Here is a 52,716-nt window from a genome sequence, read left to right on the forward strand (position 1 = left end):
ATAACTCAAGCTTGAAGTGTTCATCAAGATAAGTAAATTTATATATTGATATTTATAGTACCCAATAACTTCCTGTTTGAGAATGTTTTCCCCATCTCTGTACTGAGAAGTACAGGTATTTTTATCTAAATTTCCAAGTGATTTAAGAATACTTATGAGCTCTAATCTACTTAGTGTAAGGTTAACCTTGATTTATTTTTTATTTGATAAACTATAAATCTTGAAAATAATTTGTCATCTTAATAAAAAGATGTAAGGAAAGGCAAATTCTATTCTTAGAAATGTTAAAATAGTATGTGGAAGCAGACAATTGCAGGTAATATATAAGTACAAGAGCATTATGATTTTTTTAATTAAATTGATCTATTAAAAGTGATGTCAAGAAACTTGTTCAATAAAAATATTTTCTAATATTACACGTTCTTTTAAAAGCAAATGATTCGGGCTTCCCTGGTGGCGCAGTGGTTGAGAGTCCACCTGCTGATGCAGGGGACACGGGTTCGTGCCCTGGTCCGGGAAGATCCCACATGCTGCGGAGCGGCTAGGCCCGTGAGCCATGGCCGCTGAGCCTGCACATTCGGAGCCTGTGCTCCGCAACGGGAGAGGCCACAACAGTGAGAAGACCGCGTACCGCAAAAAAAAAAAAAAAGCAAAACGAATGATTCCATTTTTGAAATCCTAAAGTCGAAAAAAAGTTGCATGAAATCTATTTTTTCTCTCCTTTTATTCTTACTCTTAAATTTCTAAGTTCATATTTAAAGAGTAAAAGAGGAAGTATTACATAGTACCATAAATAATAATTTGTAAAACCCTGGAAGCCATTATTTGGTCCTGCTTACAACTTAGCATCTTAAAAATGTGTAGCTTCTGTCTGTCATCCCTTTAAATAACTGAAATATCAAAACAAACAAAAAACCAAAACTACCTGAATATAACAGAAGTTAATCCTCCCTCAAAATTCTCCTTAGGAATTCTCTTTATACTGGTAAATATCAATATCTTTAGAATTAAAGGCATGCATGCTAGGAATTGGCTTCAGTGTGTCTATTCTAAGGTTTCCCTGTGCTTTCTTATTGGACAAGTTTCTGAAGCATAAAATTCAAATCTGGTTTCTCTGGAAATGTTTTCACAAAAGATATTTCAATCAACATTTTGTGTTGCCTTTCCAATTTCAGGAGTGTTTTTGAGCTTAGAAAGTGACCTGTAGTTTTTGAAAATTATGTTTTCCTAGAATGTGCCAGATTTTTTATTTATTCACTCTAAAAAATATTCAGTACCTTTTTTCCCCAGCTGCTTTGCTTCTGTTTAGAACAAAAATGCAATACAGTGTTTAAAGAATCATGCATCTCTAAGTTGGCCCAAGATCAAATTTGATATTGAATAATTTATTCCAGGAAAGATTGTATAAATTAAATTATTTATTTTTCTTTTCATACACGTTTTGAAATGTTTCTGAATATCTAAAATAATTTCAACAGCAGAAATACGAATTGATTTTTTTTTTTAAGATTGTTGCAGCTCTTGTACTGTTTAAAAGTGGTAATATTTATTATTTGCTTGGGTCAGATGTTAAAATAGCAGTGTAGCAGTTCATCTTCTTGCCTCAGTGCTATTATGAGGGTCACAGTGAAAACTGCAGAGAGCTGATACATTCATAAAGAGCAGATTAAATCTAGGGCAGCATCACATGAAGCTATGTGTAATCATCCTATAAAGAAGGTATGTGAATACTGCTTTTGCAAAGGATTAAATATATTGTAATTTTAGCTTGTGCTCTGTACTATGCTTTCAATGGAATTATTTAAGCCCTTTTAGTGACTCTTGTCCTTGCCCACTTAAAAACTAAAATGTAGTATATATTGTATAAAATGAAAGTATCATTATAGCTTAATTAGGAAAGTTGTACATATACGCTGAAAGAAGGTTAAAAACAAGCAGTTTTATTATGCGTTTGTAAAACACCAAAAATATAGATTCATTTTTGATATGTAACACACTAAATGTATTTTGTACAGCATCTGGTTTAAAAGGTGCCTTATTAAGTTTACCATTATTTGCTTTGTTCTATATATAGATTACATCCAGTGTATCGTTTTTAAGTAAATAACCTTATTTTAGTATACTTTAGTGATGTGTTTTGTGATACTCTGCTTGGACTATATTGTGTATCAGAAGTCACCTATCCAGTGAAATTTTATAACAAATAAGTGTACATACAGATGTCCCTGAGATGTGCATTTCAGCCACCAGAAACCCAGTGTGGACACAGGGCAGGTAAGTGGCCACACACTCTTTCCTTTGTGAAGATAGAGAAGTTATAATAGTTATATAAGCCTATTATAGCCAAGGGTTATTTTCCTTTAAAAAAAAAGAACAAAACATTTTTTCTAATTCTAAAAATGTGTACTCATTGCAGAAATTTTGGAAAACATAGGAGAGAATAAAGAAGCAAATGAAATCATTCAAAATCCTGTTGCCAGATAGTACAACTATTTACAGTTGAATGTTTCTTTTTGATCTTTTTTTGCTGCTACATATTTTTTTTACAATGTTAAGATATAGTATGTCATTATATATCCATTGAAAACATTTTAAAAAAAATTGACTACATAGCATTCCACTAAGTAGATGGAATAATTTATTTTTATAATTCCCTGTTGAATATTTGGGTTATTTTCATTGGGAAAATATAACCAATATATTAAACATCCTTGTACATAAATCTTCATATATTTATTTTCTTAGATTACACTCCTAAAAATGGAACCAGTGGATATGAACTTTTTAAAGATTCTTTAAGATGAAAAAAAAAAAATCTGAGATTCTTGATAAATATTGCAATCTTGCTGCCAAGAAGGGTTTCTCATTTACACTCCTAAGAGCAGTGTAAGAGAGTGCTCATCTCACTACCTGGCCAGGTAATTTCTTCCAAGTTTTTTCTTTTTCTGCTAATAGAGTGCCTGATTTCTTGCCTGTAACTAGCTTCTTTTAGTTAGAGTAGTGTAATCCATTTATCTGGCCTTATGGTGTTCCTGCTGCAACAAATGCTGTTTTAAAAGCTTAAACTTCAGGGAAGTAAAGGTAGCTTTCCTTCTGTTCTGTAGCAATATCGTCCTCACCACCTGTCAGAGCTGTTTTCAGTTGTGTGTAAATTCACTCAGTGTGCCTTGTGATGCCTTTTTGTAGGCATATGAACATGTTAAATCCTTTTAAAAGATTTGTTACTAGTTGATGTCTCCCCACCCACCCCCACCCAAAAAAAAAAAAGTTTGGAGATAGCCTATTACAGATTCCTTACTGGAATCCTCATTTAGTGTCACTGTAAGACAGTTTCTTGAAACAATAGCATGTACTCTTGTGCAGCTTGATAAAGAAGACTCAGGGATTTCTTGGGCCTATCAAATAATTCCTAGCTTTTTTTCCATCTATAAAAAGCTGACTCAAAAACTGGGTAAATATATTAATTCTTCCTTCTCAGCATAATGTTACTCTCCCTGTTCAGTTGGAAGAGTGACTATTTCCAAGGTTTCTTTAACATTATTAGTAGCATTAATAGAGTAGACATTAAGAAATGAGATACTGTTCTTCCAGAATAGTCTAATCCTTGTAGGTAATTTTAAGCAGATGCTAATTCAGTCATTCAGTCTTCATTCTCTTGGAGAAATATTTATCTGCTTGTTGCTAATGCATGGACCATTTCTTGCACTTCATACTTCAGTTGGATGCATATTCCTAAGAAAGCCTGGCTTCGGCCCTAGAGCAGTACAGCCTAAGTGGACACAGTCCGCTGCAGGTGGCTGGCCAGGAGTGTAGGCAGAGGCCACCTAATGGCAGTGGCACTGTTCTAGTCATGGGGAATTAAACACTGTGAGCTCAGGGTAAGAGCAAATGGGCAAGTCACCCTGAAGCTGGGAATCAGTAAAAGGAAACTTAGTTCAAGTGCAAAGGAGGTACATGAAAAAATATTTCAGATAGAAGCAGAGACTAGGGCTGAAAGGTTATTGAATTGTTACTGAATTGTTCTCTTTTTTAGATGCAATATATGTGGCCTACCTGTTACACCTCTGAACTTTATCTTTCTGGTCTTTGTCCAGTTACTTGCTCAGAATGAAATTCAGAGTGATTCCAGATACCCCAGTGCTCCCTGCACCCACTTCACTACTCATGGCCTAGATTTTTTTTTTTTAACATCTTTATTGGAGTATTATTGCTTTACATTGTTGTGTTAGTTGCTGCTGTATAACACAGTGAATCAGCTATACGTATACAAATATCCCCATATCCCCTCCCTCTTGCGTCTCCCTCCCTTCCACCCTCCCTATCCCACCCCTCTAGGTGGTCACAGAGCACCGAGCTGATTTCCCTGTGCTATGCTGCTGCTTCCCACTAGCTATCTATTTTACATTTGGTAGTGTATATATGTCCATGCCACTCCCTCACTTCGTCCCAGTTTACCCTTCCCCCTCCCTGTGTCCTCAAGTCCATTCTCTACGTCTGCATCTTTATTCCTGTCCTGCCCCTAGGTTTTTCAGAACCTTTTTTTTTTTTAGATTCCATATATATGTGTTAGCATATGGTATTTGTTTTTCTCTTTCTGACTTACTTCAGTCTGTATGACAGACTCTAGGTCCATCCACCTCACTACAAATAACTCAATTTCGTTCTTTTTTATGGCTGCATAATATTCCATTGTATATATGTGCCACATCTTCTTTATCCATTCATCTGTCGATGGAACTTAGGTTGCTTCCACGTCCTGGCTATTGTAAATAGAGCTGCAATGAACATTGTGGTACATGACTCATTTTGAATTATGGTTTTCTCAGAGTATATGCCCAGTAGTGGGATTGCTGGGTCATATGGTAGTTCTATTTTTAGTTTTTTAAGGAACCTTCATACTGTTCTCCATAGTGGCTGTATCAATTTATATTCCCACCAACAGTGCAAGAGGGTTCCCTTTTCTCCACACCCTCTCCAGCATTAATTGTTTGTAGATTTTTATGATGACCATTCTGACCAGTGTGAGGTGATACCTCATTGTAGTTTTGATTTGCATTTCTCTGATGATTAGTGATGTTGAGCATCCTTTCATGTGTTTGTTGGCAATCTGTATATCTTCTCTGGAGAAATGTCTATTTGGGTCTTCTGCCCATTTTTGGATTGGGTTTTTTTTTTTTTTTTTTTTTGATGTTGAGCTGCATGAGCTGCTTGTATATTTTGGAGATTAATCCTTTGTCAGTTGCTTCGTTTGCAAATATTTTCTCCCATTCTGAGGGTTGTCTTTTTGTCTTGGTTATGGTTTCCTTTGCTGTGCAAAAGGTTTTAAGTTTCATTAGGTCCCATTTATTTTTGTTTTTATTTCCATTTCTCTAGGAAGTGGGTCAAAAAGGATCTTGCTGTGATTTATGTCATAGAGTGTTCTGCCTATGTTTTCCTCTAAGAGTTTTATAGTGTCTGGCCTTACATTTAGATCTTTAATCCATTTTGAGTTTATTTTTGTGTGTGGTGTTAGGGAGTGTTCTAATTTCATTCTTTAACATGTAACTGTCCAGTTTTCTCAGCACCACTTATTGAAGAGCCTGTCTTTTCTCCATTGTATATTATTGCCTCCTTTATCAAAGATAAGGTGACATATGTGTGTGGGTTTATCTCTGGGCTTTCTATCCTGTTCCATTGATCTATATTTCTGTTTTTGTGCCAGTACTATACTGTCTTGATTACTGTAGTTTTGTAGTATAGTCTGAAGTCTGGGAGCCTGATTCCTCCAGCTCCGTTTTTCTTTCTCAAGATTGCTTTGGCTATTCGGGGTCTTTTGTGTTTCCATACAAATTGTGAAATTTGTTGTTCTAGTTCTGTGAAAGATGTCATGGCCTAGATTTTATCCAGGGAACCTGAAATGTTACCATTGTTTAGAAGTCAATATGAAATTCTCATATTGAAAGTAGTTTTAAGCTAGACAAAGAAAGAACTTGGGCGTTTTTTTTTTAGGGGAGGAGTCTTTTGAAAGCAACTTTAGAATCAGGTTGAAGCACTGCTGCTGCTCTGTTCTCTATTGCTCTCCTGTATGACTAAAGTCCAAATAAGTGTTGAAAAACACTAAAAGAAAGAATGGAAAGGCTCTGGCAAAAAAAAAAAAAAAAAGACCAACACTGTTGGGAAAAGCGTTTCAATTGAGCACTGTAAAAGTAATTTTTATTATTTGATTCTGTCTTCATACTTGGCTAGTAGTTAGGTTGAAGAGAGAATCTAACTGAAGATTCTACTCTGTGATCTTCCAGCATCCCTGTGGCCCGTAAGAAGTCTGATATGTGTCTAATTCAGTCCTTTTTAGTTTAACTTATTTTTTTCATTCAAGAAACAGAATTTAAATTTTGGTTTTGATGTTTTGAAGTTTTGCCATGTCTAGATACATTCATTCTGTTACTTAGTACTAATTGGGTCGTTTTAATCTTTCCTTAAATCTGGGAACTTTTCTTCCATCACTTCTCTACTCTCTTCCCTTCCCTTTTTACTTTCCTCTTTCTAGAACTGCTGTTAGACAAATATTAGGTCCCGTGGATGTTGCTTCCATATTTCTTAACATGTCTTTCATATGTTTGTTCCATCCTGCCTTGTGCTTTTCAGCCCACCTACTGAGTGTTTTTATTTCAACAACCAGGTTTTATTTTAACTTTATTTGTATTTTGAAAAAATTTCAAACTTCCAGAAAAGTTGCAAAAATAGTATAAAGAATGCCATTTACCCTTCATCCAGATTCATAAACTTACATTTTGTCACAATTGCTTTGTCATTCTGTGAGTATTCAAGAATTACAAAGGCTCATCTTGGAATGTCTGTGTACAAACACATACACATAATTTTTCTGAACTAGTTGGAGTAAATTACAGAGCTCATGCCTCTTTATCCCTGAATACTTCAGGTAATTAACATGACCAATTATGTACAATTTTCAAAATCAGGAAAGTTAACATACCATAACAATTATCAGCAATACCATCCATAGTCTGCAGACCTTATTCAGGTTTTACTAGTTGTTCCAGTAAAGTCCTTGAGCACATTTTCCTGGTCCAGAGTCTGCCTAGAATCTTGCATTGCATTTAGGTGTCCTGTCTCCTTATTCTCCTTTAATCTGAAACAGTTCTCCAGCTTTGTCTCTCGATACCAACATTTTCTAGAGTAAAGGCCAGTGATTTTGTGGACATGATGTTTGTGTCCTCAGGGCATCCCACCAGGAGGCCACAGCATCAGTGTGTCTCGTTACTGATGGTGTCATTGTCGATTGTTTGTTTACAGTGATACTCACCTAGTTTCCCTACTGTGAAGTTACTGTTTTCCCTTTGTAATTAGTATGTTATGAGAGATACTTTGAGCCTGTGTTTTAGCATCCATTGATAACTTCTACCTGAATCAGTGGTTACAAAGTGGTGATTTTCTGATTCCATTATTACATTTACATTTATTAATTGGCATTCTGCTACAAGGAATAAGTCTTCTGTTCTCATTTATTTTTTATTATCAGTATGGACTCTTATTCAATAAGTTATAGTCTATTAGGTCATTTTTTGTTTTGATGCTCAAATTGACCTAGACTTGGCTACTGGGAGTTCATCAAGGTGGCGCCTGAGTCCTTTTGACACGTGCCCATCATTTTTGAGCACTTCTTACTTTGGGGCACGTGAAGATGTTCCAAGCTCATCTGGTACTTTCCTTGCCCCTGCCATTGAGTCAGCCATTTCTCCAAGGCACTTTGGTTCCTTTTAGGAAGGGTGATATTTGGAAACCAGGATCTGGGTGGCAAATAAATCAATTTACATTTCCAGTTTCCTGTATTGTTTCTAGAGATTTACATATTCCAAAGTTTTCAGTTTGTTCAGTTTGGAACCTCTTGTCCATGAGACTAGTTTTCCACAAATGTTTAGCAGTTTGGGGTAGTTGCTCATCTGTGTATTCGTCAACCCCTGCTCACCCCAATTCTGTGTTCCTCAGCTTCCTGTTTTTATCAAGGAGTGATGGGACTAGCTGCTAGAGCACAACTAAGTCATCCTTTCCTCTCTTCTTACCCACTCAAGAGGACTCAGGCTTTCCTCACTCTGCTTGTTTACCTTTCCCCTTCCCCAGAAGAGAGTTTTGTCATTGGTGGGCCAGGTTTGGGGGAACTTTCTTGATGAAGGAGGATAGAGGAATGGTGCTCAGGCTAGAGCTGGGAGAGGAGTTTGTGATGTTTTCGAGAGAAACATCATGGGAGACCAGAGGAGCTTCAGAGTATGAGAGGAAAGGGGAGTTTTGAGAAGCATTTTTTATAGACCATATATCCTCTTCACGGTGTTTCTGAAATGAGGAGTTATTTTGACATGTACTAGTTTGTGGAGGCACAGCTCTAGATGCACTCCTTGGAGACTTGATTGTGATAAGGTTACATGTGTCTTCTGGGTGTGGGAGGTTCTTACCTCCAAGTGTCAGTAGCTGCCCTGTAACTGAGAGCTTGGGATTGACGGGCACTGCTCTAGCTCAAAACAGAGGCCACTGCTGCCGGCTGCTTAGCTCAGACAAGGGGCAGCTGGGACTGACTGCCCACTGCCTTGACTGCCTCTCCTCCACGGACCCCTCCGGGTGTGTTAGGGGCTGAGTTTGAGTTTGGGGCTCCCCTGAAATCACTCCCATCTCTCAAATGTTTTGAGTTACGATTTCCTATTGCTGTTTCATTTTCTACTTGCTCCCTTCTACTTCCTATTTTCCAGGAATTACTAAAATTTCCTGACCTGCTTATGGTACTCTTTCTTGTTTTTCAATGATATTTTGGAGTATTTTTGTGTGTATTTTTTTCCATTGGGTTTGGGAAAGTCTGATACCACTCTGTGCTCAGTCATTGTCTTGTTCTGGATGCCACAAGAACATTGTCTTGTTCTGGATGCCTGGGTAACGGGGCGGGGGGTGGTCTACTTGGGGGGGCACTCAAACAGATTCTCCACCCAGAGATATTAATGGAGATAAGAAATCTATCAAATGAACTTCAGAATTCTTGTTAATCTGGGGTCCTAGTTATTGAAGTGTTTAAACAGAAAATTTACACTTAAACTTGATATTAAGCTTTTGTGAAATTTGCATTGAAAGCACCCTATTTAAAAGAACCGTTGTCTCTCTAGTCCTCACCCCAGAAAATTCTGGAGTGACTTATCCATGCTGCTGGACAGTTTACCAGTTAGCACTTTCATTTATAACCTCCCTATTGAATAGCACCAGCCATATGAGGGTTGCAAGACATGTGCCCCTTATAGAGGAGATCAATTTACTCTGCTTATTATATGCAGTAAATTCCAAATGAAAGTCTTAAATGATAAGACTGTATTACCCGCATGTTTCCATTTAGTCATCAGCACAGCCTGACCAGTAATAGCAGGACTGAGCAGAAAGAAGACACAGCATTGTCTTTCTAGCAGCAAGGGTGACCTGGTACTGGCTTTCCAGCCTTTGGTCAGGAGTGGCCCAGATACATCATGCCCTGGGTCAGGATTGGTCTTGTAGCTGAGCTGTACTGGGCAGGAGGCCCTGGCCAGAGGGAAGGGCAGGTAGGCAAGAGCCAAACCTGTGGACAAGGAAATAAAATACCAGGATACTTAGAGCTGTTAGACTAACCACCTCATACTACAGATGGAGAGGTCATGATTTACCCCAAGGTCAAACCGTCAGTGGCAGAGTGGCCTGGCATATTGTTCCTTTTAACACGAATATTTTAGCACCTCAAGCACACCAAGCTTAGTGGTAAATAAATTCTAAGGGACAATTCTTTGAATCCATGAGCCCAGGGAAACAATGAGAAGGGCTGGGAACCCTGACAACCAACTCTGTCCTTTCTTGTCACCCAGACCAATCTGATTTTCTTATGGAGAGAGGTATATTCAACAAATACTGAATACCTACTACCAAAATAAAAATGTTTCCTGACAAGTAGATGACTGCTTTCTCAAGCCTGTTTGTGTCAGGACCTGTAATTTTTTGAAAACCACATACTGATATTGTAGGAATAACCACACTCTAAGCTGTACTGTCTAATCCAGTATTCTTGTGGATACTGTGGAAGCCTCTGAGTGTTTTATGTAGGATTAACTGGAATTGTGAAGTCACATGTGGCCTGGAGTAATGAAAATCACATACCAAATAGTTTTATTTTGTCCCAAATTTCTACCTACTTTACCAAATCCTTTTGCTCGGCATCCTGGTTTGCTCTGCAAACCAGGCAGAGATCTGAAGGACTTCACTTTATTCCAAAGTTGATCATTGTTGAGGGAGATTTTTAGTCTTCCTTCTCTTCCCTCAGCTCCCTTCCTGGTTAGAAATGCTAATAAGAACTACGGTGGTCATAAGCTATTGGAGGAAGCAAAACAGGTGAAGGCTATACACATTTTAGTTCGTGTTTGGCAAGTCTTGGCCTTTACCCTGCATGAGGCAAGGAGAAAAAGAAGTAAAGTTACAGATAAATTCAAGGAAGGACTGAAACTAAGGAAAAGATACTAAGTTTGTTTCCCTTGGTTAGCTCAACCAGGTCTTTGTCTCCATTTTTGACTGACAGATACCAAAACAGGTTGGTTTTCTCCTACTGCCCCGCAGTGGGTGGAGACTGGCTTCCAGTATTGTCCAAAATGTCACTTCCATTTAAACATATTCTTTCTAGGAAAGAATGATTTTCTAGCTTAAGATGAAGGAGAAGAGGAAGCAGGAGAAAGGTTTAAAGTGTTATATGGAAGTTTCCAACCACAGGAGGAGCAAAACACCAAAGAAGCTATAGAACACAGGGTACGGCCAACAGCTGGAATCCAAGCCATGCTGCCTCGGAAGGCACGCCAACCCAAGGTTCGCATGTACCCGGACCAAGTCCTGCCCTGAGAGAAGCATTCCAGTCCTTCTCATCGTTAAGAAACAGCCAGACCCAGTGCGTCTAGAGGGAGGCCACAAATACCACGTTGTCTTTGCAGAAGGTTTCCAGGGAAGAGCTAGACCAACTGCATGGTCTCCAGACCAACCCTGGCCTGAGCCCCAGGCCAGAGTGAGCTGGATAAGTCCACAATGTCTGGTCAGAGCTGTGCCTGGTACTCAGGTCTTGAATATCAGGAAGCCCCCGAATGCAGTGCCTGGAGGGCTTCTCTTCATTATTGATCCCTGGGTTAGCTCAAACCATACTCTCTCACCCTTTTGCAGCTCAGCCATGGCAAAGGTCGTTGCTGGGCTCCCACCCCTCTGCTCCTCAGTGGTATAGACAGGGGTCCGACGGTGACCTCCAAACACCAGCTGCCCGGTGCCTGGCCCTGGGCCGAATTCAATGCTCACTGCAAAAAGATAGACCCCACGCTCACAGGCTCGAAAATAGCCGTGCTCAGGGAAGTAGCTGCTGCCGATGTTGATGTAAGTAGTGTTGAACTTCACTGTCTGCAGAGCATCTGTCGCTTCTGAAAAGCCGGCGTAGAAGGCCACAGGGGAGCCTGGAATGCAGGAGGAAAGTGTTAGTGACTCAGCCCCTCACTCCCTCGGGTGGAAAATTATACCTGCCTTCCTCGCCTTCTTAACATTAGAAATAGGTCCCATTTCTAGATAACCCAGATATTCCTAATAGCAATGTATCTTGGGAGCTAACTGGCCAATTCTCAGTATTTCATTAGTTGAGAGAAAGGAAAATACAAGTCTGTTGTCTCTACCGGTGTACATTTTAACAAAGCACTTTCTTGTTTGATCCCTCTTTCCAACATCCTTGAGAGATAAGTACGCTGGTTGAGGAGACTTGGAGTCTTGCATGGTTAACTGGCATCTAAGGCTAGATGGATTATCAGTGGCAGGCTGGGACTGGAACCCAGGTCTCTGACTCCCAGATTCCTGCCACCTGCTAGGGACCTTGAGATACCAGGGGAAAGAGAGAAAATATTACCTATCTGCAAAGTAGTAATGCTAACCCTGGTGAGATAATTAAGGAATGAAGGGTAGCTGCTACTGGATGTTTAGCACAGGACCCTAGAGAGAGAAGGAAAAAGCAGGTGGGACCAGGGAAGAAAGGTCTTTTCAAGCTGGTCATTTTAATGTTTTCAAAATGTTGCTCAGAGCCCCGGGATTACAGAGGGGGAAACAGGCCCAGAAAGGGAAAGCTTGCCCCAGACGACACACATGACCAAGCTGGGAGCTGTGGATCTCCTGACTTCTGGTGCTCTTCCCATTTGAAGCACTTTAGCCAATCTAAGGAGGATGAAACAGAGAACACAGGCGAGCGGCCCGCCAGGCCCATGCAGAGGCCTGGAGCGAGAGAAGCCGCTCAGTGTAGAGGAAGGAGCCAGCCGGGCTGCCTGGCCAGGAGATGGGATGGGAAGGCTGAGTCCTGCTGGGCTCCGGCCACGACCCTGGCCTCGGCACTGATGAGGCCATGTTCCTCACATGCTCCCTTGTTGCTCCCTCAAGCTGTGGGCTCTCTGTGCCCCCACACACACACACCCCTCTCTGTTGAGACCAAGCTCCCCACTTCTCAGGGGATGAAACCAAGGCCTAAAAGAGGAGCAATTTGCATAGCAGTTAGTGACCTAGGTCCCAGAACTAGAGCCCCCACTCTTTGGCTCCCGGTCCAACAGCATCCTCGTGAATGACAAAATTTTGCTTTTCTCTAGTTCTGGAAGATTTTCTGAGAATTAGTTCAGAATAGCTTTCCCATCTGTGTGAGAAAGACTGGCTCTGCAGTTACCCCAGCACCCAGGAGGTGGCGCGCTCACCCCGCCGAAGCAAGGCCGGCCTAGCGCGCCCTCTGTGGAGCGCCCGGCCAGCCAGTGGCCCGACGTGCTCCTTGGTGGAAGGGTTGTGCTTCACTGATTTGCCAGCAGGCGGACTGAGAGTGGTCTTCCCTGCAGGGCACGGAGTCAAGCCCTTTGGCCTTCCCATAAGACAAATAAGGGGGGATTTTTACTTTTAAGGAAAAAAAATTTTTTAAGCAACAAAATATTGCAGTGGTAAACCCAGATACCTAAACTATCAGGCAGTTGAGGCCTTGCACCACTCACAAGGGAGAAAAAGATGTAAGAGTGTAGGTAGATACAGCCTCAGCCCTGAAAATGCTGGAGAAATGGGAAAACATTGACTGGTTTCTACTAAATGTTAAGCCTTGTGCTAGGTTTTTGGTAAATGTATCTGCTAGTCTTCCTGACAACCCTTTGATAAAGGTAGTGGTTCTCCATTTTACAGAGGAAGAAATGGAGACACGTAAGTGGTGCTAGAGCCTGTGCTATGTCCACTGCTCCCAGGGAGACACTGGCCTGCAGGGCCATAGTGAGGAGTGAGTGGGAGCAGGGCAGGCTCGCGGTGGGATCCTCAGCAATGCCTCGGGCTGCCCACATGCCAGGCTACACGAGGATATAGACGGCCCAGATGGCGGCCTTGTACTTAGCCCCAGGTCTGCGTGAGGAGGCGGCTGTAGCTCCAAGGCCAGCCTCTCTGGCAGGGTAGAGTCACTTGAGGCACAGAGTGTAGGGGTCCACTTTCCAGGGCCATACTCAGGGAGGGGCTGGGAAGGCTAGCTGCTCATCCCTTCAGCCTCAGAGGCAGCTTCCCAGGGCCCTGCAGGGGCCAGTCAAGGGCCTTTCACAGGCGAAGAGCCAGCTCCCTAGAGACAGGCAGACTGGGTTCCTCTATGCCGCTTACTAGATGTGTGAGCAGGACAGTTGCCTGACTAACCCTGTTTCAGGTAAGATGGCAGCAGTGATAACGCATCATTGAGCTGTTGTGATAATTCAACATGGCAAAGCCCAAGAAAGGCATTGTGGGTGGGGGGGCCTGGCTCAGAGCAGCAGCATGGGTCCACTATGTTAGCAGAATGAGCTCCTTTGGGGGCCTGAGGCTTTCCCCTATATTCACCTCTTTTGGGGTGCTGCCCATGGCAGAGGACACCGGCCCCTATCCACACACTCACTTGTATACAGGGGAAAGCTTAAAGAAACATGGGGGGTGAAGCGGGGTCGGGCAAAGAGCTGAGCTGGAGGGATTTGAGGGTGTCGTTATGGAGGAAAGAGAGGTATCCCCCCTCCCTGCTCTACAGTTAAGAGTGGCAGGCAACCACTGGTGTATATATGAGCCTCAAGCATCTCCGTGGTGGGGCTCTGCCTGCTCACTGACAGTTCAGTCATGTGACTTCTACCTCCTAATACTCCAGGTGGCTTAAGGGGCCCCTCCCTTGTCCTAAATAGAAGGCGGGTTAAGGGCAAAGCCAGTCCTGAGTAGTGGTGACTGACGGTCATCCTGCTCTCTTTCACCACGGCCCCCTCTGAGGCAGAAGCGCTGTTGGCAGAGAGCACAGTCTTAGACTCCCCCAGCCTCCTTCCCAGGCTGGGCAACTCACCTGCGTCCCAGAGCACCGGCCCTTTGACATGCGCATCCTCCAAAGACTCCACTTGCTTCTGTTCCCTCCTCCTGAGAGCTTCCAGACCTTTCTGCTGCTTCTTCCCTTTCCTGCTCAGTACGGCCTGCAGCTTCCCCAGGTCCAGGCTGACGTTGGCTACCAAGAGTTCTTGAAAGTTCCCAAAGAGACTGTGGAAGAGGCGCTGGTGCCGCTGCAAGCCGTGCTCGGTGGTGGAGAGCTCCCCGCGAAGGCCCTCGAGGGAGCTGTTGAAGGAGGAGGCCCAGGAAGCCTCGCAGCACCGGCCCACGCTCTCCATGTGGGACTTCAGGCGCTGGAGCTCCCGCGCTAGCCCAGCCAGATCCGGCCCGCCGGCCGCCGCTGGCGACGCATCCCGATTGGGCTCCAGGCGCTCGGCCTGCCCGCTGGTCCCCGAGGCCCGTTCCAGGGCTGTCACCCGGGCGGCCAGCGCGTCCCAGCCGAGGGCCTGCTCCTGCAGCCCGCTGGCCGCATCCAGCAGGGCGGTGCGGATCTGCTCGTAGCGCAGGGGCAGCGGGCCGGGCGCCTCCTCGGACATGTCTTCCATCACCTCCTCCCCGAAGAGGGCGGCCAGCACAGCCTCGTGCCGCAGCGCGTCCTCCAGCAGGGCCGCGAAGGAGCCGTGAAGCCGGCGGATCTCGCGTCGCATCTCGGCCTCGGCGGCCCGCAGCGCGCTCACCTCGCTGCCCAGCGTGCGCAGCTGACTCCGGAGCCGTGCCGCGTCGGCCCGCGCCCGCTCAGCCGCCGCCTGGTGCGCCTCCACCGCCAGCGACAGGGTGGCCACCGTGCTGCTCAGGGCCTGCAGAGAGGAGCCGTCCCGCTGGCGCCGCTCGTCCAGGCTCACCTGGGTCTCTTCCAGGGCACGCGTGGTGTCCCGCTGGCCCTCCCGGATGACATCCAGGTCAAAGTAGAGTTTCTGGCAGTTGCAGTCCTTGACGTACTTGATGAGGTCTGCGTGGCCGCCCTGCAGGTGCTGGAGGGTGAGGTTGAGCTCCAGGAGCTGCCGCTCCATGTCCTCCTTGTTCTCCTCCATGATCAGTGACTTCTCCATCAGGATCACCCGCAGCTCGCGCAGCGCCGTGTGGTTCACCTGAAGCTCCTGCACCTGCCGCTCTACCTTGCTGATCTGTTCGTAGGTGTCATCGGATTCCAAATACAGCTCCTTGATCTCATCCACGTGCTGGGCCAGGGTGGCCTTCATGTCTGCGAGGGTGCTCTGTAGCTCCTCTTCCCTGTGGGCAGTGGTCACATGCAGTGCAGAGAGGTTCCTCTGCAGCTGACCCAGCCTGGCCTGCAGGCTCTCTGGCTCCGGCCTCGCTGCTGCCCCTGCTGCCACCAGGACCAGGCTGCCATTGACCCCCGGGGACTCCTGGGCCTTAAGGAGCTTCTTCAACTTGGTGTTCACATCAGCCTGGACCTCCAAGAGGGACTGGTGCAGGGACAGGTGCTGGGCATGCAGGTGGCCCTCCACATCCTGCCGTAGCTGGCCCACCCTCTGGGTGTTCTCCTGGACCTTGGTCTCAAATTTGGCACCAAGATCCTGGAAGTCAGCTCTGGCCACAGAGCTCTCCTGGACCCTCTTGAGGGCCTGTCGGTTGGCCTCCACATCAAGAGATAAGTTTCTTATGACCTGGGAGAGGCTGTGCAGGCTTTGGTTGAAGCTTCTCCACATGGGGCTGAGATGTCCTTGCAGGAAGGTGTTGATGTGGGGCAGTAGCACTTGCTCCAAGGATCTGCCGGGAAACTCTACAACAGATGCACGTGTTTACACAAGCCCTTCGGGGGCAGACAGCCTCCCCAGGGAGCGACTGAGGGGAGGGGCTCTGAGGTATGGGCCTTCCTGCTTCCCCTCCCACTCATCCCCTAGGATGTGACTGGGCTCTTCCTCAGCCCATGGAACCTGTCACTCACCAAGCTCTGTCTGATTTGCCTCAGTTATTGCCACTGTGAGGTTGCTTGCCAGGGCCTTCCATAGGCTTGGGAGGCTGTCTGCCGCCTGGTGAATGTCATTCTGGAGATCTCCCAGCCGGCGTTCCTGCTGTTCCACCATGTTGATGATCTCTGCATCCCGGTGGCCTGAATACACATGAGACAGAAGTGTCTAACTTCCCAGGCCTGGGCAGAACATGAGGTGCAGAGAGGAAATTTGGGGACTGAAACAGGGAGCTGTGTCCTGATGTCCTCTGAGCAGGAGCTTAGAAGCCTTTAACTCCAGAAGGGCAAATGCACGGCAGGTGAGCCCTCACCCTGCCCCCTAAACCCACAGCAGACATGACTAATCCACCGTGGCACACTTTCCTCCTCAGTCACAGGGGCACGGCTTCTCGACATCATTCTAGTCAGCCCTTGTCAATAGATAGGAGTTCACCACATGATGAAACTTATTCCCCATCCCAACTATGGCCCTGCCTTGAAAGCCTCACAGATGGTGTCACTTGGTGGTTCTGCTGTGCTGATCATCACCAGGGACAGCATGACTTCCTGGCCTTGGTTAGGGGGGCTGTGGGGAGGCTTCTCCCAGGACATGGGAGCTTATGCAGTTCAGGGGGCAAGGAGGGTGCCGGATGAAGCTGTCCTTCCCAGAAAATGGGGTCAAGGGAAAGGGTGCGTGTGCTTGGCCAGCAGGCAAGTCACTGAGGGCCCTGGAACCTGGCTGCCTTGGTGTGGGGGCAGGGTGGCACAGGGCCACAGAGGGACCCCTGCTGATTCTGGGGACATAGCTTCCCTGAAATGGCACTGCCCAATCAGAGGAGAAGAGCCCTGGGCACATGGGTTCTTTTTTCCCGCCTGTCCCTCCTGTGCCTTCCAGGAAAGCAGCATACCAGGTTCAAAGTCAACTGGCCCATCCCAAGGCTCCTGGAGGCTATCACCTGGATCTTCAGGCTCAGGGATCGCCCTGGGATCTGCAGAGAAGCATCAGATGTTGACTCCAGAGGTCAGAGGGGCTACATGACCTCTGGGGTCAGAGGTCAAGGGGGAAGGGGGATCACAGGGAACCCTACCGTGGTGCTGGCAGTCGGGTCCCACAAAGCCCGGGCAGCACCTCCACGCCACGGAGGCCAGCACCTTCTGCTTGACCTGGTACACCGGCCTGTGGGCCACGCGGTACCTGCGGGAAGACGGCTGGCTCAGCGACTCTAGGGTGAGCCGGCACAGGGCCTGGACGAATAGCCCACCCTGCTGCACCCCGACTCACATGACTTTCACTTTCTGGCAGTCCGGAACCCCTTGTGGACATGGCTGCTGCGAGTGGACGAGGAATTTCTCTGTTTTGCAAGCAGCTACGAAGGTGACCAGCCTGGACTTCTGGTAGGGACACCAGTTACTGGAAAAAAACAAGCCAGAAGAGAGGGCTGCTGAGCCACACCCAGGCCCCCCACTTCCTAGAGGTCAGCAGGGAGCCAGTGCCGAGTGCCCCCCCTTCCCCGCCCCCGCCTCTCTGCCTCCCCAGTCTGGGGGCTTCTGGAATCCATTAGCCTGAGAAGGGCGTGCTCAGCGTTATTCATTCCTCTGCTCCAGAGCAAAGGCTCCACCGACCCCGCCTGCAAGGGCACCTGCTCCATGGCCTTCCAGGAAGCACCCCTCACTCCCGGGTCAGCACAGAGAGGCTCAGGAGCCCCCCCAGTCACAGAGTTACTACCAGAGTCAGGAAGGGATCTCTCTGTTTCTCCTGGTGCCAGGGAAGCAGCATGGCACTGCCGGGGCTGGAGAGTCCTGGGTTCGAATCCTTCACATTTTCTGGTTGTGTGACCTTGAGTGAGGCACTTAGGGAGTTTTCGTTTCCCATCTACGCGATGGAGATCATAATACTCTCCTCCAAGTGGGCAAAGGAGTATCAAGTGCCTGGCTCTTCCCAAGTGCTCAGTGAACACTGCTGTCCTGCCCGCTCTGGCGGCCCTGGCAGCCTGCCCCATTCCCATTACCACCCACATCCTTCCTCACCGGAGACCAGGCTGCGGGGGGGGCGCCTGCTCTGGTCGTGCCCCATTATGGCCATTGTGGAAATGGACTTTCAAACAGTTGTAGGGGAAGGCAGCCAGGCCGAGCAGTTCCTTCTGTGGAAAAGGCCACCCACGCTGAAGTTGTAACGAGTGGTGTGGGGTCACACTCAGCATCCTGAACACCCGGGAGGTCACCCTGCCTCCTGTGCCCTCCACCAGCGTGTGCTGCCTTGCATCCAGGGTGGAGGGCTGCTCACTGCTGGCAGAGCCCCAGCTCACAGATCTGGTGGCAGAGCTGATGCACTCAGCAAGAGGTCAGAGGGCCCTTCCCCACTCAGTCAGCTCTTGGAGCAGAGCTGTCCAGCCTTGCAAGTGGTAATGACCTCCATGGCTCAGTTCGATGGAGCACCTGGTGAGAGCGGGTGCTGGGCTCCGGCTCAGTGCCAGTGTGGAGGCTCAGACCTTCTCTTCAGGGTCCCAAGGGAGAGTGGGTGATCTCAGATGGCGTGATAGGTGCTAGGACCTGGGGAGACTTTGGGGAGGAAGGGATGATTAGGCTGCGTCTTACGTGGAGGGAATGAGGTGAAGCACCGGGAGCTGTGACAGAGGTATGTGGCCCCACTGAGTTGCGGAGGCTGGGAGCACGGAAAGGGCTGCCAAGGAGAGGCGATGGGGGTAAGGAGAAGCCAGACCATGGAGGCCTTGAGTGCCCCCTGAGGACAGGGTTCCATCCCGAAGGCATGGGGAGCCGTGGAGGAGCTTAAGCAGGGAGGTGACATGAAAGAGCCACCCTGGTTCCTGGGTACAGAAAGGATGGGAGGGGGCAAGATGTAGGTGGTGGTGTCAGGGGTCTAGGTGGGAGATAATGGCAGCATGGACTGACTGGACCATGGTGGTGGATTTCGGGAGAAAGGACCACATTTGTGCGATGTTGGGAGGTGATGTTCAGGGCCCTTGGTGATTGAGTGGTTCTCAGGCTGTGATTTAATTCTCTGGGGCTGATCTCTGCCCCAGGCCCACCACGTACCATCACACAGGGATACTGCTGGGGACGGCAGTGGGGTGAGTTGAGGGGGATTGAGTGACTGTATCTATTTTGAGTGCTGAGACCACGCAGCCTGGCTTCCCACTTGGCTCCCAGAAGCCTGGCAGCTGGCCTTTACCCTCTTGGCAGCAGACTGAAAAAGCTTCTCAGAAAAATGACCCCACTGGAGGGGAAAGTCTTAAAGACACTGACACCAGGGGTTTCCCCCAATGAACTAGCCCAGCAGAACATCCTGTAACAAAACAGATCACCCATCCACCCAGCTTCCAATCAGCTTCCCAGCCTCTCTACTCTTAAGCGGGCAGACATCCAAGAATGACCCCTGAGGAAAATCTCTTACAAAAGTGGGAGGTCAAAACGAGCAAATGTAAGAAAATCAACTTGAAGAAAACCAGACTGTGCAGGGAGAAAAGAACTTCCCCCCCAGTTTTTTGGTTTTTGGGTTTTTTTGCGGTACACGGGCCTCTCACTGTTGTGGCCTCTCCCGTTGTGGAGCACAGGCTCCGGACGCGCAGGCTCAGCGGCCATGGCTCACGGGCCCAGCCGCTCCACGGCATGTGGGATCTTCCCGGACTGGGGCACGAACCCGTGTCCCCTGCATCGGCAGGCGGACTCTCAACCACTGCGCCACCAGGGAAGCCCTTTCCCCCAAAATTTGCATTAATATTCCCAGACTGATAAGAGAACTTACTGCATTCCAGAAACAAGAAAAGGAAGCCACTTTAAAAATGGGGGCAGAACACTGAGAGAACAAAAAAGAACCCTTGGAAATTAAAACTATGATGGTAGAAATGCGAAAGACATTTAATAGAAAAGTTAAAGGGTAAAGTTAAAGAAATTTCCCTAAAAGAAGAGCAAACAGAGATGGAAAATAGGACAGAAAAGATCAGAAAAATAGAGGATCAGTGTTGGGAATCCAACATCCAAACAATAGGAGTTCCAGAAAGAGAACAGAGGGAGGGAATCACTGATGAAAACAACCAAATGAATAGTCCAGAAGAGAAGGACATGGAATTTCAGATTCAAAGGGCCCACCAGTTACCCACAATACAATGAAAATAAACGCACAGCAAAGCACGTGGTTGTGAAATTTTGGAACTCTGGGAATGAGAATGATTCTACACTTTCCAGAGGAAAAAATCAAGCCCCTCCCCACCACACACACACACGCACACACACACACACACACACGCACACACACACACACCAGTAAATAGAATAGCCTTGAACCTCTCAACAGCAGTACCAGACACTAAAACATAGTGGAGAATCACCTTCAAAATACTGAAGGAAAATTATTTCCAATTTAGAATCCTATACCCAGCCTAACTATCAATTTAAGGAGCAAAAAATTAAGACATTTTCAACAAGCCAGACTGATTTCCAAGCATTTCCCTCCCCAGGACCCTCATCACGGAGCTACTAGAGCAGTGGTTTGCAACCTTGCCATCAAACCTTCACATCAGAAGCGTCCTGTCGCACTTTAAAAATATGAGCCTTGGGGCTTCCCTGGTGGTGCAGTGGTTGAGAGTCCGCCTGCCGATGCAGGGGACACGGGTTCATGCCCTGGTCCGGGAAGATCTCACATGCCGTGGAGCGGCTGGGCCCGTGAGCCATGGCCGCTGAGCCTGCGCGTCCAGAGCCTGTGCTCCGCAACGAAAAAAAAAAAAAGAGCCTACAGGCCCCACCCCAGGCCACTTAAAGGAGATTCTCTGGGAATAAGGCCTGGTCTTCTGCATTTTAAAGCTCTCTGGGTCATTCTAAGGCACAGCCCAGGATTGAGGACCACTGTGCCAGAAATGCTCCACCAAAACAAGAGAGAACACCAAGAAACAGGAAATCATGGCATCAGGAAACCAGAGTTCCAGCACAGAAACGAGGTAAAGGGAGACCCCAGAACAATGACAGGCAGGGGGCGAGCGAGGAATGGTCCAGCCTGGAGCACGGCTGGAGGCTCTGAGAGAGGCATCTCCAAGAAGACACAGGTGGTCAAACACCTGACAGGAATGAAGGTGGAGAGCAGATGTGGACAACTGGCTGAGAGTTTGGAATTGAATGGTGACAAAGACACAGAAAACTAAGCAAAAGGAAAAAAACTAAAACAAAAAACGAAGACAATTGTTTATTTCAGGGAAAACCAAAAATGTGCAGGGAGGAAAAAGGATGCATAGGCTTTCCAGGAATACAGACTCTGTTACATCTACTCAATTTGGCCATTGTAGCAGGAAAGCCGATACTGACAGGATGTAAATAATGGGCATGGCTGCGTTCTAATAAAACTTTATTTACAAAACAGGTGGGAAGCCAGATTTGACCCACCATGCCAGAGTTTTCTAAGCCCTGCTTATGTGTGTGTATAACTAATAAAAACGAAACTTAAAAATAAAATAATTTCCATCTGGAAGAGAAAATGCAGATGAACAGGTAAGAACATCTTGGAAGACAACGAGTGAGGAGTTCCTCATCTAACTGTTATGACTGACTCTAATGCCAAGGAATGAAAACAGTGGGACGTGAATTCCCCGGTGGTCCAGTGGTTAAGACTCTGCTCTTTCGATGCCAAGGGTGCGGGTTCAATACCTAGTCCGGGATCTAAGATCCCACAAGCTGTGCGGGTGCGGCCAAAAAAAATAAATCAATCCAGAGAACAGTGGGACATTGGCACAAGATTTGTCAGGCCAGTCAGTGGGAACAGAGACCCGGAAGAGACCCGTACATCCCTGAGGGACTAGTAAATGGTAAAAGGGACATGTGAAAATCAGGATGGAAGCAAAGGATGTGCACTCAACACAGAAACAGGGGACTGTGAAAGTGCTGGGCCCAGAGGTTAGGGCCAGGGGGCAAGGTGGCCACCTGCACAGGCTGTTTCAAGGATCAGCGACTGCAGCCCGCACCTCGCCCTGGGCTCCATGGAAATTCCTGGAACATGCTCAGACCTAGAGAGAAGTATTTCTGTAAACCAGTTGTTCTCAACGGGGCGTGTGTTGGGAGGAGAGGGGGATTCGCCCCAGGTGTATTTGGCAATGTCAATAGTGCAAGGCTGAGAAACACCCGCTGTAAACAAAGTTCTGCTCCTCGGGTGCCCTCTGAACGGCTGCAGAGGGTCCAGGAGGCCTGTACCCTGGGAGCACCAGGTCTGGGCCAGCCTGCAGGGAGTGACCGGGACTTTCCACCTCGGGTTCCTAGAACTGGAAGCGGTGCCGCCCACCCTTCCTGCCCGGGAACTTTCTCTCCTGACCTGCCCAAACCTCAGGCTCCAGCAGCCGCTGTTCTCCCTGCCCACGCTCTCCTCCCTTGGCACAGTACAGGCTGCTGGCCCAGAAGCCCTGGGAACATTCCTGACCTTTGCTTTGGTTTCCTCCGGCTCTTGGCAGTTTCTCGCTGGTCCACTGAGCCCCCGGCCCAGCTCGCTGAAGTGCCCCATTGTTCTCACTGCCTCCTGGCCTTGGGCCCTGGCCCTCTTGGCACTCTCATCTCCCAGTGGTCTCCTGAGAGGCAGGTGCCAGCCTAGAAATGAGCGTGAGGGTCTCCAGCCTGCTTTGGGCCTGTCCTGGGCCTCCGACATGGCCTCTGATGCCCTCCTGCCCCAGGCAGGAAAGAGTCTGCTGCCCCCCTTGGAGCTTCTAACAGGAGCTGGGAGGCCTGGGCTCTCCTCCCTTCCCTGTCCCTGGACTCAGGGTGACCTTGAGCAAGCCCCTTCCTCCAGTCCTGGAAATGTGGAGAAGACTCCCACTCCCAGCCCCTCCGTGGGGGAAGGCTATAAGGAAGGCAGAGAAAGCCTCCGGCAGGGAAAGGGCTGTTAGCCTGAGCCTCCTGAATTATAAATGTGCTGCTGCTATGGCCCACTGGGACACTTAAGTGCCTCTTAACCAGCCAGTAAAACGTACCTCCGACTGCCCTTTAAGTCTTTCTGTGGAAGGAAGTTGTGTTCTTAGCATGCTGGCTCTCTGAGGTCCTGGATGCGGCTGTGACTGTGATGACTCCATGGGAGAAGTTTGCCGGGCTTGGTCTCTGAGCCACAGAGGAGCCCAAGGCCCACTTGGTGTCCATCCCTGAGCATAGCTCAGGCCAGTGGGGCTCTTCCCTGTTAGTGCTCAGGGCCCTGTGCCTTGGAGAACAGATACAGGTGCAGGAGGTACAGCTGTGGCCCGGAGACCGGCGGTCTGGGCTCCACTCTGCTCCTGTGTGACCTCCAGAGACATGCGTGACTCCTCTGGGCCACAAGCTCCCAGCTGCAAAAGTTGCAAATGCTCCTTGTGGAGACACTGATGCTGGTGACCGGGGCCAGCTGGGCTGCTGGGAGGAGCGGCTCCTACACTCCCACCCCTCTTAGGGGAGACAGAACTGAGGACACCTGGGATTTGCAGCCCAGCCAATGTGGGCCTGACCCATCACTTAGGAGCTGTGTGGCCCCTGGTGGCGACCCCACACCTCTGAGCCTCACAACATGTAAAGTGTAGAGAACAGGGGCAACCTTGCAGTACTGTCACAACAATGTGGAGATGGGGCACCTTGCCTGGGTCTTGGCTCAGTCCCCTCAGCAGGCTCAGTCCTGCCTGGGAAGCGCTCATGCGTCTGAGGAACCTACATCCTAACCTCCTGCTCTCCCCAGCCCCACAAAAGCCTGGGATCAAGGAAAGAGCCTCTTCCCCACAAAGTCCAAATACCCACATTGCTGGCTCACTGGGCCCAGCCCCATGGGCTCCTGGGTGACCTAGGAAGCACCAACCATGTCCCTCCTCCATCCTGAGACCTGGCATCCAGCACCACGTTGTTTTGTTCGAGCTTCTCCTTTCAAAGCGTCTTTTTTTTTCTTTTAAATTTATTTATTTGGTTGTGCCGGGTCTTAGGTGGGGCTCCTAGGCTCCTTAGTTGCGGCACACGAACTCTTAGCTGCGGCATGCACGTGGGATCTAGTTCCCTGACCAGGGATCGAACCCGGGCGCCCTACGTTGGGAGCGCAGAGTCTTAGACACTGCGCCACCAGGGAAGTCCACAAAGCATCTTATCTGGGTCTGTGTCCAGGGCCTACCCTGGCCCCTAGGCCCTGGATACAGATATGAGGGGCAAATGCAGGGCAGGGCCCTGGCTCTGGCAGCCAGGGGGGCGGGCCCGCCAGGCTCGTGGCGGGTGGCATGGGTGGTGTGGCGCCCCTGCTTAACTGTGGAGAGCCTGTTCGCCTCCCCTTCCCCATAGCAGGATCAGGGCTGGGGCTGCGTTTCCGCCTCTCCCCTCGCAGGAACACGGGAAGCAATCAGCCTAAGGAAGCCACGCGGTGCTTCCTTCCTTTCTCACCAGCCCCTCCGGAGGCCTCGACAACCTGGGCTTGACCTGTGGGGCCTGCAGCTTCTGGGTTGTAGGCAGGAGACCATCAGGCCTGCTGGGAACCCCCTGGAGGTTCCTGGGACCAGGGCTTGGGACTCCTGCCCGGGCGTTCCCGGGCCAGGGTACCCTTGTGCACACACCTGCGCACAGTGAGACCACCAGGCCATGGCTGAGTGACCCCCTCAGGCCTTGAGCAGTCCGGAGACCCGCCCTCCCTGGGGCTAATGGAACGCAGTCCCTCCCCACAGCCCCGGGGTGGGAGTGGGGGAGGAAGAGAAGCATCTCCTACCTCCTGCCTGGCCGCTTGGGCCCCTCATACTCCCTTTCATCAGAGGGAGGCTGGCCACCCAGAGACAGGGGCTTGGAGTTGGGGGCTTTGGGGAGGGAAGGCTGGATCCTTGGTCCTGAAATCGGAGCTGGGTGACTGGGTTCCCCCACCAAGAGCCATGTGCGCCTCCCAGCTCTGAGCAGAACTGGGAATGGCGCAGGAAAGGCGGTCTCTCCAGGCCCAACTTCTCCCCTCTCCTCCCACATGGCCCGCCCCTCCATCACCTAGCGGCAGTGCACACTCGCTTGCTCTCACCCTCCTGCCTCTCCCTGGTCAGATCTGCTTTCGGGCAAGTGTCTAACAAACACATTCACCTTGAAGTGTCAGAGCTGTATGAGAACTGCCCCAGGAAGGTGTGGGCCAGGCCCACGTGACGGTGAACCTCGGCCAGCCAGACGGGAGACTCTGGGTGAGTGTAAATTGGCCACTCTCACCCTCCAAATCCTTATAGATGCCCTCAACCAAGTCTGGTTTGGGCGGGGCGGGGGGGAGAGGGAGAGTGGGGAATAGGCACCCCTGGGACTGGGACCGGAGTATGATCTCTAGAGTCAGACTCAGATCCTGGTTCTAGCTCTCCTCAGCTGTGTGACCTTAGCCAGCTGCTTAGCCTCTCTGAGCCCCAGGCTCCTCTGTAACCGGGGCTGTAAGGAGGATTGAGATAACACTTGGCAAGATGCCTAGCCCAGAGATGGGTCCGATAAATGGCACCTGCTGCTCTGATTGAGGGGCACCCTGAGGAGGGACCCACATTCTCAGCACTTTATCAGCAGGAGGATCCCTGGCCCTGGACACATAAGAAGACTGGAAAAGTGTGTCCTGGTCTAGTCATAACACCATTCCGCCCATTTCCAGAGGGCTGCTGAAGCAGAGCTCGCTGGATGCCACAGGCTCCTTTTTGTCCTTGAAATAGAGCAGGGCACCCTGTCTGCTCACTGCTCGACTGTTAGGGCTCTGTTAGGGCCAGGATGAGGGCCCGTGCCAGTCCCCCTGGGCACTCAGATCCAAATCCAGTCCCCAGGAGCATCTGTCTTCTATGGCTTAGGCCGGGCCAGCCTCAACTGGGCTCAGCTTTCAGGACTGACTTACTTCGAAGAATAGGAGCCACTCCCAGGTCAGCTAGAAACTTCCAGAACCCCAGCCCCTCAGCACCCTGGTGGTCAATGGCATAGAGTGCTCCCACCCTGTCCAACCTCCAGGCCCATTCCCTGCCATGGGTAGGCGGGGAACTTCCTGTGGTCCTTAGGCTGGGCCCTGGGGTACCCAGTCCAGGCTGGCTGGGGGTGGCCTCCTAAAGGGGAGCCTGCCACCTAGCACCTCATTCAGCCTCACGGCTGGTCCAGCAGGTAGATAGTATGAGCCCATTTCACGTATGGGTAACTGAAGTCCAGAGAGTCCCTGCTTTGGCTGAGCTGGGACTCAGATCCTGTACCACTTCCTCCCCCAGGTCCAGGCCCTCCTTACCGTCTGACGGGGTCCCTGTCCTCAGCCTCTGCCCTCCAGACCCCAGGCGGCCTGGGGCTGTGTGGATCGGAGAACCTGGTACTGGGGACCTGGGCCCAGGCCCCCAGCAGCCCCCAGCCCAGGGGCCCCCCGACGCCGAGCAGCAGTGTCAGGATCATCTTGGCTTGGGGCAGACTCAGCCTCTGTGGGTGACTCCAGAAACTGCCAGCGCTGGTGACGTTGTCTTCAAGTTAAGTCTCAGAAGGAAAAAAAAAGCACGGGGACAACAAAGAGAGGAAGTGGCCTGGGCCGGCCCACCCGGTGAGTCTCGTCCGGCCCCCCTCACCGTCAGCCTGGTCCCCACAGGGGCAGCCAACAACGCAGGCCGGTTCCTGTGTGCCCCGGGAGGACTCGGGTCCGGGACACTGGGGGTGTGGGAGACACGGGGGGATGTGGCCCCACCACGCGTGTCCCCATGGGAATCAGGAGAACCGCACCAGCACAGAGGTGGGGCTGCAGGAAGTGGTCGGATCAGCCTCAGGGAACCTGCTGCCCATCCATGCTGGTGGCCAGGAAGTGGGGGGCACTCGTGCCTACTCAGCGTCTCTCACCACTGGGCAGTGGGAGCCAGCAGACGGGTGGAGGCTCAGAAGGAGAAAGGAGCTGTCCTCGGGTCGCACAGTCTGTAGCTGGGGCCAGGGCCTGGGTCAGCTCTTTGTGGCTCAGCTCCTCCACCTGGCCTTGCCCGAGCCCCAGGATGGGGGCATCCATGGTGCTGGTGAGAAGTTGGGTAGCCCAGGCCAGTCTGGGAGGTTGGCCACTCTTGCCTGACAGGCCTGCTTGGTCCTGACCCCTGCCCTACCTTGGATGCTGGTAACAGAGGCACCTCCCCTCTCTGTGCCTGCCCCCCTCTCTGACCCCTCTGTGCCCCAGATGTACACAGATACAACAACCCCAGGCCCGGGAGCACCCAGTCAAGGCCGCCCCCGTGGGTGCGCAGGGCGGCAAATGAATGAAGGGCAGTGATGGATAAGGATGTGTCCGGCCCTCTATGGCCCCTCCAGGGAGGGCAGGGGACAGGAGGGGAGGGTTGAGCCGGCAGGGGCTCAGGGACCCTGGGAGAAGGGCGGGGGCGAGCCTGCTTCCTCCCTCCCTCCTTCCCCACCCCCACCCCTGGGCTGGCTGGGCTCCCATCAGCTGCTGCTGCATCATCAATATTTCACTGGCGTCAATAAGAGGCAGCAGTAGGGACAGCGGCTGCGGCAGCACTCGAGCCAGCTCCACTCACAGTTCGCCCGGGGAGTCAGGACCCTGTCCCTGCGCACAGCCATGGACGTCTTCAAGAAGGGCTTCTCAATCGCCAAGGAGGGTGTGGTGGGCGCCGTGGAGAAGACCAAGCAGGGGGTGACAGAGGCTGCTGAGAAGACCAAGGAGGGTGTCATGTATGTGGGTGAGTTTGGGCGTGGCAGGGCGTGGCAGGGCAGGGCAGCTTGGTGGCCACCCAGTTACCTGGGCCTGACTTTATCCCCCAGCCCCTGGGAGGCATTTTGAGAGGGATGAGGATCCCCCAGCCCCTGGGAAGCATTTTGAGAGGGATGAGGATCTGGCAGTTGAGTCAGGGTCTCCCAGCCCTGGAGGACCGCCACCCTCCCGCACACCCCATTGTCTGTTTGGGTCTCCTCAGGGCCCCAGGGGCCTCTGGAACAGGACAGCAAGGGAGGCACTTAGCCCTCAGACACACCTGTTTGTGCGCACACAGATGCACACACCAACGCACACCAGCGCCCCCACCCAGCATCACCCACAGGCCCCCTGACTTGGGTAAGAAGCCACACTGAGCCTGGAGCCCCGCGGACTGAGCAAGCAGGTGCTCAGCAGCCAGGCCACAGGTCCCCACCCCGCCCAGAGGGAAGGGGTGCGTCAGGCGAGATGAGACCAGCCCTCAGTGTCCTGTCCGGCCTCCCGTGCACCCCACCCCCGTCAGCTCCTTCCGAAGAGAGGCTGAGCCGATGACTCAGCTCTCGTTGACCCTGTCCTGCGCTGCTTCCGAGGCCCAGGCCATACCCACGTCAGGTCCAGACCCTACCTCAGGCCTGGTCTCTGTCATCCCCCCATCCTGTCCTGTCCACTTCCCATCCGTCCCCTTCCTCCAGACACAGCAGGAAGTGGCCTTTGAAAGGATGGCCGGCCCCCAGACACCATCCTTACCTCCCACTGACCCTGCAGCTTGTCCAGCTGTTCTGTGGTGTGTTTGCCTGGCCCACTCCCCTCCCAACACCAGGAGTGGGACTGGACTGACGCCTCCACTTCCTCTACAGGAGCCAAGACCAAGGAAGGTGTTGTGCAGAGTGTGACCTCAGGTAAGGAGCCCCAGGACCCGGGGACATGGAGGCTGGGACGTCCAGGGACTTTCGCACCCTGATGCTAAAGGCCCAAGCCCAGGCCCCTCCTTTCCCCCCTGCTGTACACGGACCCAGATTTCTCCAGAATCTGGGGCTAGACCCAGGGTGGGCTGCCCCCATCGTCGTCAGAGCTCCCCTGGAGTCAGAAAGCGGAGAGTCTAAGGTCTCCAGTAGAGCCAGAGTTTTGAGTGCCCTGGGAAAGGGGCTGCTCTGGCCTGACGGGAAGGCCAGGCCCGGGTGGGGTGGGGTCAGGGCCAAAGCCAGCCAGATTCCTCCCACAGTGGCTGAGAAGACCAAGGAGCACGCCAACACCGTGAGCGAGGCCGTGGTCTCCAGTGTCAACACCGTGGCCACCAAGACCGTGGAGGAAGCAGAGAACATCGCAATCACCTCCAGAGTGGTGCACAAGGTGAGACCTGGTCCCCAGCCCTGGCCCTCAGACCCGTCCCATCCTTTCCCCTGGGCCTCAGGGAGGCCAGCTGGGGAGGAGGCATTATCACCCCACTGACATACAGGGGAATGGAGACTCAGGGGCCCTGGTCTGTGTTTGGTGTTGTCACATCCGTTAAGTCCTGGAATCCTCACGACCACCCCTGTGAGCGAAGCTGTGTGGGGCCCAACTGGAATGAGGCTCAAAACCGCATTCTCCTGATGGTGCTCAGCATTTAGGAGACACCCCATTTCACTAGCGAAAGCGGGGTCCTGAAGGCCCCGAGTGGTGACAGGCAGCCTCCCACGGGCAGTGGACACCAGCTCAGAGCTGCCAGGTCACCGCCAGCCTCCCTCCGGGCCTGGCTGGGCAGGGCCTCCTCCTCCAAGGAGGAGCAGGGAAGCAGCGCCCCCTGGTGACGGAAAAACAGTGAGGGTTCTGACCACACCCTCTGCCTCCACCTTTGTGAGCGTGCGTGTGTGCGTGCTTGTGCCTGGTGTGAGTGTGCCCGTGTGTGTGTGTGTGTGTGTGCGCGCGCATACACGCGCGCCGGGCAACAGAGAGCACAGGAGCAGGGGAGCACTCCCAGGGGGTGGAGGCTGGCTGGGAGAACTGTCCCAGAACCCACCACAGAAAGACTCTGCTTGAAGCATTTTACACCTACTAACTCATTTCTTTGGCCCGAAATCCCATGAGACAGGGTGTGGAAATGAGGCCCAGAGAGATATGGTAATCAAGGTCCTATGGCTAGTCTGAGTGAGCCTGCAATTCTCTGGGCAGCCTGGGTCCCGAGACTATCCTCTGAAAGGGAGACTCTGAGCGGGAGATCATGGTGGGAGCATTGTGGGCAGGAGGTTTTCCTATTCCAGAGATGTGCCGTCTCAGCTCTGTACGAGGCTGTGCTTTAGAAAGCTCTCCTACCTGGCACAGGCCCCGAGGGGCCGGTAGAGTCCCAGGCACCCAGCACTAAGAATCCCTGCTCCAGGGAGTGGGTGGGTGGAAGGGTAGGGGGTCACCCTGCCCCTGCCTCTGGGGGCAGCACCAAGGCGTCTGATTCCAGGGCCAGCACAAGGTCTCCAGATCCTAGGAACAGGCAGGTGCCCTTCCTCCTAGTTCCCAGCTCTGCCTCGTCCTAGCTCTGTGACCTTGGGAAGCTGCTCAACCTCTCCGGGGCCTCCCTTTTTTCAGCTGTAAAATGCCTGGGGTGGGGGGAGGGTGGGGCTGAGAGGATCCATTTCACTGGGCTGTGATGATGCAGGGAAATGGCCCCCATGAAGCAGCTTCGCCTTGCTCATGGTGAGCACCCGACAAAGGGAGGTGACTACATCATCATCATCAGTGCCCCTGGGCAGGACCCAAATGTACCCCAGGAGATCCCAGGCCCCTCCCTCCCCCATCCCCCAGCAAAAGAGGCCTTGGGATGGGGCCAGGCTGCCCCTGCACTACTGAGCAGAAGCCTGGGCACTCTTCTCTGACTTTGGAGGAGGGCTGGTGAGCCCTTGGAGCTACCCCAAGGAAGACATTTCCTGGTGACACCCAAAAACCATGACTCACCCTCCAGTGAACCATAGAAGGATGCAGCACTGCCAGTCTGTCTGACCGTTCATGCCGCTGGCCTCACGCACCCACCTTGGGGCAGCAGGACTAGGTAGGCGGCCACTTGTCCTTTGCCTGTAGAGCCTACCCCAACTCCGGCTGCCCCAGTCCACCAAGGGGCAGGATGGCCCCATGGACAGAGAGGTGGCAGGACCCTCCAGAGGTAGGAGCTGAGACTAGTGTCCAAGCTGATCACCCAGTCTGGCCCAGCCTACCAGCTTCACACGACCACCCCCAGGCAGGCCGCCATCTCAGGCAAGCGCCTGGCTGGGTGTAGGTGGGTAGAAGGAGACAGGAAGTGGGAGAGGACGGTATAACCGCTGCAGGTTCCAACCAGACCGGCCTGAGCCCAGTGCCCATCCAGGAGGCAGGGAGAAGGAAAGAGGGTGGCACTCATGCTACTGGGATAGGGTTGGGCCTGGAGCAAGCCAGACCTGATCCCTACAAGCCTCACTGCTTTGACCTCTGAGGCCTTAAGCTGGATACCTGGCCTATCTAGGCATAGGGTCGCCATGTGAATGGTGATAACATGCACCTCCTCTTAGGGCTCTTTGGGGTCACAGGAGGATAAGGGTATGTGATCATGTGATTCAGGAACACTGAGGGTGGGGTCAGGCCTAGTGCTGCAGGGGCCACTGCCCACCCCACCTCACTGGGCTTCCTCATGGAGGAGGCCCAACCAGGGACTGTCAGTGACTCAGCATCTGCTTTTGGGGGTGAAGCTGGGCTCAGGGGTACTTGGTACCCCCAGAAGGCCTTGGCATCATCAGACAGAGCCCCCGCTGTGAATCCTTACATGAGGCTCTATCACCTCCAAGGTCAGTCTGGCCCTCATACCTCCCTCACCTCCAGACCTCCACATAGAACAAGATGATGAGGGCCTCTGCTCATCTTTGAGGCCAGGGTGACAAGGCCCGGGATGCAAGGAGCTGGGGACTCTGTGCCCTCCACCTGGTCCCACATCCCCTTTGCTTTCCCACAGGAGGACCTGCAGCAACCTGCCCCCTCGCAGGAGGACAAGGCTGCCAAAGTGGAAGAGGAAGTGGCTGAGGCGGTAGGATCTGGGCTTCTGGCGTTACAGGGGGGTCCCTGGGCAAGTTGCTTCCCTCCTGGGGCCCCAGAGCCTTCAAGGGAGCCTCTTGACCTGCAGGCCCCTGAGCCTGAGTGTGAGGTCTCCTCATGGATGACCCCCTCAGGGCAGAGGGGCACAGATGACACCTGTCCCCACCCCACCCAGGGTGGCCACTGAGGGCTGGGGCCCCAGAGCTGTGTGTGAAAGTCTCTCTCTCTCCCAGACCAAGAGTGGAGGAGATTAGAGGGCTGCAGGTGAGCTTGGAGGCCCTGAGGAGCCCCAACCCTCCTGGCACAAGGAATGTCTGGTCCTGGAGTGTGACCTATGGGGCTGCCCATGGTCCCCACGTCCTCCCCTGGCTGCCCACAGGCTGGTCCTCCCATGCTGCCGCCACCACCATCACCTGCCTCCCTTGTCCCCTCATCCCCTCTGGTCCTTCTGACCCCACCGATGCTGCTATGAATTTTTTTTTTTTAATGATTCCAAATAAAACTCAAATCCCTACTGCATACCTGCTCAGGCCTCCTGTCTGTGCTGCCTCATTCATGAAGACACCCTCTGGGCCCTCCTGGGAACAGGAGCTGGGCCAGGTATGCTACAGGAACGCCCTGCGTGTTTCTGGAACCTACTAATAGCGGGCACTGCCTTCAGGGAATCCCCCTGCACCACCCCCCGCCACCCCGCCATTGCCGTTTTTTGTTTTTTGTTTTTCGGCCATGCTGCGTGGCTTGCAGGATCTCAGTACCCCAACCAGGGATTGAAACCAGGCCACCCTCACTGGCTTTTAACATGGAGGTGGCATCCCTGCTTTTGGCTCGGGCAGACACCTTCAAGGACACACTGTCTGCTGGAGCGTGAGACCGGGATGCCCCAGGTTTTGAGCTTTGGCTCACCCTCCGGGAATGGACCCCACTGACGACAGAGGGTGAGGATGGGCCTCCTGGGCCTTCCCTCCATGTGTGTCCTCGGTGGAACAGTTCCTTCTGGGAACAGGGACACCTAATGCCCCTCCCGGGAGCAGATGGTAACTTTCAAAGATGGGAAGTCTAAACCCATAGTAGGGACTCTTTGCATCCTCCTCTGCGAAGAAGGACATGACCCCAGGGCTCCTCCCGCCTGGTCCCACCCAGCCTTGAGCTCCCCACCAAGTTGGACCTGGGCTTTCCCTTTCACCGAAGAGTTCTGTCAAATATCATTAGAAAACACAACAGCTTAGAGGCAGAAGAGCCAGCCTCCGCCTTGAGAGAAAAAGAGTAAAAATATTTGTTGAGCTCCTCCCAGGTGTGGGACACTGTACTGAGCACTTTACCTCCTTTAATCCTCAAAACAAATGGCATGTCCCAGTTTCGACGAAAATGAACTGAGAAACAGAGAGTTAAATAACTTGCCCAAGGGCACAAAGCTAGGAAGCTGGGACCCGGGCAGAAGTCCAGGTGGCCTCGCTCCAGAGCCATGCAGCTGATTCCCATGCTCTGCTACGTCCACCCGGACTGCGGGGGCTCCAGTGGCGTTATGGCAGATGCTGCCACCCCCAAGGTTTCAAAACAACCCGGGGACCAGGGTGGTCGTTGTCCTACACGAAGGGCTACTGGCATCACGCCCTGGAGTCTCGTTCAGAGGTGCCTCAGCAGAGAGCAGGGCTCCCTTTCCTTTGACAGCCAGTTTGGGTTCAGAGCATCTAAGTGGCTTGCCCCAGCTCTCCAGCCCTGCGTGTGGGCACCCAAACTTGAGTCCACACCACCCTCCCACCCTGCCTCTGTGGTGGGGAGCAGAGGTCAAGGGCAGCCCTGGGGGCTGGGAACCAGTCAAACACAGCTGAGCTTCATTGTATCCCAGCCTGCCGGTCATGGGTATCCACGGCTGAGGAGGCAGAAAGGAGCAGTGAGCTGCTGCTCTTGCAGCCCCCAAAACCTACTATGGGAGGAATGAAGGGCCTGGAAGAGGTGCGGGCAGTCCCGGGTGTTCCTGCTCCCAGGCTCAGACACTGCTCATCAGCAGGCCTGTGCGTGCCCCAGGAGGAGGGCACCTGGGGCCTGGGCTTGCCGGAGAGAAAGGGGGGAGGAGCTGGGCCCTCTCAGGTAACTGGGGGAGGAGGACACCTAGACTCGGCCCCTGGGGTCCCAGTGCCCTCTCCTCTGCTGAAGGAACCTGGGAGGGTCCCTGCTGCTTGCCCCCTGCTCTCACCCCCATATTCAGGGCCAGTTCCTGTGATCAAACAACAAGGTCTGCCTGGTCCAGGTAGCCTCTTCCCCATCCCATGGGCACTGCAGTGCTCTTTGCCTTTAAGCCCCCTATTATGTGCTGTGGGATCTGTGGGGCTGCCCCTGACTTCCCTAGAGGAGTTACTGCTCTCCCCCATCCTCTCCTTATCCAAGAAGCCCCAGGCACCCTGTCCCTTTTTTTTTTTTTCGGTAGGTGGCAGTTCTGTTTTTTAATATTTATTTGTTTATTTTGGCTGCGCCAGGTCTTAGTTGCGGCACTTGGGATCTTCACTGCAGCATGCGGACTCTTAGTTGCAGCGTGCATGCGGGATCTAGTTCCCGGACCAGGGATAGAACCCGGGCCCCCTGCATCGGGAGCGTGGAGTCTTACCCACTAGACCACCAGGGAAGTCCCAGTAGGTGGCAGTTTTAATAAGACAACTTACATATGAGGCTTGTCTTGGGCGGCCACAAGATGAATAGATCTCTGCCCCAGCCCACCAAAATCTTAAAAGTTAACAGAGGACTTAACTGGGGTCAGTCATATTTCAATCCAGAGGGTTTCAACAACACCTTACTCTGTCAAGGCTGTGTCCTTGAAATGGCCGCTAGTATGGGAATTGCAGGCAGGACATACATTCCAAGGACAGGGGAGGGGGTGAGGAGCCTCTGACTGCCCAGGTGCAGCACGCAAGGCAACCAACAGTTAGACCCTCTTGACCTCTTCCAACACTGCTGTAACAGATTTTTCAGTCATCTACCATGTATCAGGCAAGGTGCTTGACTCTGAGGAACCAAACTAAGCAAACTAGGTATGGTCTCTCCTCTCCAGTTGCTCAGAATCTTGGAGGTGTCAGGGAGGAAGAGATTTTCCTTTACCTTTCTAGGTTCTTCTGGCTGGTTCAAAGAATCATACTGACATGAGACAGATTGACAGGAGAAAATCAAAATTTAATAGCGTGTATACATGGGACAGACCCAGGAAAACTGAGTAACTTGTCAAAATGGCTGAAGCCTTCACCTTAAATAGCATCTTCAGCTAAAGACAAAAGAGGACCTTGGGGCTAGAGATTTGGGGAGGAAGGCAATTGACATGGAGATGGAAAAGCAAGTGTTCGGTAAATAAATGTTTGCTGGGCCAGGTACAGACAATGGAACACAGAGAGGAATTTTAACAAATAGACTTTTCTTGGCTCCTCCCTGTCTACACACCTAGTTCATACTCTAGTTATTTATGGCGATAGCTCTATTCCTGTAAGGCCCTCTCTCTAAATTCAGCTAAGGGGAAAGATCAAAGTTTCTCCCTGAGTCTTTTGGGCCTTGATTGTTTTCAGCTTGAAATAACTGGCTTGCCAAAATGACATTTTGGAGTGTCAAATTTTGCTCTCCTACAGAGGGAAGAGAGAGAATTTGAAAAGCAATCACTAAAGTCTGGTAAGTGTCACGTTAGGGAAGTACAGAATGCTGGGAGGCCCAATATGGCTTACTTCATCTAATCTGTGATAGTTAAGGAAGGCTTCTCAGAGGTTGTGATATATTTTTTTAAATTAATTAATTAATTAATTTGTTTTTGGCTGCGTTGGGTCTTTGCTGCTGTGCGCCGGCTTTCTTTAGTTGCGGTGACCGGGGGCTACTCTTCGTTGCGGTGTGCAGGCCTCTCATTGTGGTGGCTTCTCTTGTTGCGGAGCACGGGCTCTAGCGCGCGCAGGCTTCAGTAGTTGTGGTGCACGGGCTTAGTTGCTCCGCATGGGGGATCTTCCTGGACCAGGGCTCGAACCTGTGTCCCCTGCATTGGCAGGCGGATTCTTAACCACTGGACCACCAGGGAAGCCCGTGGTTGCGATATTTTCGATGAAACTGGAAGGATGAGTAAGAATTAGCAAGATTAAGGGGGCCTTCCCTCCCCCCACCTTGAAGGACCGTCAGCTGAGTGTCAGGCATCCATCAGCCCATTTAATCCTCACCGTAACACTCTGGGGAGATTCTGGTATTGTGTCCCCCACCATTAGGCTTGATGAAGTTGAGGCTTGATGAGGCTCCTTGAGACACTGAGGCTCAGAGAGATGAAGGAACTTGCCCTGGGGGTATTTGAACCCAAGAGGTCTGACTCTGGTGCCTGAGGCTTTACACTCAACTGTTTTGTCACCTGCTTGGGCCCAACAGCCCCTCCCAGAGAGGCTGCTGCCTCCCAGTCTCGCTCCTTGCCCACTGGGCCTGGTGCCAAATAGCAACAGCAGCTCAGTGGTGAGCTAACTTGGAGCCGTGTAAAAGGCCTTCCTGGCTAAAGGGACTGGTGCTACTGGTGGTTTTTCAGGAGGGCTGGCAGGCCTCAGGAGGGCAGGCAGGCCTGGGGCAGGGTCTGGGCGGGGCTCCCCGGAGTCCAGGAGGTACCATCAGGCGGCTCTGCAGCGCCTTAGTGCTCGGGGCTGGACCAGGCTCAAGGCCGGGAAGGGCAGGGCGGGGCAGGGCGGGGCAGCTGCTTTGTTAGTCTGCGTTTGGTGTCCCATCCCCCCACCTGATCTCAGCGCCTGCCCCTTCCTCTTGCCCAGGAATCCTTCTCCCTTAATCAATTTCGTGTGTGTGTGTGTGTGTCCATATACCCCACACCAGGGTCTGACCCTCCAAGGCTTATCCACCCCTCCCCACGCATTACAGGCAGAGCTTGGGCCAGCCGAGTAGACCTGCGTAGGTGGGAGCTTCCCAGAGCTCCAAAATAGGGGAGACCCCGACGGACGTGCAGAAACAGGCCCAAAGAGGATGAATCAGAGAGCAGCCTTAGAGAGGGACAAGCCGCCGCACCGAGACGCAGAGGGGGTGGCCTCCAGACTCCGAAGGCGGGCTCTGGAGCGGAAGAGCGCTGGGCGGGGTGGGGGCCCGATCTGCACCCTTGAGCGCCAGGATGTTGTGCCTCGAGGGTCGTTTTGCTATTTCTGGGATCCCTGGCTGCCCTACTGACGCACAGGTCACTAACTCCCCTCCCAGCGCCGCCCCTCGTCACCACGCCCCGCGCGCCGGTCCCAGGAGTGGTGACCTGAGAGGCCTGCGGCTTGGCCGCTCCCTTCCTCGCTGTTTGGCCTGGGGTGCTTCCTGCCCAAGTCGTTGGGCTTTGGTGACCGGCAACGATTTCCTTGCCTGGGCTGGACACACACGGGCCGCCCTCTCCGTTACTCCCTCTCCCCCTCAGGCTGCTTGGTCCCCAGCCAGGGTCGCACGCACGCCAGTGACTCGCCCTCTCGGAAGGGGGTGGGATTTACTCGACCATCTCCCCACTGCGCTCCCCCGCTACCCCTGTCCCAGCAGCGGCTGGGCAGAGGGCCAGTTTGCAGTGTCCAGGCTGAGTTTGTGGGGACCGCCAGCTCGGCGTGGGTCAGGGCGCTAGGGTTTACAGCCCACCGACTCGGACTTGAGTCCCTGCCATGTGAATTTGGGTGAGACCTAGCTCGCCCTCTGTCCTCAATTTCTTCCTGCAAACTGCTAATAACACCCATTCCAAGAGTTGTGAGGGTTACACAAGAGGCTGTAAGCGTTAGGGCAGCGCCAGGCACAAGGTAAATGCTTAATAAAAGGCAGCTGCTATTGTTAATTACAACTCCAGCCTTGAGATCCTGACCTGGTGCTGACCACGCGCTCACAGGTTGGGGAATCTTCAGGGTCAAAGAGGAAAAGTCCGGCTCACGCGGTAGAGGGAGATTGGTGCGCCCCCCTCTGCCCCCAGCCGCTCTCTGGACCCCTGATCCAGCCCCTCTGCAGCCCCGAGCCCCGCTCCAGACCCTGGTTGGGGCCTCCGCCTCCCCACTACAGCCGGAGGCCAGGTTGTGCTTTCGGGCCGGCGGGGACTGGAGCAGGGCCCGGTCACTCCCCTGAGCCCGAGTACTGGGAACCGCCCCGCGCCCCCTCCAACCCCCCTCCTTTCGGGGCGGGCCGGCCCTGGGGCGCCTTAAAAACCAGAGCTGGTGCTCGGGCCGCCGCCGCTTTGAGCAGGATCCAACGTCGCTACGATTACCCTGAAGCACCTCGCAGACCCCAGCAGCCATGGCCAGCAAAGGCTTGAAGGACCTGAAGCAGCAAGTGGAGGGGGCGGCCCAGGAAGCGGGTGAGGACAGCGCGCGACCTAGGGCACATATTGGGACCCCCGGGTGGACGCGGGCGTGGGGCTGGGGGCAGAAGCCTGGGGACTGCACAGCCGGAAAGGCGGCGGGCGGTTCTGTCTAGGAAGGGCCCTCTCCTGAGCTGCAGGGACCTGGAAGGACGCCCACCCGGACCAGCCCGGGAATGATGCCTTGAGGGAAGTGGGAGAACAGCAGTGCCTAAGGAGTGGGGCGGGGTGCGGGGTGGGGAGCGCTTTGGGCATTGCCAGAGCCAATCCGAGGCAGCTGCTAGGGCCGGGAGCGGCCCCACCCGGGCCCTCAGGGGAGAGTGAGGGTCCACGAGGAGAGCGCGCTCCGCCACCATGCCTGATCTCTGCCCGCCAGGTCCCAGAGGCGTACAGAAACAGGATGGGACGGGTGGCTCCAGAATCCCACCGGGCTTTGTTTTGAGCACTCCCCGCCCTCCTCCGAAATACTCATTTCCTCCTAAGTCCTCACGCAGAGGACCTTCCCACCTTCATGTGGGCAGGGCAGGTCCCCAGTCTTAGTTTCTCCACCTCTGGCTCTTTCCCCCTCAGACCTGAGGTTATGCAGCTGGGGGCTGGGGATGGACTGGGCAGTAGGGTATGTAAGGAGACTTCAGCCCCACCAGCGGCAGCTCTTCCAGTCCCAGCTCAGCCTCCCTTGGGACTCCAGCTCCCAGTCTGTCCTACACATATCCCAGTCAACAGACAACACCTAATCCAACCCCCTCCTTCATCAGTGCCCCAAGGAAAGCCCACAGTTGCTCCCCTGAGGCTAAAATGGTACCAGGAAGCCTCTGTCTACAGTACCCTTCCTTCTGGGCCTCGCTTTCCCCATCTGTAAGCTGAGTGCAGAGTCTTCCCTTCCCTGACTGTGCTACGTCAGACAAAGACCCCAGGAACCTCTGTGAGCAGTAGACCCAGGGTCTGCCTGACCCCTGTACCCCCTGGTCCCCAGGGTCTGGGTAAAGCAGGCCCTTTCCTGTTCAGCAGCAAGGATGAGTCAGATCTCTGAAGGCCAGAGCCACCTGTCTGCCTACCGAGCAGTTGGGGACCCACCTGAGTCCCTGGAAACCCTGTTCTTCACAGGCACAAACTCTGGTCTAGAGGAGATAGCCTGACTTTGGAAGTTTCACCTACTTTCCACACTTCGTTTCCTAATGCCTTACGCTGCCTGCTCATTGGAGGCACTGGCAGTCATTGCTTGTGTGCCCTCTGGGGAGAGGCACAGGGAGAGAGGAGGTAGTAAGAGGGCCTTGCAAAGTAGAAGCCCCAGTGCTCTAAATGTGGGAATTCAGGCATCTGGGCCAAGCCTCCGGGGGAGAAGTTGTTAAAGGCGGCAGGGTTCTCCCTGGGCTGTGCCCAGCAGTAGCCACAGCCCAGATGCCAATTCCAGCCTGGCCCAGCCCTGCCTTCCTTCCTCACTTGGATATTTTTGCAGCAATCCTGGAGAGGCAAGGGAAGCAGGCCAGAGGGGAGGAGCCCAGAGTTACAAATGAACAAGAACAACCTGGAGTCATGGAAAGGGCTCATGCCCCTCACTGAGTGGCCTTGGTCAAAGAACTTTACCTCAGTGGCATCCATCCCTGGGCCTGTAGGACAGACCACTCTAGAGAACAGATGAGGTTGGCAATGGTGGGGCCCCTGTGGTTGGTGGTATCTCAACAGGGGCTAAAACCAACGTCTCTGTTCTAGTGACGGCGGCTGGAGCAGCAACTCAGCAAGTGGTGGATCAGACCACAGAAACAGGGCAGAAAGGTCTGGTGGGGCTGGTGGGCAGGAGGGTGGACAGCCCCAGCGTGGCCCTGCCCTTCACCCAGCCCTTGCCCAGACACACCCTCTCCTCTGCAGACCCTCTACCAGCATTGCTTCCTGGGGAGGGAGACCCAGGCCAGGCTAACCCTGCAGGGCTGTGGTTCCCCGGGGCCCCGCACTCAACTGCCCTATCCTTTCCTTTCCCAGCCATGGACCAGGTTGCCAAGTCTACCCAGGAAACCGTCGACAAGACTGCTAACCAGGCCTCTGAGGCTTTCTCGGGTTTGGGGAAAAAATTCGGCCTCCTGAAATGACAGAAGGGAGACATGGGTGACTCCCTTCCAGGCCCGGAGCTCTAGCAGGCTCTTGGCGGGCCACCTCATTAAAGCACATATACCTACTCTGTGTCCACTTCATGCCTCCTCCCAAACTGGGCCCAGCCCTCCCTCGCTTAGAGCAGATGCTCGGGTATCCAGAAACTCAGCCCCGACGTCCAGAGTCCTGGCATTCCAAATTCGGAAACCCAGACGGATTGTCCAAGAACTCATTTCCCATGTCTCAACCGTGCGTCCAGACTCCCCCTTATCCGAAGTTCAACCCCCCATCTAGGTATGTGCCCCTCCCCCGCTCTATTCCCCCTGCCCCCGATTCCAAAGCCGCTCCCTCAGCTCCAGGAACCCGCCCCTTCCTAGGAGGGGGATACTCGGTGCCCAGATCCTGGAGGAGCTCAGCTCTGGGCGGGGGGCGAAGGGTCCAACGGCACGGGCCTCGGGAACTTCTCCCAGTGAGCTAAGCTGGGGGCGGGGGGCTGGAAGCATCGAGGCATCCCAGGGCCAGGCGCCCTCGAGGACTTCAGGGGGCAGGAATTCTCGGGGAAGAGAGGGGACGCAGGGACGGAGCTTTTGGCCCTCGTCACCCTACGCCGCCCGCCCGGTGTTTGTGCGACTGTCCCACCCGACGCTGAGTCACGGGGCAGGACCGGGAGGGCGAGGACACGCCCCGAAGATCTGAGTCCCACCCAGTTGACTTGTGTTTGGCGCGGTCGCCAGGAGCTCCGCCCAAGACGCGCCCCCCCCGGGGGAGGTGCCTGCGGCGCACGGGGCGGTGCACGTGGGCGCGGCGCACGGGGTGGCGCACGTGGGCGTGAAGCGCTGGGACCCGGTGTGTGCGTGCGCGCGCTAGGCCACTCCCTCGGGCACCCCTTCCCTTCCGGATGCGCCTGTACTTTCTGGCCCAGCGCAGAGGCCGGCTTTTTTATCGGGCAGGTTCCCCCAGAGGGTCTAGAGTTCGCGCAAACCTTATTCCCTCCGACCTCCCCAGCACGTGTCCACGTGTCCATGCACGCGATACCAACCCTGGGTAAGTCCTGCTGATGGGTGACTCACTGTTGCCACAGGATAAGGCCCAGCCCTGGCGCCGGGTGCTGGCTGACCTTTTCAAATGAATGCCCGCCACACCTCGGCAGGTGACGCCTCGTTCCGTTTCCCCACCTCCACGGCTTTGCACACACTATTCCCTCTGTCCGTAATGATTTCGTTCTCTTCTGGATGAGCACATACGTAGTCGTGCCGTTTCAACTCACAAATATTGGCTACACGGCACTTCCTAGTTCTGGGGAGATGGAGAAAAAAAACCGTCGTCTTTCCTTCACACGCTGACTCGGGGCCGGCTTTCCAGACATGCCAGCAGGGGGCAGTGTCGTCGTGTCCACCCCCATCCCTCCCCTTCACATCCTCCCAGGTGACCTTTCCCTTCTCCAATCTGAGGTCCCTCCCAAGGAAGCAACAGGTCTCCTCCCTAACTCTTAGCATCTCTCACCCTCACCCCAGGGCCAGGCCCAGTTCCATGCTTGGTTCCTGTTGCTGACTGTCCCCTAAAGAAGGGCTCAGCTAGTCTGCAAAATGGGCCAAGGCCTAAAGGGAAGGTCCTTGAAGAGATACCTGGGGTAATCTGGAGGTGCTTCCAGCATCTCCAGGAGCCCCTGCCCCCAGGAGAGGATGCCAGGGTTGGGAGAGACCACCTGGGGCCACAGCAGGAGGCAGGTGGGGCTGGACTGGCAGAGCCCTCACATTTTTCTGGAATGCATCCTTCCCCTGCCTGACTCAGGAGAAATTCCAATTGGCCCAACAATCCCTCTTCATCCTGTTCTCCTTGGGAGTGTCGGCCTTAGGGATGGATGTGTGAGCCAGCTCAGGCCAAGGCGAGGAGGGCCAGGAGCCTTCTAGGAAAGGTTTTTCATCCTCAAAAAAAAGAAAAAACAAACCAAGGAAGAAGCATTTTCTCCTATTCCACTAAACATTTTTGTGTCTAGAAATGATTCTTAGAACTCTGGCAGCTACTTCTAACCACAGGAGGAACAAGCCTAAGGAAAAGCCAACTTGCTGATTAGGGCAGAACAGAAATATAGAAAGAACCTGGATCCCAAGTTACTTTATTCAGTCCCTAACTTAACCAGTCCTGCAGCTGCCAGGAGCTAGGTGAGAGGATCAATTTCCTCATCGTTTGAGCCGCTGTGAATTAGGTTTTCTATTGCAAACAAAAGCTTAAATCCTGATGTTACCTCGATGCTAAGGTCCTGTATTTGCCGGCCTCACCCACCTCCCCAGCCTCCTCCCCCAACACGCCCTCCCTCTCTGCCTCAGCCACGTTAACCCTTGTTCATTTCCCTTGACCTTGTGCTTCTGCTCATCTCAGTCTTTGCATGAGCCCTTTTTTTCTACCCGGAATGCTGTCCATCCTCCGTCATTAACCACCCTGGTCCAAGTTGCTCCTGCTCTTTCATCCTTCAGATCTCAGCTTCCCTGATCCTCCCCCAGCATATACACAGAATGGGTCTGGCCACTGCCAATACGTTCTCACACCCACTGTACTTCTTTTCCACGGTTATATACTAATGAGTCGCTCTCCTGTGTGCTTCACTGTGATGGTTGTCCACGGGTTGCAGCCAAGTCCCTTCTACTGATTAGTGCACACCCAGAGCCTAGAGTGGGGCTCTGGCAACATCTGCCACATGAAAGCAGGGATGACGGTCCTTTGGTTCTCCTACCAGAAAACAGAGTTGACACATTGTCAGGTTCACCATGGTGCCATCTCCTACAATGCAGCCCCTTCCACAAACACTGCCGCCATGCAGCTGATGCTCCCATGCACCGTGCAAATCCCTGTTTCTGTGTGCCTCTATTCCCCCAACACTGAGCCCTGGGGTGCAGGGCCAGGTTGGACTTGTCTTTGGTCCTATGTCTGGGACAAGGTGGGCATGGTGCTGGGGAGCCATGGGAGCTTATAGGAGTCCAGGCCTGTCTCCGTGAGGTTCATGAAGCCCAGATGGGCTGAGGAGAAGGCAGCGTTGGCCACTGCCCCTGTTGGGTCTTGGTCAAATCTCCAAAGATTAATTCTTCCATTAGCAATTCCTCAGATAGTTCCTAATTCTCCAAATCCCAGTTCTCCAACTAACCAAACACAAAGTCACTAAGATCACATTTTGGTTCCACTGGACTTCTCAGCTCTGATTCCCATCAAATTACAGATGAGAAGGGGCAGAGTTTTCTGCTTTCCACCTTCTCTCCTTTTCTCCTATTTTTTTTTTGTTGTTGTTGTTAGTTGTCTCATTTCTACTTTGTGAAAACACATAGCATTTGCATCCCATTCCTCCACACCTTTGTTCTGTCTTAGATCTGCAACTGAAAATATTAGACGCGCTCTGCCATTCCTTCTGCTGAAATGTTTTCTGTTATTTCTTGGTTGGTTGGAGTTAGTCCTCTAAAAGTTTCCTCAAGAATGAAATATTTTCAGATGAATTGAGAAGACGTCTGGGATCTGAGCTGAGAATTGTTATAGCTAGGCCCCTTGGGTTATTGCAATGTTTCCATGAGGGTTCACAGTGTCCTATTTTTGTGTATGGCATTTTCTATTTTTTTAAAAAAAGGTTAAAAAGTTAAAAATTTTTTAAAAAAAGAAGGGCTCATGTGAACCATATTCTGAGTTCTTAAATGTGTGGTAATGTTTGTCTGTAGCCTTTATTACTTTATCCTCAACTGGGTTTGAAATTTACATCTCACACTTTTTTCCATGAGCATCTTCTAGGTATGGCTGCCCCACTTTCTGCCACAGAAGGTTGAGTGGTCCCTAGCAGTCTGATTTCTAATTCACTGGAATTTCTAATAAGTGACTTGATCTTTCTGGCTGGCTGGCTTTCTTTATCTTTTTTATTGAAATATAGTTGATTTACAATGTTGTGTTAGTTTTAGTTTTGTATATGATTCAGTTACATATACAAAAGTGATTCAATTACATATACATATTTTTTCAGATTCTTTTCCATTATAGGTTATTGCAAGATATTAAATATAGTTCCTTGTGCTATGCACTAGGTCCTTGTTGTTTATCTATTTTATATATAGTCGTGTGTATTAATCCCAAGCTCCTAATCTGTCCCTCTCACCCCTTTACCTTTAAGGTACAATAATTTTTTTAGGGTTCGTCTCAGTGATGATTGTTCTGGTTCAGTTTTCCCTAGTATGCTGTTTGCCCTTTCCATATTGATTCTAGATTTCTTTTATTTCAGGAACATTTCTTAATTGTATTTTTAAATATTTGCTCTGTTCCATTGCTTGGCTTTCTTCTTTGGGAATTCCAGTTGTGGGCACAAAGTTTTCTACCTTCCACATCTGCCATTGTCTCCCAAACACTGTGTATGTCTTTAATATGACTCCTTCTTTTGTCTTTGCTTTTTTTCATTTCTGTTCCCATAGGTACCTACTGTGGCTCCTTCTAGTTTAGTCTTCATTTCTGCAATGGTTTGTTTTACCTTTTTTCTTCTGTTTTATTCCAGAGTTATGTAAGTTCCTATTCTGCCTGCTCCTGTCGTCTGCCATCTCATCCCTGAATTCTGGTATTTCTGTTTTACAGTCTTCCTTCATAACTACTAATGCTTTTTATTAAGTGTCTTATTTTCTTTCTAAAATTCATGTTGGAGTTTAATTCACGTTAGGTAATAATTTTCATGTGCCTCCTTTGAAGCACACTGTTTTGTGGGATTTCTTTGTTTGTGATGTTGTTTTGGTATTCTTTTTCATATTTAAAAAATAGTATGTTTTTACTGTTAGGTAGAAAAAAAGTGAAGTCAAAACTGCATATCTTTGGTATGCTATCCTTCCTGTAAAGAAAGAAGGAGGATGCAAGAAAATATGCAGGGCACATGTCTCTGCATATTTGTGGGAAGAAAATGCAGGAGGATAAACCAGAATCAGAGAGACCAGTTATCTACACGGGACAGGTGGGAAGGCAGTGGAAAGGTGGGAATGACAACAAGGTAGCAGAGATGAGGAGAGAGTGACACTTAACTTCAGAAAAGTTAAATTTTTTTTTTAAAGGGCTTCAAATGCTTGGCTTTTTATTTATTTATTTATTTATTTATTTTTGGCTGTGTTGGGTCTTCGTTTCTGTGCAAGGGCTTTCTCTAGTTGTGGCGAGTGGGGGCCACTCTTCATCGCGGTGCGCGGGCCTCTCACTATCGCGGCCTCTCTTGTTGTGGAGCACAGGCTCCAGACGCGCAGGCTCAGTAGTTGTGGCTCACGGGCCTAGTTGCACCGTGGCATGTGGGATCTTCCCAGACCAGGGCTTGAACCCGTGTCCCCTGCATTAGCAGGCAGATTCTCAACCACTGCGCCACCAGGGAAGCCCAGAAAAGTTAAATTTGATGTGTGAGTTGGTGATGGGCTTTTAAAAATTCTTCCTGTGTTCTTGTTGCCCCATAGAGTTTCAGGAAGGAGAAATGGGCTGAATTAAGGATTAAGCTGCAGGGCCTCCCTGGTGGCGCAGTGGTTGAGAGTCCGCCTGCCGATGCAGGGGATACGGGTTCGTGCCCCGGTCTGGGGGGATCCCATATGCCGCGGAGCGGCTGGGCCCGTGAGCCATGGCCGCTGAGCCTGCGCATCCGGAGCCTGTGCTCCGCAACGGGAGAGACCACAGCAGTGAGAGGCCCGCGTACCGCAAAAAAAAAAAAAAAAAAAAAAAAAAGGATTAAGCTGCAGCCACATTGCTTCCAGACTTAGAAGTCTGGCAGGTTGAGCTGGTGTTCTCTCTTTACTGAGAATCCACATCCTCTCCTCCCTGCCCTTGCCCTGGTAACCTGCCTCTTGAACTGCATCACCCGGGCTCCCTCACCCTCAGGACTTGGTTGGGTTCAGCCAATGGGGGATATTGATAGGAGATGGAGAAGAAGAGGAGAGGAATTTATTCCTCCTGCTTCCTTCTTGCTGGGCGTGGTTGAGCAGTGGCCCTCTTCCTCTGCTGACAGCTGCAGCTCCTGCCCGCTGACCCTCTCCTACAGCTGCAGCTTTCTTCGGGGTCTACAGCCCCTCCAGGCCCAGGGAGGAAACAACTCCCACTGCTCCTGGTCGCTGGGGGCCTCGCCATCCCTCATTGGTTCCCTTAAGTTTGTCCACACCTTTGTGAACTGTCCCTTCCCTCAGGTATCCCTTTGATGTGCCCTCTGATTTTTTTCCGGAACCCTGACTGACACCCATGGATGTATGAGTGCTGATCTGCTGGGGAAGTCTTCCTTTGGTGACTGACAAACCATGTCTCCAGGAGTCTAGTCTCCCTGTGGCTGGGAGGGGTCTGTATGTGCAAGATATGTGGGCTGTATATACTGGGAGCTCAAGTCCATGAAGCAGAAGTAGGAGAAAGCATAGGCAGGATGACGGTCATAAAACTCTTGACATTCATGGCATTTGAAGTTCAAATCACAGGAGAAAAAAAAATCATCATGCCTCAGACATAAGACAGCCCTAAGTATTTAAGTACTCACAGTTTTTTTTTTTTTTCCAGAATTATTACTTGCTCAGTTGGCAAATTGCTGTTTGAAAAATTGACTGTCCTGACTTGATGATGTAGTCAGCTGGTCCTTTGCCAGACTGGGTTGTTGAGCAGATTCTACTTGGAGAATTAGTTGACTCTTGTCAAGGCTCGATTCTCCCTGCCCCAAGTGCAGGACTTGACCTTCTGACTCAGGACAGGCTGACATGGGTGCCTGTGTTCAAGGCCTGCTCTGTTGGGGCCCAGCATGGGCCAGGCTTCTTCCAAGATGGGGTGGTTCCCACCTGAGTCAGTCATCTCAACCTCACCCAGGCAAGTAACACTGCTCACTGCCGGAGTCACCCAACCCCTCAGACCAGAATCCCGGTTAGGAGGGTCTTGGGCTGTCCTAGTTTCTTTGGCTGGGAGCCGCAGATGGGCTGGGCTGAGCTGAGAGGACAGGAAGCTGGTCAGAGCTAGAGTGGGAAGGCCTGTGGGACTAGATGTGGGCCAGAGCACCAAGGTCTGGGGCCCAAGTCCAGTCTTGGGCCGCTTGGCCTCTCCAGCTCTCTTGCCTTCCCCCTGTTGGGCATTTGGGATCTGTGCCTGAACCCAGCCTTGCCAGGAGATCTGGGGCCATGGTGTGTTGTCACTGGAGTCTGGGTGCTCACACTGGGGCCATGCAGTAAGGAGGAGAGGGTCCCATGTGCAGGGGGGATGGGGTGAAGGCAACAGCAGTCTGACAGGGAGGGAAAAAGTGCAGCCGGAGTCCTGCTGAGTGGCCAAGCCCTGACCAGGGCCTGTCGAGGAGCTGGTGAGCTCCTGAGGAGAGGGGAATGGTGAAGAGTACCCCAGGGTGGGCCCTGGTGGGGAGGGGTCGTGGGGTCTGGAAGCCATCCCAGACCTGGTGGGTGACACTGCCACCCTGACAGGGAGTCTGGCGCAAAGGACCCCTCTGGGGGTGGGGGACACACACACGTCAGAGAAAACAGGGAAGGGGTTCTGATGGGCCTAGGGAGCATCTGTGTGGGTCTCTCAGACCAGTTCGCACCAGCCATGTCCCAGGAGTGCCCCTACCCTTGGCAGCATTGTCCTGATACTGTGAGCAGAGCTTTCTGGTGTTTGGCTGTGGCACGGGGAGGCCAGAGTCATCTGGACCTGCTTAAGCTCCAGGGCCCTCACTGTCATGGCCCCTTCTGAGTCCACAGGGTCTTGCATATATATTTATAAAACTTGCAAGAGAGTAGTAGTGTATTTTTTCTTACAGGGACTCTCCAGATTGTTTAAGACTTGATCTACTCCTGCCAGTGGCACGTGTGGGGCTGTGGCCTTGTGACCCAGAGTTCCTGCTGCCTACAGCATCCACTGCCCACCCCAGGCGGGCCGCCCACTGCCCAGGGCCTTCCGGTACCACTCACGATGTGGGAGGGCCTCAGCTCCATAAAGCCTGTGTCAGGTAAATACTAATTAGACCCCACCATACCCTCCTGGACCCGTCTGAGCGATGAGGGAGCCTACATGGGGGGAGCAGCCTCAAACTCCTGCCCCAGGCCTGGACTTTTTGAGTAGGGCCTTGGGAGGGCCTTTCCTCCATGACTCCTGGCCAGTGGCGGTGGGTCCCATCTCCAGGCCCTCTCACTCCAAGGCAGGCTCATACCCCTGCCACTCTTTGCTCCACCCACTGGTTGGTCAGGGCTCACTGCCAAGCAGCCGCTCCCTAGCACATCAGTGACGAGGGGGTGGGAACAGAAGTTTACCAAGAGTTTGCACGCATAGTTCCAGCAGCTGTCAGTGACAAGGCCAGGCAGGCATGGATGCCCCCATTTTATAGATGAGGAAACTGAGGCTCAGGCTGGGCTAGTGACTAAGGGAAGCAGCATGTGGTATGTGACTTGAGGCATCTCCCTCCATCCTAAGTAACTAGGGAGGCAGCCTGGCTCCCTAAGCATGTGTGTGGTGCATCAGGGGCTAGTAGAGCTCTTTTCTGGGAACTCTTGCTACGGCCAGAAGCACCTCCCCAGATGGTAGTGGGGTTCTCCATCTACTCCCCTAGAACTGCCTGTGTGGGCACTGCTGACTTCACAGGGCTCCCCTGAGAGACCAGGCCCCAAGGCGCAGGGCGGGCTGGGTTCCCTCACATGCTGGCTACCTCAGTGCTGGGTCACTCAGGTGCTCCCATGTGTGAGAACCAGGTGACTGCAAGCCAGGGATGACTAGGCTTCTGGTCAATGTTGTGTCCTCCTCTGCCTTGGGCCAGGCATGGCCCTGACTCCTCCCGCCCCCCAGCCTGTCCAGGGGAGGCTGCAAAGCCACTCTCCAGAACTGAGGTCCTTGGGAATGGGGAGGGCAGCGGCCCCCATTACACTTGTATTCCTGGCCTGAGGGGCCACCCAGGTCCCCAGGCCCACAAAACCCTAAACCCTTGATTAGGTCACTCTGGAGACTGTGGGCAGCGGGCTGGAAGTCCTAGTCCTTGTCTAGGTACCATGCCTAGGCTGTGGGGAGCCTAGGGGGCTGGCAGGGCTGCGGTCCCCAAATGCCTCTCATCCCACAGGGCACTCAGGCCTCTTGCCTTGGGGTAGGGGCATGTCCCAGAGCTCATCCCTCTGTCCAGCCTCACCCTGCTCCCTGTCCCTGCCCCTCACAGGGTCCCAGGATATGGGGTGTGTGGGTCTCATGCTGCCAGAGGGGCGCCGCCCCAGCCACAGCGCTGGGGTGGCTCCACCCAGCTTCTTCCTCCTGCCGTCTGTGCTGACTCACCACCGGGACCAGGGCTCGTGCTCCAGAGCCCAGCCAGGCAGACTGGTTCAGGCCCCAGCATCCTGCTTGATTACCACCTGTCGCTGCACAACGTTGGGAGGCCTGGGGAAGCTTGCCGCCGAGGGTCTGGCCCACCGCACTGAGAAGGCCACCGAGGAAGCTGGTAAGGACCCCGAGGCTCCTTTCCACCTGCACCGTTCCTGCCACTGGGGGATTGGGACAGACTCGACTGGGCCTGTGCTGATCCCAGCAGGACTGGGGCAGGCCTTGACCCCATGGGGCACTGAGACTGATCAGCCGCATAGGGACAGGATGGAGGTGGGGGGCTATGGAAGCTGAGGAAGGTACCTCGGGGAGGAGCCATGAGGGGTCCACTGCCCCAAGCAACCCTCCCTGTCAGACGTGCTCTGCCCCCTGGGCTTGATACATTCCTGGGGTCTGTGGCTGAGGCCAGGAGGGGGCAGCTCAGAGGAGGCCCATGGTGGCGAGAGGGGAGCCAGGGTGCTGGGTGAGCAGCTGGTGGCTTAAATCCGTCCCTCTGGAAAGCAGGGAGGGGCCCTTCAGTATTAAAACAAACTATTCCGAGTATCCTATACAGAATAAGGAAGATGGAGTTTAATTTTTAGCATAACTTTAAAGCTTCAAAGATTTCTTGCTTAAGAAACCACCGAGTCTGATTCTGTTCAAAGTCAGCCCCCAGGGTTTACACAAAGGACATTTTCAGTTTCTTCAAAGTCCCCAGGGGCTTCCCTGGTGGCACAGTGGTTAAGAATCCGCCTGCCAGTGCAGGGGACAAGGGTTCGAGCCCTGGTCCGGGAAGGTCCCACATGCCGGGGGACAACTAAGCCTGTGTGTCACAGCTACCGAGCCTGTGCTCCAGAGCCCGCGAGCCACAATTACTGAAGCCCGCGTGCCTAGAGCCCACGCTCCGCAACAAGAAAAGCCACCGCAATGAGGAGCCCGCGCAACGAAGACCCAATGCAGCCAAAAAAACCCACAAAAAACCCAGAAATCCTTTTTTGTACGTCAGCCGCTGGATGCAGGGAGGCTGATCCAGGCCCCACCTGTTGGACGTTTTGTGAAAAACAGCTTGTGCCGGAGTTTGCTGTTCTCTTTCTAAAGGGCTGCAAACCTGTCTGTGTTTCATTTGAACTTTGCAGCTGCTGTTTAGCACCCCCTTTCTTTTCACCAACTCTCTGAGTGCTGTGTCACTCCCAGTCTGCACACGAGGGACCCAAGTGGTGGAGGTGATTCTAGGAGGTAGAAGCTGAGCGAGGTCTTCTGACCGTGGCGTCTTCCAGGGCTAGCCCGTTACCAACCTGGGAGGGCAGAGAATTTCGTGGTGCTGGAGGAGTTGCTCTGGGGAGCTTGGTGCTGCCGGAGGGAGCTTTGACATTCAGCCTCCCACTGCAGTGCAGCCTCCGTCTGGCCACAGGCAGGACCGCAGCTCGCCTGAGAGGCCTGGTGACCTGGGAAACACGCCCGGCCTTGGCTCCAGGTCCCTCGTTGGCATTCCAGGCCTCGCTGGCCAAGGGGCATGGAGAGCCCTGCGCCTTTACCTGGCTTACTCAGCTTATCTCCTGCCAGCCGGGCCCCTCTCCGGTCTCTGAAGGAAGCCAGCTGGGGGCCCTTCTTGGGAGCAGCTTGTCCTGTCCTGGCGGGGGCAGTATCCCCGAGCCCCTTCCAGGGTATCCAGGGTTGTCTGGGCCTTGCTGTGAGGACGGGCAGCTTACACTGTGCTCTCACTCTGGGCTTGTCTCATTGTTTCAGTTGATGTCGTGGAGGGAGTGGTGAAGGAGGCAGTGGAGCCTGCCAAGGAGGCTGGAGAGAATGGTACGGCCAAGGTCGGGGCGGGGAAGGAGGGAAGCTGGGTGCTGGCAGCAGCCTGATCCTTGCCTAACCAGATCACACCTTGACCCCAGTGTGGCATCCTTTCAGTTGGTGTATAGTTATCTGTGCTCATCTGAGGTCACAGGCCATATTTTGCTAAAGCAAGTTCCATCTAGATAGTCCTCTCTGTGGAATGTTAAGAGGATGACATCACAAAATACCAGGTGCAGGCATGCTGGAACAAAACATTTGAGACATAAAATCATATATTTACACGAATATATATTTCCATAAATGTTTATATGTTTGTGCTGTGAGTATCACTATGTAAAAAAAAAAGCACGTGTATATCTCACTCCTTGCAACAAAATAGATTCCGGATAGATTAGGACTTAAATATAAATACATGAAATTATTAAATTGTTAGAAGAGAACATAGATTTTGGCATAATCTCAGAGGAGGGAGGATCTTTTTAACGATGACAAAATCCAACAGCTATAAAGGAAATACTAGGTAAATTGGACAATATAAAACTTCAAAATTTTCCATAGTGGAAAAAAAACCTGTAAGCCAAACCAAAAGAAAAACCACAAACTGGGCAAAAATATTTGTAGGAGAAATGATAACCCAATATAAAAATGACCAAAAGATATAAACAGGCAGTTCACAGAAAAATGAAGCATGAGTAGGCAGTACACCCACAAGCAGATGCTCTCTCACTAATAGTTGGAGAAATGCAAGCTGTTTGGAGAAATAAAAGCAAATTTGAATGCATTCCTCCAGGAGCTGTGCTGCCCTCTGCCCCACAGACTCCTCCAGGGCATGACCCGGTAAGACTGCCACATCCCACAGGCCACTCCAGGTGACTCCAACCCAGCGAGTGACTTGAATTGTTTACTTTGCTCACCTGGATATCCTTTCTTCCTGACAACAATTGTTGAAGCTTTAAAAAACACCCATGAGACAGGGGACAAAGTGGTAAAGGAAGTCACTGAGACGGTGACCAACACAGTCACAAATGCTGTCACGCATGCAGCAGAAGGCCTGGGCAAACTGGGACAGTGAGCATGCCTGCCACCAGCAGGCTCTTCCTGAATCGCAATAAAAAGCTGTGAAATGTGTACACTGAGCCCTGGGTTTGTTCCTGTTTGCGTGGAAACATTGTGTTATGTCCTGAGTGTCCACTCTGCAGGGACAAGAGGCCAGCACCTTGGCACCCACTGGGGGTCAGATAAGTCCCTGTGATAAATCAGATGTGCTGCTCTCACATTATGACTTCTTATGTCAGC

At 52.4% G+C, this 52,716-nt stretch overlaps 4 protein-coding genes across 4 annotated transcripts; 3 read left to right on the forward strand and 1 right to left on the reverse strand.

The window, feature by feature from the left end:
• Window positions 1-10,176: 10,176 nt before the first annotated feature.
• On the reverse strand, window positions 10,177-26,650 carry MMRN2 (multimerin 2; the record flags this gene model as incomplete). The annotated part of the gene is made up of 7 exons (XM_079715775.1): window positions 10,177-11,474; window positions 14,357-16,138; window positions 16,304-16,468; window positions 17,215-17,295; window positions 17,395-17,501; window positions 17,589-17,717; window positions 26,493-26,650. The coding sequence occupies 7 exons, from the start codon at window positions 26,648-26,650 to the stop codon at window positions 11,089-11,091; spliced, it is 2,808 nt and encodes a 935-aa protein (XP_079571901.1). The 3' UTR covers window positions 10,177-11,088.
• A 1,150-nt stretch (window positions 26,651-27,800) lies between these two features.
• SNCG (synuclein gamma) lies at window positions 27,801-32,480 on the forward strand (the record flags this gene model as incomplete). Its single annotated transcript, XM_079713500.1, has 5 exons — window positions 27,801-27,921; window positions 28,790-28,831; window positions 29,155-29,282; window positions 31,882-31,953; window positions 32,195-32,480. 5 exons carry the CDS (start codon window positions 27,801-27,803, stop codon window positions 32,213-32,215), a joined length of 384 nt encoding a protein of 127 aa, XP_079569626.1. The 3' UTR covers window positions 32,216-32,480.
• A 5,624-nt stretch (window positions 32,481-38,104) lies between these two features.
• Window positions 38,105-40,438, forward strand: ADIRF (adipogenesis regulatory factor). The gene is made up of 3 exons (XM_079700620.1): window positions 38,105-38,265; window positions 39,979-40,041; window positions 40,246-40,438. The coding sequence occupies exons 1-3, from the start codon at window positions 38,205-38,207 to the stop codon at window positions 40,350-40,352; spliced, it is 231 nt and encodes a 76-aa protein (XP_079556746.1). The 5' UTR covers window positions 38,105-38,204; the 3' UTR covers window positions 40,353-40,438.
• A 7,817-nt stretch (window positions 40,439-48,255) lies between these two features.
• FAM25A (family with sequence similarity 25 member A) lies at window positions 48,256-52,492 on the forward strand (the record flags this gene model as incomplete). The annotated part of the gene is made up of 5 exons (XM_079711685.1): window positions 48,256-48,292; window positions 49,484-49,759; window positions 51,367-51,429; window positions 52,154-52,279; window positions 52,371-52,492. 5 exons carry the CDS (start codon window positions 48,256-48,258, stop codon window positions 52,490-52,492), a joined length of 624 nt encoding a protein of 207 aa, XP_079567811.1.
• Window positions 52,493-52,716: the final 224 nt, after the last annotated feature.

The sequence above is a fragment of the Hyperoodon ampullatus genome (genome assembly GCF_949752795.1).
Source record: "Hyperoodon ampullatus genome assembly, chromosome: 1".
Lineage (NCBI taxonomy): Eukaryota > Metazoa > Chordata > Mammalia > Artiodactyla > Ziphiidae > Hyperoodon > Hyperoodon ampullatus.

What these genes read in the sequence shown, in the direction of transcription:
- ADIRF (XM_079700620.1), top strand. Translation starts at nt 38,205, where the DNA reads ATGGCCAGCAAAGGCTTGAAGGACCTGAAGCAGCAAGTGGAGGGGGCG. An exon ending in GGGGGCGGCCCAGGAAGCGG is followed by an intron (nt 38,266 to 39,978) that starts GTGAGGACAGCG and finishes TCTCTGTTCTAG; the next exon opens with TGACGGCGGCTGGAGCAGCA. An exon ending in CACAGAAACAGGGCAGAAAG is followed by an intron (nt 40,042 to 40,245) that starts GTCTGGTGGGGC and finishes TTCCTTTCCCAG; the next exon opens with CCATGGACCAGGTTGCCAAG.